The sequence below is a fragment of the Argentina anserina genome, chromosome 7 (assembly GCF_933775445.1).
Source record: "Argentina anserina chromosome 7, drPotAnse1.1, whole genome shotgun sequence".
Taxonomy (NCBI): domain Eukaryota; kingdom Viridiplantae; phylum Streptophyta; class Magnoliopsida; order Rosales; family Rosaceae; genus Argentina; species Argentina anserina.
The window spans coordinates 12,227,224-12,298,257 of NC_065878.1; the positions used below are offsets into that span (position 1 = coordinate 12,227,224).

The 71,034-nt window shown below is 37.0% G+C and overlaps 7 protein-coding genes across 9 annotated transcripts; 3 read left to right on the forward strand and 4 right to left on the reverse strand.

The window, feature by feature from the left end:
- Nucleotides 1–1,104: 1,104 nt before the first annotated feature.
- Nucleotides 1,105–5,137, forward strand: LOC126801872 (3-phosphoshikimate 1-carboxyvinyltransferase 2). Its single transcript, XM_050529346.1, has 8 exons — nt 1,105–1,602; nt 2,011–2,255; nt 2,406–2,559; nt 3,041–3,255; nt 3,364–3,481; nt 3,670–3,880; nt 4,621–4,682; nt 4,773–5,137. The coding sequence occupies exons 1-8, from the start codon at nt 1,264–1,266 to the stop codon at nt 4,989–4,991; spliced, it is 1,563 nt and encodes a 520-aa protein (XP_050385303.1). The 5' UTR covers nt 1,105–1,263; the 3' UTR covers nt 4,992–5,137.
- A 9,239-nt stretch (nt 5,138–14,376) lies between these two features.
- LOC126801939 (UDP-glucuronate 4-epimerase 3) lies at nt 14,377–16,207 on the forward strand. The gene has a single exon (XM_050529438.1). The coding sequence runs from the start codon at nt 14,560–14,562 to the stop codon at nt 15,862–15,864; it is 1,305 nt and encodes a 434-aa protein (XP_050385395.1). The 5' UTR covers nt 14,377–14,559; the 3' UTR covers nt 15,865–16,207.
- A 9,176-nt stretch (nt 16,208–25,383) lies between these two features.
- On the reverse strand, nt 25,384–27,048 carry LOC126802219 (H/ACA ribonucleoprotein complex subunit 2-like protein). The gene is made up of 3 exons (XM_050529811.1): nt 26,530–27,048; nt 26,054–26,339; nt 25,384–25,806 (listed from the first exon to the last, which is right to left on the reverse strand). Exons 2-3 carry the CDS (start codon nt 26,081–26,083, stop codon nt 25,384–25,386), a joined length of 453 nt encoding a protein of 150 aa, XP_050385768.1. The 5' UTR covers nt 26,084–26,339; nt 26,530–27,048.
- Nucleotides 27,049–36,050: 9,002 nt separating this feature from the next.
- On the reverse strand, nt 36,051–37,936 carry LOC126802218 (toll/interleukin-1 receptor-like protein). The gene is made up of 2 exons (XM_050529810.1): nt 37,389–37,936; nt 36,051–36,777 (listed from the first exon to the last, which is right to left on the reverse strand). Exons 1-2 carry the CDS (start codon nt 37,877–37,879, stop codon nt 36,309–36,311), a joined length of 960 nt encoding a protein of 319 aa, XP_050385767.1. The 5' UTR covers nt 37,880–37,936; the 3' UTR covers nt 36,051–36,308.
- A 6,832-nt stretch (nt 37,937–44,768) lies between these two features.
- On the reverse strand, nt 44,769–47,958 carry LOC126802419 (uncharacterized). 3 transcript variants are annotated; one of them, XM_050530044.1, is made up of 9 exons: nt 47,929–47,958; nt 47,284–47,446; nt 47,062–47,178; nt 46,713–46,860; nt 46,526–46,615; nt 45,898–45,952; nt 45,638–45,760; nt 45,088–45,144; nt 44,769–44,963 (listed from the first exon to the last, which is right to left on the reverse strand). In XM_050530044.1, the coding sequence occupies exons 2-9, from the start codon at nt 47,433–47,435 to the stop codon at nt 44,839–44,841; spliced, it is 867 nt and encodes a 288-aa protein (XP_050386001.1). In that variant the 5' UTR covers nt 47,436–47,446; nt 47,929–47,958; the 3' UTR covers nt 44,769–44,838. The 3 variants fall into 3 exon arrangements, with proteins under 3 accessions (XP_050386001.1, XP_050386000.1, XP_050386003.1); XM_050530043.1 differs by lacking the exon at nt 47,929–47,958 and having other exon boundaries at nt 47,284–47,626; XM_050530046.1 differs by lacking the exons at nt 45,088–45,144; nt 47,929–47,958 and having other exon boundaries at nt 47,284–47,635.
- Nucleotides 47,959–49,628: 1,670 nt separating this feature from the next.
- On the reverse strand, nt 49,629–51,670 carry LOC126802379 (40S ribosomal protein S13). Its single transcript, XM_050529998.1, has 5 exons — nt 51,548–51,670; nt 51,359–51,431; nt 50,714–50,852; nt 50,444–50,630; nt 49,629–49,854 (listed from the first exon to the last, which is right to left on the reverse strand). Exons 1-5 carry the CDS (start codon nt 51,568–51,570, stop codon nt 49,821–49,823), a joined length of 456 nt encoding a protein of 151 aa, XP_050385955.1. The 5' UTR covers nt 51,571–51,670; the 3' UTR covers nt 49,629–49,820.
- Nucleotides 51,671–57,258: 5,588 nt separating this feature from the next.
- Nucleotides 57,259–62,020, forward strand: LOC126802105 (probable LRR receptor-like serine/threonine-protein kinase At5g10290). Its single transcript, XM_050529654.1, has 4 exons — nt 57,259–58,063; nt 59,604–59,864; nt 59,959–60,843; nt 61,142–62,020. Exons 1-4 carry the CDS (start codon nt 57,646–57,648, stop codon nt 61,618–61,620), a joined length of 2,043 nt encoding a protein of 680 aa, XP_050385611.1. The 5' UTR covers nt 57,259–57,645; the 3' UTR covers nt 61,621–62,020.
- Nucleotides 62,021–71,034: the final 9,014 nt, after the last annotated feature.

Below are 71,034 nucleotides of genomic sequence, written 5' to 3' on the forward strand. Positions count from 1 at the left end.
AGACATCATTAAAGTATTGAAATTAGATTAAATAAATGAATGAATTAAAACTGTTCAACGTGAACCGTTCGTGTAAATCTCAATTTTGAAAGCTCAAACCATTGTCAAATTGGGTGAAATTTTGTAGAGATGATCTTGAATAGCATACATAAATATTGAATCGCTTATGGTGAAAACATTTGACCGAAAATTGTGCCAAAATTGGAATTTCACTCTGTAATTTCAGAGTGAAGCTTCACTCTGGATAGCGACTGATATACATATATATATATATATATATATATATATACCTAAGTTTTTTTTTCCAAAATTCTCGGATGGGCTTGAGCTCATCCACCTCTTGCCTTGGATCCGCGCTGCCAATATAGGCAATTCATTCATCCAAAAGAAAACTGTACAAGGAGAATGAGCAATTTAGTGAAACAGCCAACTTCTGACGTAATGCTAGACTTTCAGGCTTGCCGACCTGAACTTACATATCCCAAATTGGAGATCACAAAATAAGAGCTAGACACCTCCACGATACCACAAGGCTGGAAAAACAGGTCGCCATGGTTAGACTCCAAAACAGTTGAAATGCCAACTATTTTGGTAATCACGATCGGCATACAACCAAGTTATGGCTATAAACCGGTGAAGGATAAGAAGACTCGTAACCGATTTGGGGTGAATTCCAACACCACAAATTAGCAGTGTTGTTATAATCAAAGCATTACAAAACAAACACACACGACCGTAGTTGGTTTGTTCTCACAATCTCACCCCCACGCAACCAAGGCCAATGGGGGTTGGTGCAAGAAGTTGACACTACCATATATATACCCATTTCTCTATTTCTTAGCCACATTTTGCATTTTCTGTAGCAAAACGTGAGCTTATTCCTAGTTTCCTACCAACCCTCTTCATCTTATATTCTCCAAAAACCCCTCCACAAAATATTCTTCCCACAAAAGCCAAAACTACAAAACCCTTCACACTTCACACCCAACCAAGACAAGCACCTACCCCCATTTTCACAATTCAAACTTAACCCCCCAAATCTTTCCCATAATTATAAATACCTCCCCCCACTCCTTTTCTCTTCGCTGTTCAAAATTTCTGGTAGTCCCATTTGGGTTGGTGACCAAGTATCATCCCCCCACCTACGACCACCATTGCCACCAAAAACCTCAGCTTTCCATTCCCACAATTCCAACCACCGTTTTTATAAGGGACCCAAGTCACTAATTCTTCTCTGAATTCAGAGACACACAAACACCAACAATGTCCCAAGTGAGCAAAATCTGCAGCAATGGAGTTCAAAGCTTCAATCTTTTGCCCAGTGTCTCCAAACCCCAGATACCCAGATCGTTGAATTCAATCTCCTTGAAGTCCCAGTTGTTGGGTTCTTCGAGTTTTTTGAGTTTGAAGATAAAAAATGGGGTTTTGGGTGGAGTCAGGGGTGGTGGGTTTAGAGTTTCGGCTAAAGTTGTCATGGCGGAGAAGCCGTCGACGGTGCCGGAGATTGTGTTGCAACCCATCAAGGAGATTTCGGGTACTGTAACTCTGCCGGGGTCTAAGTCCTTGTCTAATCGGATTCTGCTTATTGCTGCTCTTTCTGAGGTAGTTAAAGATTGCGGCTTTGGTTTTTAATTTGAATGTGGAGTTTAGTGCTGTGTAAATGAGTGTTTGAGGATTTTGCATTGGTTGGCTTTGTGTGATTGTTAAAATGATGTGGGATAGAGGTTTAAGAAGATTTTCGTATTTTGGTTATTGAGGTTTTTCTGTGTGTTTCAATGAGGGTTTATGTCTGAATTGAATCAGAGCTTAGAATAGTCTGTGTTGGTGATTGGTTGATTGGATATTTTTTTATGCTTGATTGATCATAGATACTTGACAGCAAACTCAGTTGTTGGGAAACCAAGCAATGTGTGCTTTTAGAGATTAGGGTGATAAACATGTTTTTTAATAGGTCTGTGTAAGATAAAAGTATTGTGGTTTACATGACTGTACATTTATGATATTGTTCAGGGAACAACTGTAGTGGACAATTTACTAGATAGCGATGATATCAATTACATGCTTGGGGCGTTAAAAACGCTTGGACTAAATGTGGAAGATGACAAGGCAAACAAAAGAGCTGTTGTTGAGGGTTGTGGCAGTCAGTTTCCTTTGGGGGATGAGTCTGGAGAGGAAGTTCAGCTTTTCCTTGGAAATGCTGGAACAGCAATGAGGCCGTTGACTGCAGCAGTAACTGCTGCTGGTGGACATTCTAGGTATGTCTTACTGCTCTGAACTAAGAGCCTGTTTGCTGCCGTTAAACTGTATTATACATGTTATTATATGAAATAGTTATTATATTTTATTTATTCAAATACAAACCTATATAATATTTAATGACCTTCATGTGTTGTTTAATGTCTCAGGTATGTACTTGATGGTGTGCCCCGAATGAGGGAGAGACCAATTGGAGATTTGGTCACTGGTCTTAAGCAGCTCGGTGCAGATGTTGACTGTTTTCTTGGAACAGACTGTCCTCCTGTTCGTGTAATTGGAAAGGGAGGCCTTCCAGGGGGCAAGGTGCGGTTTACCTTATCTCATACATTTATGGGTGCATGGTTTGATTATATTCATCCATGACCTGTAAGAAGTCATGCTAGTCTAATACTCTATTTCTTTTTAGTGTTTGAACTTTCTGCTGCTATCTAAGAATATAATATCACTATTAACCATGAAAAAATATAGTATAATATAATATAATATCTCTCTTATATTTGTCAAGAAATGATTCTTCTTCCAGAATAAAAGCCATCCTATGGATAGGCACAGTTTTGCGATTATAGTACAAAAAATTCCATTGTCATTTGAGACAGGTCATCAATTGGGAGTGATAATTGTCATTATCTCTGTTTCATTACTAATTGTTCTAGATTTGTTCTTTCTGATTTTCTTTCCATCAGCATGTCTTACACCATTCTTGTAATATTTATAAACTGGAGGATTTAAGGGGAGTGGTTATGTCTGCAGTTATCACTAGTTTGATCATTTTCATTATTTGCAGGTAAAGCTGTCTGGATCAATCAGTAGCCAATATTTGACTTCGTTGCTTATGGCAGCTCCTTTGGCTCTGGGAGATGTTGAAGTTGAGATTATTGATAAGCTGATTTCCGTTCCTTATGTTGAAATGACTTTGAAATTGATGGAGCGCTTTGGGGTCACAGTGGAACATAGCGATAGCTGGGATCGGTTTTTCGTCCGAGGAGGTCAAAAGTACAAGTATGTTTTATTCTATTATTACTGTGCCACTTTTTATTGATGAAGAATTATAACGCTTGAATTTTGTGTGCAATGGCTTCTTCTGTATAACAATGTGCAAAATTTCAGGTCTCCTGGAAAAGCCTTTGTCGAAGGTGATGCTTCAAGTGCTAGTTACTTCCTAGCTGGTGCTGCTGTAACGGGTGGGACTGTAACTGTTGAAGGCTGTGGGACAAGCAGCTTGCAGGTATTTTGCACGGACCAAGATATGTTTAATTCTTCCAATTTCTCATCTATCCCTGTAAACTTTTCAGTTGAATGACAAGTCTTTTGTACTTGTGGAAAAACATGTGGATTAGCAATTGCAATACTTGTACAATATCTAAAATATGAATAGAGTTTACATAATCTGACATATATTGGTCTTTTCTGAAGGGAGATGTAAAATTCGCTGAAGTTCTTGAAAAGATGGGCGCTGAAGTTACCTGGACGGAGAATAGTGTCACCGTCACAGGACCTCAAAGACATTCTTTTGGAAGGAAACACTTGAAAGCTGTTGATGTCAACATGAACAAGATGCCAGATGTTGCCATGACTCTTGCTGTTGTTGCCCTATTTGCCGATGGTCCAACTGCCATTAGAGATGGTAAGTTGCAGTCTTTAAGTTGTTGAATGAATTGTATTTGATATTATTCTTTTTATGTGGACAAGAAAGTAAAGAGAAAAGACAAGTGCATAGTTCTGAATCTTTTGTGGCAAATAAAAAAAGAACGAACATAATGAAGAAAAAATGAATTCAATCTAGAAAGAAAGTATAAGAATTATGCAGTAGTGATGGAAGCTTACTTGGAATATATTGTTCCATTGGCGCTGTACTTCAGTTATCATTTGCCATGAAATAGGGTGAACCTCTGGAGATTCCCATTCGGTGTCCTATCAATTTTAAGGGTTAGAGTCTTACCTTTAAGAGTCGTATTACACTTTGTTGCTGACAGTACGGGACTATAAAACAAGACTTGTAGAACCATGCAATTCTTATTTTCTCAGTCCTCCCACCCAACAGCTGATACAAGCACTTAAACTGGAACTGAGTGATTACTGTATTAGTGAGCTCATCTTTCTCTATGTAAAGTTGACAGATCAACCTCTGAGGTTAATGGATTTCCCATCAGAGACAAGACTTGAGACAGCTATCTTATTTACATAGTTTCAAAAGATTAAGACTAGTCTTTCAGGTTGAAGCCCTTGAGTACAAGTAATTCAAGTACCAATCATTATGCTTATACAAAGAAAGTGTTTATAATTTTTTTTCTGCATAATTTGAAGCACATGTGAAAGTACATTTCCTAAACACCGGTCTTAACTGCTAGAGCTTTTGTTCTTCAGTGGCAAGCTGGAGAGTCAAGGAGACAGAAAGGATGATTGCCATTTGCACCGAACTGAGGAAGGTTAGTTTGTAGTGGCTTTTCTCCTACCTTGAATGTTCTTACACCTCACTACCTCTTCCTTTCCTTACGTGTCTGGAAATATTATTTCAGTTGGGAGCCACTGTTGAAGAAGGCCCAGATTACTGTATAATCACTCCACCGGAAAAGCTAAATGTAGCGGCCATAGACACATACGATGACCACAGAATGGCCATGGCTTTCTCCCTTGCAGCTTGCGGAGATGTTCCTGTTACCATCAAGGATCCTGGTTGCACCAGAAAAACATTCCCCAACTACTTCGAAGTCCTTGAGAAGTTTACAACACATTAAATAGCTGTTACAACACTTATCTGTAGAGTAAGAAAGGGAATAAAAGAGGGATCATTCTTCTGCCTCTACAATCAATGCAGTGCAGATCAAAGCGACCCTTTTCTATTCCCTTTACTGCATTGTTGTAATTCTAGATTGTCATACTTTTAGACCATCTCCCACTATAAGTTAAAACCATCAATATACCTTACCACCATCTCCTACCATAAGGTATCTCCCATTTTCCCAAAAATATTTTTGCCTTATGTGAACAGTGGAATGCTATGCATTCCATTCCGTAAGGTAAATGGGTTATATTTTTTTATTATTTTTTCATTTTCTTCCCAATCTATCCTCATACTTTTTCTAATATTCCAATTATATCAATTTTAATTTTAGTTACATATTAATTTTCTCCATAAATATCATGCTTATTTTTATTTTTTACAAATAACTGTTGTACCATCACGAACCTCGCAATGAGCTCTTTCATATGAGCCCAATATTGAATATGATCGAGTTAAATTATTTTAATGTATAATAATTACTTATGATTTATAAACGATAATTAACGGTCTCTTCAAAATCTTCTCGGGGATGACCTCCGAGCTCGGAAAAAGTACCATACACACTGATGTATAAAAGTAAAATAACTAAATAATACATAAATATTAAAAGAAGTCACTAATCACCGAATTTAGTATTCCTGAAGATCATCATCACCTCTTGATGTGGTGAATATGTGTTTATATAAAATTTTCAAAAATGTTCGTTAACTAGCCGTTATAGATGTTGACAAAAAATATAGTAGTCGTTTTTTCAATCAAGATTTAAATAATAGCCGTTGTCATCCAAAAACCCTATGTATACCTTACCATTTATACCTTATGGTGGGAGCTTAAAAACAAAAGGCAAAAAAAATGCTAAGGAATATGCTAAAGCTGTAAGCCATATATCACTTATACCTTACAAATTTTATCTTATAATGGGAGATGCTTAAGCTTTGCTCATTATTATTTCTAAGATTGTGATCTTATTCTACACAATAAATAGTGCTCATTGTTCTTGGATCTGCATAACCTTTTTCTTTCTACTTTTCCATGAGGCTAGTTCCTTCACATAATTCTATATCCATGAGTGATGCTAAATCACTGCACAGACTTGTAGCAGCACCGCCCTTGATGAAAGTTTACTTTATTAGGCAACTCCAAACTTCATGTAGAACTGTAGATATAATCACATGTCATTGTCCAGCGTAGACTAACTTGCAGGGCATGTTACATGATGCCAGGTTTTTTAAATAAAGGACTACCAAATGCGTGTTCCCCTGTATTTTCTATCAGATTCACATGGAGACTGTTGGCACCTCAATTTTAAGTTCAAATTTCCATTTTCCAGTATACTGTATACTGCAAATTGGGAGTCAATCAATTTTAAGGATCTAGTGTACTTAACTATGTAGTATTCTTGGTATCTGTTTTGATATAATTTATAATCACCTTGACTAATTATATTGAGTAGATTGAGGTGGGAATGAATTATATGCTTTGTATAGGTTTTACTTGACTTTCCCTCCTAGCCCTGTTTTCCAAATCCTAAGATTTTTCATTCTAGTATAAGATCGAATGATACATTTTAGAGGTGGACACGGGTCCATTCGGTTCGGTTTTGGACAAAATCCATAACCCAACCCAAATTTTAAATTCGGTTCGGTTCGGTTTTTCTATTTTAGAAATTGTGACCCACAACCCAACCCAACCCGTACGGTTCGGTTTTTTTTCGGTTTTACCCGTATGTAAAATACCTAATATTGTATATTAATTTTAAAAGTACAAAATTTAACATAAAGATGAAAAACTAATAGTCTAATGATTATTTCATACCTAATTCACTTATGCCTCATCATTTAGCCCGTGGATCTGAAAAGCTCGTCGAGGCCCGCAAGCCCGATGGGTTTTTACCCGAAAACAACACTATTATGTCATAAAGGAAGACCCATTACCAATATGCGAACACTAAAAGTCGTTTGCATATATGAAATCACCTAATTTTTGTCACCGATTATGTGCGGTCGCACCAAAAAATTCCATTTGGCAAAGCCCCAATCAATGAGGATTTTAATGTCAAAACGCCTTTTTCTTGACCATAAGTATGGACGATCAATCAATATCCAAATCGGACGAAATTTTTACGGGTTCCCTAAATATATATACTGATCACATCTGCTGGTGTCGATCGACCATATTTCGAACTGGAGTTATCGATTGCTGAAGTGTCCACTAATGTATCATACCTTTATATTAGATTTATAATAAAACTATCGCATTATGAAGCGACTATATGAAGTAAACTTTTAGGGATCGATTGACACCATCCGATGTGATCAGTATATATATTTAGTGACCATGTAAAAATTTCATCCAATTCGGACCTAGTTTGACCATCAGAATTTCCGGTAAACTGAAAACACCACTAATTTGTCCTAAAGGATAATCCATTACAAAGATGCGAGCGCCGAAAGCCGTTTGCATATATGAAGTCACCTAATTTTTGTTACTTATCATGCGGGGTCGCACTGAAGAAATCTATTTGGCAAAGCCCCGGTCAATGAGGTTTTATTATGTGAAAACGCCTTTTTTTTTGTTAACCGTAGGTACGAACGGTCAAACCATGTCCAAAATGGACGAAATTTTTACGGGGTCCCTAAATATATATACCAATCACATCTGCTGGTGTCGATCGACCATATTTCGAATTAGAGTTGACGATCACCTAAGTGTCAACTAATGTATCATAACCTTTATATTAGGTTTAAAATAAAACTATCGCATTATGAAGCGACTATATGAAGGAAACTTCTAGGGATCGATCGACACCAGCCGATGTGATCGTTATATATATTTAGTGACCCTATAAAAATTTCATCCAATTCGGACCTTATTTAACCGTCGGAAGTTTTGATAAATCGAAAACATCACTATTATGCCATAAGAGAAACCTATTACAAATATGCGAACGCCGAAAGCCGTTTACATATCTGAAATCACTAATTTTTGTTACTTATCATGCGGGGTCGCACTGAAGAAATCTATTTGGCAAAGCCCCGGTCAATAGGGTTTCAATATGTGAAAACGCCTCTTTTTTAGTTAACCGTAGGTACGAACGATCAAACCATGTCCAAAACGGACGAAATTTTTACGGGGTTCCTAAATATATATACCAATCACATCTGCTGGTGTCGATCGATCATATTTCGAATTAGAGTTGGCGATTTCCCAAGTGTCAACTAATGTATCATAACATTTATATTATGTTTAAAATAAAACTATCGCATTATGAAGCGACTATATGAAGGAAAGTTCTAGGGATCGATCAACACCAGCCGATGTAATCGGTATATATATTTAGTGACCCTTTAAAAATTTCATCCAATTCGGACCTCATTTAACCGTCAGAATTTTTGGTAAATCGAAAACACTACTATTATGCCATAAGGGAGGACCTATTATAAATATGCGAACGCCGAAAGCAGTTTGCATATCTGAAATCACCTAATTTTTGTTATCTATCATGCGCGGTCGTACTAAAGAAATATATTTGGCAAAGCCCCGGTCAATGGGGTTTCAATATGTGAAAACGCTTCTTTTTTAGTTAACCGTAGGTACGAACGGTCAAACCATGTCCAAAATGGACGAAATTTTTACGGGGTCCCTAAATATATATATCAATCACATCTGCTGGTGTCGATCGACCATATTTTGAATTAGAGTCGACGATCAACTAAGTGTCAACTAATGTATCATAACCTTTATTTTAGGTTTAAAATAAAACTATCGCATTATGAAGCGACTATATGAAGGAAACTTCTAGGGATCGATCGACACCAGCCGATGTAATCGGTATATACATTTAGTGACCCTATAAAAATTTCATCCAATTCGGACCTCATTTAACCGTCAGAATTTTTGGTAAATTGAAAACACCACTATTATGCCATAAGGGAGGACCTATTACAAATATGCGAACGCCGAAAGCCGTTTGCATATCTGAAATCACCTAATTTTTGTTATCTATCATGCGCGGTCGCACTAAAGAAATATATTTGGCAAAACCCCGGTCAATAGGGTTTCAATATGTGAAAACGCCTCTTTTTTAGTTAACCGTAGGTACGAACAATCAAACCATGTCCAAAACGGACTAAATTTTTACGGGGTTCCTAAATATATATACCAATCACATCTGCTGGTGTCGATCGATCATATTTCGAATTAGAGTTGGCGATTTCCTAAGTGTCAACTAATGTATCATAATATTTATATTAGGTTTAAAAATAAAACTATCGCATTATGAAGCGACTATATGAAGGAAAGTTCTAGGGATCGATCAACACCAGCCGATGTAATCGGTATATATATTTAGTGACCCTATAAAAATTTCATCTAATTCGGACCTCATTTAACCGTCAGAATTTTTGGTAAATCGAAAACACCACTATTATGCCTTAAGGGATGACCTATTACAAATATGCGAACGCCGAAAGCCGTTTGCATATCTGAAATCACCTAATTTTTGTTATCTATCATGCGCGGTCACACTAAAGAAATATATTTGGCAAAGCCCCGGTCAATAGGGTTTCAATATGTGAAAAAGCCTCTTTTTTAGTTAACCGTAGGTACGAACGGTTAAACCATGTCCAAAACGGACGAAATTTTTACGGAGTCCCTAAATATATATACCAATCACATCTGTTGGTGTCGATCGATCATATTTCGAATTAGAGTTGGCGATTTCCTAAGTGTCAACTAATGTATCATAACATTTATATTATGTTTAAAATAAAACTATCGCATTATGAAGGAAGCAAGACGGCTAAATAATGCGCCTCTTATACATTAGGTCAATTAGGTTAGAAATTATGTGTGGCTGTGAGGCAGACCACACTATTTTTTTATTAAAAAAATAATAATAATATAAAATTATAAATATGACAAAATGATGTCGTTTTGTAACGTTGACCATTGACTTCGGGTTGTTCGGGTCGGTTCGGTTTCTAAGGGACTGAACCCAAAACCCAACCCAAATAGAATCGGTTCGGTTCGGTTTTTTTATTTTCGGTTCGGTTTGATTCGAGTTTCGATTTGTTCGGATTCGGTTTGGGTTCGGGTCCGGTTTTTTTCGATTTTCGGGTCAGTTTGTCCACCCCTAATACATTTAACAACAATAGATTTTCCTTAAATTTGGGCCATCATGAATTGAAATTTGTGATACGTTGGACCTTCTTTTACATATGCTGCCATATAAGATGTGATGCAGGTTGTACCTAAAATGTGGGTCATCTAGCATTATAATGCTCAAATGAATTTTCATGTGGTGCTTAGATTTTTTTCAACCAATAGATGAACTCTAATTACCGGAGCACGAGGGGTATTCAATTACTTATTACTAAGTTGTTGATATCTTCTGGTATTACTTTTTTTTTTGAAAGAAATCACTTGGTTTATAAAAAGGAGGATCAATGCCCGAATAACCATTACATATCCCTCCGCTATCATCTCCAGATAGACAAGAGGTTGTAAGCATACTCACATGATACATAGCATAGATCTACCCATTCTACATTAAGCATGACTTATTCATCATATAACTACGAGAAATCATAATTGTAGAATATTATTCAAAATAAACAAAAACCTTAAATTTTGTCTTTGCCCTTAACATTAGGGCTAATAGACTGATAAAAAAATCAAACTTGGACTCAATTCTAGTTCTTTCTTGCTCTTAGGTGGGTTGTTGTTCTTCTTCCCCAAAGAACGTTCCCTCCTCTTCTTATTCTTTGATAACACCTGGAATCCTACGGAATTGGGATTGCAAGTCACCAATAGTATAGGATTTGGTGATGAGAGGCTTGGCAAGGAGGGAAAGCTTGAAGTTGGTCCACACCTTGGTTTCTTTGTTCATGTGAGAGATATCAATCACGTCGTCCTCATCACCCCTTACGAAAGCAAGGGAGGCCGCAAATTTTGCCGTCACAGTGTCGAGGGTGAAAGACTGATTGTTTGATGGAGGAGGAAGGAGAATCACGACGAGCCCCGTGGAATTTTAGATTTTTGGAGACTATCAGAGCATGGGGCTCTATGTGCGGCTAGGGTTTTGACTCCTATAAATACTCAACTGAAAAGATTGACTGGTATTACTAGAATGCCCTGGAAAATTATATCAATCCTTAATTATTATTATTTATTGAACAAATTTTCCAATATAATAACTGAAAATAACCCGAATAACTGTTTTTAACATTTCACGTAACATTCCTAGTAAACATTTATATGGTTCAATTAATTTGACAAAGCCCTAAATGGTTGATCATGTTTATGTTGTACTCTTAATTTTTTATCAATGACAAATCATCACTTATTTAAACAAAAAAAAAAGATTCCCAGGAAACAAATTGAAGGAATGTATTGTTCAATTAGATCATTAAATCGCATTAAAGTTAACTTGAGAGATCATATCTCATTTTCATGAGAATGGAATGTCCTCTCCGAAAGGATTCTTAACCAAGTCAAATGAAAACAAGAAAAACAGAACCAAATATAGTATAAAGGAGGATAATCTAACCTCCTAAGCTTACTTGTGAGAAGGGTAAAAGAGGGGGTTAGAAAGCCAAAAAAGAACGTGGTTTTATCTTTTTGGTCAATTTGTCTAATGTATGGGCACTATGTATAAATGGGATGCAGTAGTTGATGCAAAATCATAAATGATGAACATGTTGTAGGGAACGTGGGGCACATATTTAGTTGTTATATCTTCACCATCACTCTTCTTCTTCTTCTTGTGATATATATATTGAGTTGGAATGGCATTGAGCTTTTGTATCAAGTATTGCATGTTTGGCCTTGTGACACTGCAATAATCTCTACATACACAACCAACCCACATGATATGCTATCCTACCATAAATTGCACTATAAGTTATTAACCACTAAAGACTTTCTTGTAAAGATGCCTATTTTGCCTTCGTTTTAAGCTATACATTTTGCACTACAAGTACTAGTAATCAACTCTCTATCTCTCTCTCTCTCTCTCTCTCTCTCTCAAGATCACCAACGGAAAAAGAGGAAATTTTGATCAAACAAATATAGGCCAATTTCCCAATTCCATGTCCATTAAAGTGCAATGCCAACTTAACAGATCAAGATGGCACACAAATGTGAAAGATCAGAGCCTAGACAAGTAGAAAGGGATTCTTGCCAGACCAATGCCATTTAATTTTTTGACAAAAAGTGGGACAATCACACATGACCAACACAAATATGCTTGTGATTGAAATGTAAGTTTACCTACCACATAATAGAATTTTTTTTCTTCTGCTTCTTTGAAAAAAAAATGTATACAAGTACTTTGACATACAAATGACAATCATCATGTATTATATTGCCCAACATAATTATGATAAACTAATTCAGCTAAAGGAAAAGAGCTTGGCCATGATCTTGGACAATTTTGTAGACAAAATGGTATAAAGAGTTGTCACTTTAATGATGACTTCCATTAATCTAGTAATAAGGACCATACATACTTGGTAGCACACTAGCTTATAAGCAACAGAGGACTAATTGTCATTAGTAAAATACAAAGCTTGGGTTCTACATTGGTAATTGTCATTACATTGAACGCAGCTGTCATCGAATTAAACCCATGTGTTAAGACTTGGAGAGTTATCTTATGATAACTTGTGAGACATGTACTGTATTATTCAATGATTGATTGATATACAATCTGAAGTATTGGTGTCAATAAGAATTAGAAGCTCTAAATATTTACTTAACTTCTAGTATTCGCTTTTCAAAAATTTTAGAATAGTTAATTGTTAGGAAGTTTCTTGAGGTAAACAGAATCTAGAAGCTCAAACAGTTTAAATCCAAGTAAGTTATCTTTTTTTTGGGTGAAGTAAGTATTATTATCAAGACTCACGTATTTTCATCACATGAGTTTACATAATTTTATCCAAGTATTTACGTAATTCTAGTTGCCCCAATAAATATTTTTGATAAAACACATTGGTTAAACATTTGTGGTTTTACGTAATTATCATGTTGTATTATGTGCGAGTGTAAGACTACAAAGAGGTATATTTGGAAATTCATATTTTTATGCTCGTTGTTTTTTCTAATTTTAAGACATTTCTTATGTGGAGCCCGAAAATAAACCCAACTGAGGAAAACTTTTCAATGCTCTACGGTGATATACCGTTGCATATCGAAGCGGAGGGGTCAGTCTAGAAACTGGGCATCAGGATATTCCCACATCTGAAGGTAATACCTCATGTATGAGACTAATTTCTGACGGGCCCATGTGAAATGGTTCCAACCCGGTAGTCCAGAAATCTGTTTTTTGTAGAGATATGAATTTTCGAGCGCATAAAATGAAAAAAAATATATATGATTTTTAAGGCCGAAAAAAATATGAAATGATAAAAATCAATGATCTATAATTATAAATGACCAGTGATCAAGGGGCATGATCTGCAGTTATTAATTGAAGTGATGTAGGTTATGAAATTAATAGATATTTTAGTGTAATAATTTATACCCTAATCATCACCATCAATACATCATGGATCTCAATTAATGAGAGAACTGGAGTTCAGCAGTTCCCAATCCCTACCTCTCACATCCTTCAAAAAACTAAAATCCAGTTACAACAAAGTGAGCAATCCAGCCGTTTCCCCAATAGAAAAAAGAAAGTTGTCACAAAGCAAAACTAAATAGCTGTTAAATGATTTATGTTTTAACAAAAATTTCAGTTAGTTTACCTCTAATTAGTCAAAATACAATGAAAAACAGTCATCATCCCAGGTATATGACCCCATATAAACAACATAAAAAACAAAAATATCATCCACACCATCCTCCAACAAACCACCTCCCCCAAACTCTTGAAAACACTGTAAAACTAACCTAAATTTAGAGCACACAAAATAGATATCCCAAAAATAAATGGTGGCAAAAATTTAGAGGTGTTTGCCCACCAATCAAGTTTTAGTCCTTGCCTTTAATTGGCTACTCAAATTTTACTACTCCATTCCTCCAACCTCCACTCTTTTCAATTTTTTTTCCTTTTCCCATTTTTACTCTTTTGATTTTCTGCTCCCTGGAAATTTTTGCTCATGTTGAATCCCCCAAAATGTGACCAAAAATTTACAGAAAATCTCCCCCAATTTTTTCTTCCTCACCCAAACCCCTTTTGTCTCCTTCTTCATCCTCCATTAGTCACTCACCTCTCCTCCAATTATTACTTCAAGCCTTAGTCTTCTTGATCCCTCCATTATTACCTAACCCCATAAAAATCAAAGCTTTGAACTTTCTTGCTTACTCTCTTCTTTTTCTTCTTCTTCCTTCTTCTTCTTCTTCTTCTTCTTCTTCTTCTTCTCTATAAACCCAAAAAGATAAAACAAAGAAAAGAAAGAAAGAACACAATATCTCCAAGAAGACCCAAAGAACACAACCGCTAAAGGCCTCACCTTTTCTCATCTGAGACCAAATTCAGACCCGACCCAGTTGCCGAAACCCTAATCCGACCCGAATAGATGACCCAGCTCAAGCAAATGTCTCATCTTGACAACGGCCCTCCGACGCCGGGAAAGTTCAAGCCCTACATCCACCGCGTGCGGTGGCACAGCTCCCTCGCCAAGCTCACATTTTGGTCCCTCGTCTTCCTCGCCCTAATCCTCCTCTTCTTCTTCCGCTCCCCGCCCTCCTCCGCCGCCGCCGGCGACCACTCCCGCCGCTCCCTCCGCACCTACAACTGGGGCGGCGCCGCCTGGGAGAAGCGCGTCCGGTCCTCCGCCCGCGTCCGCTCCCGCAGCGGCATCTCCGTCCTCGTCACCGGCGCCTCCGGCTTTGTCGGCACCCACGTCTCCGCCGCCCTCAAGCGCCGGGGCGACGGCGTCCTCGGCCTCGACTCCTTCAACGACTACTACGACCCCTCCCTCAAGCGCGCCCGCCAGGCCCTCCTCGAGCGCTCCGGCGTCTTCATCGTCGAGGGCGACATTAACGACGTGTCGTTGCTCTCCAAGCTCTTCGAGGTCGTGGCCTTCACCCACGTCATGCATTTGGCTGCCCAAGCCGGCGTAAGGTACGCCATGGAGAATCCCGGGTCTTATGTTCATAGTAATATTGCCGGCCTTGTTAATCTTCTAGAAGTATGTAAGAACGCAAATCCTCAACCTGCTATAGTTTGGGCCAGCTCTAGCTCTGTCTATGGTCTCAACACTAAGGTCCCATTTTCGGAGAGAGATAGGACTGATCAGCCTGCTAGTTTGTATGCTGCTACTAAGAAAGCCGGCGAGGAGATTGCTCATACTTACAATCACATTTACGGCCTTTCGCTTACCGGATTAAGGTTCTTTACAGTTTATGGTCCTTGGGGCAGGCCGGACATGGCCTACTTCTTTTTCACTAGGGACATATTGAAGGGGAAGACGATTCCGATTTTTGAGGCTGCTAATCATGGGACCGTCGCCAGGGATTTTACCTACATTGATGACATTGTGAAGGGCTGCCTGGCGTCGCTGGACACTGCGGAGAAGAGTACTGGGAGTGGGGGGAAGAAGAAGGGACCGGCGCAGTTGAGGGTGTTCAATTTGGGGAATACGTCTCCTGTGCCGGTGTCGGATCTTGTTACTATTTTGGAGAGGCTGTTGAAGGTGAAGGCGAAGAGGAGTATTTTGAAGTTGCCGCGTAATGGGGATGTTCAGTTTACTCATGCCAATATTAGCTCTGCGCAGAGGGAGCTCGGGTATAAGCCCACGACTGATCTGCAGACGGGGTTGAAGAAGTTTGTTAGGTGGTACCTGACTTACTATAATGGCGGGAAGAAGGCTGCTGGCTGAAAGATTCTTTTGATTGTGTGGTTAGATCCGTTGAATTCTTGTTCATTATAATTCTTACGATTGTTTTTTAACATTTCTGTCATTTCCCCGAGTATCGGTTTTTCCATATATCTTAATGATTAATGCCATATTGGGAGGAAACGTTGTGAACTACATTGAAGAAGTTTTGTGGTTGGGGGACATTGTTTTCTGAGCACTCCCGTTCTGTATTAAGAGAAAATGAGGATCATCTCTTTCTTTTTCTTGGAATGTAATTATTGTATCTTCGGCATTGTATACTTCATGACTGATAGAGCATATGCTAATTGGTGGACATGTATCATTGCTATGCAATTCAATAACAGAGCACACAATATTATGGTTATTCGTATCAGCTTATAAGCTTAAAGTATCCTTTATATATAGTTTGTGTTCATGAATCCGTAACTGTTGTCTTTTAAGGAGACTTGCAGCTGACTTTGTTACCCTGCACGCTAAACCTCTCTGTATCAGCCTGCGGTTGTCAAGTTACAGTCCTGCATGCCTTTTGCTTTTGCTATGGCTTACAGTTGAGGACAGATATTATCCATGTCAGTTACACTCTGATTCATTAAACTTTCTGGTTTATATTGACATTATTGTGTATATATTCTGTCAGGGTTTATTATCTATATTTGAATCTCGAGGAATAGCTGAGAATTAATCACAATAACATGGTAAGTTTATTTGTTAAACCCCTCATTATTCTGGTTCTTCTAGTTACGAGACAGTCATATTTAAGTGTATTAGTTTCTGCCTGTAGCATCTTGTTTTCTCCCCATTTTGCCGTTATTAAATTTATGCAAGGCAATGACACTTGATGTTGAAAAGAAGAAACTTCCCAATTACATTCACCACTATTGTAGCAACATCCAGTTCCAAAAGTAGTCTGGAATATGCACTTACATAACCAAATCTCAAGGTTAAAAATCCAAAGATTTTTTTGTACAAATTACTTTCTACCTCCAATTTCTTTGAAGTCCAGACTTTACATTTCTCATTTTGCTCCTTTGTGCCTTGGAAAAACCGTTACTCTATTTTGCATTTTCACCGTTGCCTCTAGTAAATTTCTCATTCTTTTTTGAGCCACATTACCATTTTTGTGTATGGGTCAGTGAAGAGTCATAGGCTACATAAGTAGTATGTTCAATAGTTGCCCCTGCACAAATCATTTTCCTTTTTCTTTCATATATTCAAATTCGTGCTCTGCAAGTTTATTGATTCCAGAAGAGAAGAATGGTTTGTATATTAATGGAGGGTAAGTTGCAGGGAAATTGAATCATCGTGATTATTATAAAGAGAATATGATGCCTCAGGAACTATAGGCAGAAATTGATGCCAGGGTATACACCATGGAAAGCCTGCTGATTTGTAAAGGTCGTCTTCCCCTTTGTCTCTGGTCTTTTGACAGTGATATGGACCTGAGAAACTTTCAAGTGGGAGTAGTTTTCTGCTTGTTCTGTTAGTCTTTACATGAGTTATATACTTATATATGTGGAGTTTCATCAATTTTTTCTATTAATCTTCTATGGCCTGTCACAATGTGGAGATACTCGCCTGTTTAACCCTTATGAGATGAGTTTGGTATATATGCCTGCTTTAACTTGTCAGCAAGATTGGTTTTCTTAAGAATCAAGTAATTTGGTTCCATATGGATTGCTTGAATTGACCTCTTGGGTCCATATGTCATGCTGCTTTAATCTTTTTAGCTTGATTAGGAGCACTTCAGGTTTCCATTTTTTTTAGTTTATCGGTATGAATTCATCCTTTTACAAACCAGTTTCTATCAATTTGGCTCGAAGAAATGACATTGTAAATCATGTTATGATTAACTGAACGTGGTGTAAGATACAGAGTCTATAAGATCAAAATCAATCAAGAAGTTCGAGTAAATGAGTGACGCCAACGTGTGAGGTGCTGTGTTCTTAAGCTCATGAGGAACATTTTCAAGTTGCCATTTAGGCCAGTTGTATCAGTTTGCTATTCTTTTGCACACTACCAAGTTGGATGATTCCCAACTCGCAATCGATGGGTCATTTTTCTTGGCACATACATTCATTGTTTCGCAAACCGGTTCATACAGTCACAATTAGATCGACGAGTTTATCCTTCAGTTGGATTTGCAACATTGTTGAACCTTCAGGAAGAAAAGTGAAGGAGGTACACAGCTTCCCCAAAACCGGTGATATTATGAAGTTTTTTTTTTTATTGAAGTGATGGTATGAAGTTGAACTCTAATACAAACGACATGCATATATTTCCACTATGGGTCACGCTGACCAGGTCATTAGTCTTTAGCAACTAATATGGCTGCTTCCAGAATCAAGTAGCTCTCATCTTGCCAAAACAAAAAAAAAAACAAAAGAATCAAGTTCTCATGGAATCTCTGTATGGTTTGGTTTGTCTATCTTCATCATCTGAGTATCTTAAGATGGTCACGATCAACTTTTGTCTGTTAGACCTCAATCAATATAACGGATACTCAATCATGGATGGGTCTGACCGTGTGACAAACTCCAAGGACCTCTCTAGACAATATGAGAGAGAGAGAGAGCAAAAATTGAGAAGTGGAGCAGAAAAATGTTATTCATTTTAGCGATACCAATATGCACATCGAAAAAATGTATAAAGTCTGTGTAGGAATTTCTATACATAAACAAGCTTATGGTCATACAAATAGTCACGATTACAAATGTTGTCGTGCCTATAGTGTTTGGCACATGCTATTCTTTGCTTTTTTTTTTTATGGCTGGAATTCAGTGAAAATTTAATCATTTAGATTTCTTTATTTCCTGGTTCCAACCATTAAAGAAAAAAAAATCAAAGAATTTAGAATTTGGCTAGAAAAGAGGGATAATTCACTCCCTCAAGGCCTCAATTTATTTTTAAAATGTGTTAAACTATAGAGCTATTAACCAACAGTGATACAAAAACTGTCCAATTATTTAATAGTATTCAAGAAAAAGAAATAAAGACACCATGTAATAGAACTGGCCTTGCTAGATGGATCATTAGACAGTTAGGTTTATATATATATATGTAATGAGGTTACATAGTAGATATTAATTCCATGGCTTGTTAATGGCTAAGCACTCGGTTTGGTTCCACTCCAGAAACAGAAATGTTATATGAGCTCCTTTTTTAGAAAAGTAAATGTATATTAATAGGATCCAAGAGTTATGACATGAGGGAGATCATATTGATGAACATATGTAAAGTGTCACACACTCCCCTTTACCGAAAAAACTAGCAATTACAGTGGACAAGAACCTAAAAGATTCAACTATAACCTAAAGTAATCCAAAACATTAAATATCTCCTCACGGCCAATCTCAAGAAAAAATGCGTTTTACTAAGTACTATATACCAAAACTGCTAGCATATACCAGAGACAACCCTCCATACATTGATAATAAAAATAAACCGATGATTAAATCATCTGTAGAGATGACATGCACTATAAACATGTCACACCTAACGACTTAAAACCCAACCATACCTGACACCCTACACGACAAAACCAAACCTAAAACAAAAACAAAAAACAGGCCTCGGCCAAACAGATCAAAGCCTACCATGAGATAAACCTAATCACCCCAACCTAGGCCCAAAGAGCCCAAGTCCCAACCTTTGCAGTGGGCCTCAAACTGAAGTCAAACTGGAGAGGTCCACGAGCTCTTCTGGAATTGAAGGCCCGGACTACTTTGACTAAATCTTATCACCCGGTTTGACTTATCATTCGTTTGGCAATTGTTGTAGCTAATTAGCATATTTAATAGACTAATTAAATTATTTATATCCTTTCAGAATAATCTGAAGGCGTAGGATGCCATATAAGTTAGTCCCTTAATGATGATGAAGATCAGTGATACACCAAGATGCTGATAATAATAATGAAGATGCTGATTCAAGTGACTATTCTACTATATTTATGTTATTGATATGAGCTCTCTCTAGCTAGTGAAAATGTTTGATTCAAAAGTGAAAACAGTACAGTCACCGGAGGTATTGCTTTGCAGTGAAAAAGGCTGATGAACTCCAGGTGACAGTTATTGAAAGTGTGATTGTGAGAGAGTGGCTTTATACATGTTCATTTATAAGCTCGAATTGTTGCTGTTGTCTTAGTCCTCTCAGAGCATCTCCAACGGCTCATATATGTAATAGTATTATTATCTCTATTTTAGAGAAAAAAACACCCTCTTTTAGAGATTCTCTAAGTCGATATTTAAGTTGATCGCATCTCATCAATTTCATCTCGAGTGGAAAGGGGCAGAGGGGATAAATGCAATTAATTTAAGCGATACCAGTAACCACACTTTCTGTTGATATTTGCTGAAACAAACTAACTACGAAGGCCATCGCACTCGGAGGCACTAAGAAAGGAAAAACCTCATACAAGATAGTCAATAGCACAAGGGGAAATTAAATTCCCCAGCATTCAGAAAAGTGTGGAGGAATAAAGTGCAGAAACTTCTCCCGCAACACGATCATAGTCCGCGTTTAGTTTCTCTTGTTCTTCTTGTGCTAACTCACCCTTGGTGGGCTTGGTCATCACCAGAACGCAGCATCTTGGCCTCTTGGTTGCCCCTGCAGTAGCAAGTTCTTCTTTTATTGAGATAGTGTTGTTGTTCTGTCATGCAGCTTGGAGCAGCTAGGTTTTGTTACGTGCTCTACATATTCATCCATCTGTCATCTCCTCCTTGTTTTATGGTGATAGAGTTGATTAGTTTTTTCTGTTTGTCAATTAGGGAACACTGGTCCATGTTGTGAGGAATGTTTAGGGACTTTGTTTTTCTCTTGTATAAATGCAGTAAACTATGTTGTTCTTGCATCATTATTCGAATGAATCAATACACTTGAGTTTGAAACCTCAGTATGAATTTCTACATGGTATCAGAGCAGTGATCCTCATAGGACCTGTTTCTGCTCTTCCAACCATTATCTCATCCTCTTAGCTAATCATGGCACATCAAAATTAAGGTCCTGTTAGTAGCTCTGAAATCTTTTCCTTTGATCCTTCACCAATAAGAACTGAGTATGTTGATGCAGGTTCGAATCAGAGCATTGTGGCCACCAGACTCAATCAGTTTAACTACTTGAATTGGTCGAGAAACATGGAGCTTGCCATTGGAGGAAGATCTAGAATGAGCTACATTAAAGAAAACAAGTTTTCAGCAGCTGATGCTGAAAGTTATGATAAAGAATTGAGCAAGGATCAGCAGGTTCGAGCATGGATTCTCAACTCTATGGAACCAAGTATTGCAGAAGTGTTCAACTATCATGAGTCTGCATTCGACTTGTGGGAAGCATTAAAGGAACTTTATGGAAGTGTCAATAATGCTGCAAGAGTTTTTCAGCTGCAGAGAGAGTTATTTGACCTTCAACAAGGTACCAATTCTTTTGTTCAACATCTTGGTATCTTAAAATCTAAATGGAATGAGATTGATATTCTCAGACCTTTTACAACTGATGGAGCTATATTGAAGAAAAGAGCTGATGAAGACAAAGTCTTTCCACTTTTAGCCAGTCTTGGACCAGAATATGAGGATTTAAGGAGCCATCTCTTGATGAGTGCAAAATTTCCAAAGCTCTCCATTGTTACTAATGTCATACACAGTGAAGAAACTCGAAGAAAAGTCATGAATGTAGAAGTAGGATCAAGAAGTGCTGATGCTAGAGCCTTTACTGCAAGCCAGCCTGCTGCAAATACTCGAGTGTACAAAGGGAAAAGACCTGAATTGTCTTGCACTCACTGTAAATCCATTGGGAGAGCTGGAATTGGTCATCTGAGGGAATCATGTTGGATTCTTCATCCTGAATTGAAGCCTAAGTGGAATGAAAACCATAAAGGCCATAAGTCTACTCCCAAGGCAAATATGTGCAGTGCCACAGAGCCAATTGTGAACTTCACCTCTAATCCAATAACTCTTATCAACGAGTTTGCCAACTTCATTAATAGCAAGCAAGGAGGAATAAGTAGCAGTGAAAATACAACCGCATTACTTGGCAAATTTGCAGGTTTTTTAGAAAATTCTGATTTTGCTCCAAAAAACGATATTCCAGGTATTATTGCTGCTTTATCAACTGCCTTAGATATAAGCAAGATTGGTGATGTTTGGATAGTGGACTCAGGAGCCTCAGAACATATTACAAATGATTCTTCAAATCTGATGGATTTTGAAAAATTAAAAAAACCTTCTCATATCTCCATTGCAAATGGAAATTCAGTTCCTGTCTGTGGTAAAGGAAAACTACAGCTGTTTTCAAAAAATGTTAAGTCAGATGTTTTGTTTGTGCCATCTTTCCCTTTTAAACTTCTCTCAGTTGGAAAATCAACTCGGTTACTAAATTGTCTTGCCATTTTTTCATCCAATAATCTCATTTTTTAGGACCAAGTAACCAAGATGAAGATTGATGAGGGATTCTTTTTGAATGGTCTATATTATATCTTCACAAATCCAAGACCATCCAGTTTTTCAGAATGCTTTCTTTCCTCTTTCGAGTCAGCTTCTCAGGAACTTTTGTGGCACAACCGACTTGGTCATCCATCATATCATGTTTTGTCTAAGATATTCCAAAACAATTTCTGTAAGGTTGCTCATGAGTGTGAAATTTGTCATTTGTCAAAACAGACTAGATCTCCCTTTCCTATTTCACACTCTCGAGCAACCAAGCCTTTTGAGCTTGTTCACTATGATGTATGGGGTCCTGCCTCAGTGAATTCATATGATGGATATCGTTTCTATGTGACTTTCATTGATGATTACACTCGTTCTACTTTTATTTATTTGTTGAAATACAAAAGTGAAGTTTTTAAGAGTTTTCAGGATTTTCATAATCTTGTTAAAAATCATTTTAACTCTTCAATATCTATTCTGAGATCTGATAATGGAACTGAGTACACTTCTAATACCATGGCTAATTATCTAAGTGAACATGGCATTATACATCAAACCAGTTGTGTTGACTCACCACAACAAAATGGAATTGCAGAAAGAAAATATCGAGATTTACTGAAAAAAGCTAGGGCTTTACTGCTTCAAAATCAAGTTCCAAAAAGATTTTGGTCTCATGCAGTTCAAACTGCTGCATACGTGATAAACAGACTACCTAGCAGTGTTCTTGATTTTAAATCTCCATTTGAGGTACTTAAGGGAAGGAAAATTGACATTAGCCATCTCAGAACTTTTGGCTGCATTTGTTTTGTGCATGTTCAAGCTAATAAAAGAGATAAATTTGATCCGAGAGCAGTAAAATGTATGTTCCTTGGATATTCATCTACACAGAAAGGATACAAGTGTTACAATCCTGTAACCAGAAAAATAGTTGTATCCAGAGATGTGCAATTTCATGAAAATCTTCCTTTCTATTGTGCTACTAATGTTCAGTCTCAGGGGGAGTATCTCAGGGATTTATTTCCTTCTTCAATGCATTCAGAATTTAATGAGACTGTGGAAGATGATACAACAACTCAAGAACTTCATTCTCCTGTCACTGATGATGATCATAGAGAACCCGGCTGCAGTCATTGATGTAGAAGACTATACTCAGCTCTCTCCTACTTCAACTAGAAGTGACTTACTTGGTTCATCATATCCTATTGTTCCTAGGAGAAATCCTCCTAGAACCAGAAATCCTCCTACAAGGTTGAAAGATTTTGTTACATATACCACAAAACATCCAGTGAATCTTGGCCTTGATAGGCTTGATACAGCTCAGTGTGCTTTCCTTAGTAAAATTCTTACAAATCATGAGCCAAGAAGTTTTTCTGATGCAATACAGTACCCTGAATGGCAGAAAGTTATGCAAGATGAACTTCAGGCCCTCGATGACAACAAGACATGGAGTATTGTCCCTCTTCCCAAAGGTCAGAAGCTTGTTGGTGCTAGATGGATTTATAAGCTCAAATACAACTCGGATGGTTCTCTTGAAAGGCATAAAGCTCGATTAGTAGCTAGGGGTTTCACACAGACCATTGGAGTTGACTATAAAGAAACCTTTGCTCCAGTAGCCAAGATGAACACAGTAAGAGTTCTTTTATCTATTGCTATAAATTCTGGTTGGTCTCTATCTCAGATGGATATCAAGAATGCCTTTCTGCATGGAGACCTTGAAGAAGATGTATATATGAAAATTTCTCCAGGTCATCCAAGAGAGAATGAAGTTGGTATGGTCTGTAAGCTCCACAAAGCCTTGTATGGATTAAAATAATCACCTTGAGCTTGGTATTCCAAACTTAGTTCTGTTCTCATCTCATCAGGGTTCCAAATAAGTCATTCTGATTCATCTTTATTTGTGAAAAACTGTACTTCTGGGAAACTTGTGGTTCTTGTCTATGTTGATGATCTTATTGTTGCAGGAAATAATGAAAGTCAAATCCATAGCTTAAAGTCTGTTCTTCATAATGCATTTGCAATCAAGGATCTTGGTTCTCTAAGTTATTTTTTGGGAATTGAGATGCATCATACCTCTACTGGCCTGTTCTTAAATCAACGAAAGTATGTTGTTGATCTTCTACATGAAGCTGAAATGTCTGATTGCAAGCCTGCACGAACCCCTTTATGCAGCAAAATTGGTTTGGACACCCCAGGCACAGTCCTTGATGATATCAGCTTATATCAACGCCTTGTAGGCAAGCTGATATACCTTATTATCACAAGGCCTGATATCACTTATGCAGTGAGCCTGCTTAGCCAATTTATGCATTCTCCTAACTCTTTTCATTTCAATATGGTTAAGAGAATTTTGCGCTATTTGAAGGGTACTGTGAGTAGAGGCATAGCAATGAACAAGAATGATCATTATCAGATTATTGGATATTCAGATTCAGATTGGGCAGGAAATGCACTGGATTGAAAATCAACCACAGGTTATTGCACATTTGTTGGAGGCAATCTTGTTACATGGAAGAGCAAGAAGCAATCAGTTGTGGCAAGGAGCAGTACTGAAGCAGAATATCGAGCTATGGCATCTGTAGCTTGTGAACTCATTTGGCTGAAAGTTTTATTGCTTGAACTCGGTATCTCACATCCTTCTCCTATCGTGTTGTACTGTGATAATCAAGCAGCCATGCATATTGCTGCCAATCCAGTGTTTCATGAACGCACCAAACACATTGAAGTGGATTGTCACTTCATTAGAAATCAAGTTCAAGCCAAGGTTATCGAGACTGTGTATACCCAGTCTTGTGATCAAATTGCCGATCTCTTTACCAAGATCCTTTCCTCTGCACAGTTTGAACTTCTTCTTTCCAAGCTTGGATTAAGTTTTTCTCTTAATCCAGCTTGAGGGGGAGTATTGAGATAGTGTTGTTGTTCTATCATGCCGCTTGGAGCAGCTAGGTTTTGTTACGTGCTCTGCACGTTCATCTATCTGTCATCTCCTCCTTGTTTTATGGTGATAGAGTTGATTATTTTTTTCTGTTTGTCAATTAGGGAACACTGGTCCATGTTGTGAGGAATGTTTAGGGACTTTGTTTTTCTCTTGTATAAATGCAGTAAACTATGTTGTTCTTGCATCATTATTCGAATGAATCAATACACTTGAGTTTGAAACCTCAGCATGAATTTCTACATCTTTGGAGGACACATAAACATATGGAATCCCAGCCTCTTCACATAAGACTGGAACATGAGTGATCACATCGATAGGAGAAATTTTCCCAGCTATAACACATAACCCCTTTTGACCTCGCCTTATGCTTTTAACCACCTCCTTCACTCCACTCTTCAAGCATTTTTGTTCGGCAGCTTTGCGGACAAGCTTGAGAGTTCGCTTCCTGAGCTTCTTGCCGGCTAGGGGTTTTGCTATCAGAGCAACAGCATGTGTCGTCGTCTTCTTTTTCTTCTTCTTTTCTCCCTCTCCCTCTCTTCTTTTCCTCTTTCTGGAGATTATGGGTTCATCTTTGGTATTGTGAATATGTTCCTGACAACATATAACATATGTCTAGTCACTCTAGTGTTTAGCTTAGAACTCAAATTAGCTAGCTAATTCCTTTGCATGCATTTGATTGTAAAGTTCAAGTGATATTCAGTCATTAACATTACAATACCTCAAAAGAGATACAGAATGAAAAGGGGGTGAATTCAACTTTTCAGTATTAGTTGGGAACTTGGGATATTATGTAATAGAGAAGTTGTGTGAACTTAAATAGGGTGAATGAGAAACGTACCATATCCGGTGAGTTTCCATCTTGTAACATATTCACATTGTCGTCATGATTACATTTTCTCGACGAACATTGGCTCCTGGTGAGCTTGGTGATTCGACAACTTGGCCATGAACACTCGATGCCACAGAGGTACTACTATCGGCCCTCCGTCCACTGCTGGTAGAGGGTAGTGTACATGTGTGCCTTAATCTGTAAGTAATTTTAAGGAATTTCTGATCATTGGAGCGTTGTACTTCCTTTACGGCCATGCAGCCTTCAACATGAAGAGGATTGCATACGTAATAGACTGTCAAATATAAACAATCTAATGTTACCAAATGAAATGGATCAAGGTTGTAAAATTAAATTAGCAGTTTGTGGGACATTAGTTTCATATGAGACCTTAATCAACATCGAAAAAGGTTTAAAGGGATACTACTACAGTACTAAATTTATACCACTTACGTACATTATAAAGAAACGTCTGAAATATGTACCTAGGGTAATCAGCTCCTGGTATGTCCTTTTGGTCATACTTTTTCCACCGAAAGCCATCGGAAGGACCTTCAATCCCCATAACCGGTGTAACTCTTATACTTGGTGTGTCAACATTGGTTGAAATTTCCAACAAGTGTGCCTCCCAACGTAAGTAATTTCCAGGATTGTTGGGTCATTGGGAGTTGGCACTATGGCTTCGGCCCAACAGCCAGGTCGATGATCACATAAATACTCCTTCCTGCCAAATAATTTGATTTTATAGGAGAAAAGAAACAGATGTTTGTGCATTATTTGTTCAGCTTGGACTTTAAGCTGCATGAAGAACTGTAAAGCGTTATGAGCTGAGTGTTGAAAAGAGACAGTTCATCGAAATAATAAAAAGAGTAAGTTACGAGTTCAAGTCGATCATGTTATGATGTTTGATAGAAGAAACAATTATATATCAGACATCCAAGTTCTGAAATACAACTGCTTGAAGTATGCTACTAAATAGACTAAGAAATCTAGCTCATTTAATTGACAATGTAAATAAGGCTAAATACCTGTCTACCCTCCCCATATAGCGGAACCAGTTAAAGCCATCATCCAGATACCCTTGCTTCAGACCCGACGTAGCTCTAACTACTTGCGACCAACTTTCCAGGGGTTTCCTGCAATTAGCGTCAAATTTTTTAATACAAGTGTTTAAATCCAAATTTAGTCAATTTTATAATCAAGTTACAGACGAAGAATTGAACCTCTCCCCGGATGAATCCTCATTGTCCTCAATTCTGTTTGCGCCTTTAAAAACTTGGGCCAGTACTGTAAGGTATTCCTCATCTTCATCAGAGGCATCACTTCTGATGTCACTACCACTGCCGGGTTCAACCGAGCACCTGTCAAGACTCGTTTCAGAATTATCAACTTGTACCCTTGGTTCCCCAAAATCTTTCTCATTCACGTCAAAAAAGAATTGAACTCCGCACCTTTCGATGCACAGCTCACATCTTCCGCCCGAAGGCGAACCTTAGAGCCGGTCGGATTGGATATACTCCATCGGCGCATTTAATATTTCGAGCAGAGTCGCATATTTTACATCTACATGATTTTACTTGATTTTTCCTAAAACTTTACGAGACTTGTTATAGTCTCGGTTCGACTTTCGTTAAGTGTTTTTACGTTAACGGTCTATTTATATATATTGTTATATTTATATATATATATATATATATATATAGTTTTCAAACCTAACTACGGTTGGGTCGTCTCTCTCGCATTGGGTTAGCGAGGACGAGTGCTCACCCCTATTTTTCAGGTACCTGGCAGCCAGTTCGCGAGGACTTGGACTAGGTGCTAGTGGCGTTGCATCATTTGTGGTTCATTTTCGATACCGAGGAGCCAGCTTCCGGTGTATCTTTTTAATTACCCGATCTCCGTTTCTACATTAACAATTGCACTATGCATACTCGATTACTTTTCATTTCGGTTGTGCAGTTGTTTACCTTTAGCCTGTATTTATTATGATGACGCACTTTTCACATGTCATATTTGAACTTTCATTTTATTTTCTACCTTACGCTTATTCGTATTTATTCAATAAATTTAGCTTCCTTTGTTTTTAACCCAAATTTACTATTATTTACTTATCCCCAAAGCCTTATAGTTGTGAGTTGGCGTTGTCGATGTGTAGAATCTTGTATCGATTGGTACTACCTTAGGACTACGGCGATTACTACTGCATTTCGGGACCGGAAATTGTCCCGGGGTGTGACACAACAGTATAACACACATAGTATACAAAAGAAGATACATATGATATGTAAATATAAATGCACTCATAAGACACATGACGGCCCATCTGGATGTCCAAAAATATCTGAAAATATATGTACTAATGAGACATTGGGCAACTCATCTGTTTACCCAAATTACATTTATAATACGGGTACTCATGAGACCCAGGTACTCATCTGTTACCCCTTATGCAGTACGCCGTCAGATATTGAGCAACCCATCTGTTACGAATACCACAAAAATATGGGTACTCATGAGTATGCCTCATCATTTCGCCCGTAGACCTAAAAAGCCTGCAGAGGCCCGCAAGCCCAACGGGCTTAAACCTAATCCAGCCCGCGAGAAAGCCCGCCAAAACCCGTTTCCGTGGGTAGATGGCCGGGCTTAAATTAGAGGTGTGAAACCCGGCCCGGCCCATGGGCCCGGCACTCGTTTAACCGTCGGAATTTACGGTAAACTGAAAACAACACTAATATGTCATAAGGGAAGACCCATTACCAAAATGTGAACACTGAAAGTCGTTTGCATATCTGAAATCACCTAATTTTTGTCACCGATTGTGTACTTTCGCACCATGGAAACCCATTTGGTAAAGTCCCTATCAATGAGGATTTGAATATCTCAAACAATATCCAAAACTAACGAAATTTTTACGGGTTCCCTAAATATATATACTGATCACATCTGTTGGTTTTGATTGACCATATTTCAAACTAGAGTTATTGATCGTTGAAGCGTCCACTAATGTATCATAACCTTTATATTAGGTTTATATTAAAATTATTGCATTATGAAGCGATTATATGAAAGAAACTTCTCTGGATTGATCGTCACCAGCCGATGTGATTGATATATATATTTAGTTACCCTATAAAAATTTCATCCAATTCGGACTTTGTTTAACAGTCGGAATTTTCGGTAAATCGAAAACACCACTAATATGCCCTAAAGGAGGACCTATTACAAATATGTGAATGCCGAAAGCCGTTTGCATATCTGAAATCACCTAATTTTTTTGACCTATCGTGTGCAGTCGAACTGAAGAAATCTATTTGGCAAAGCCCCGGGTAATGAGGTTTCAATACGTTAAAACGCCTTTTTTTAGTTGACTGTTGGTATGAACGGTCAAACCATGTCCAAAACGGACGAAATATTTACGGGTTCCCTAAATATATATACGGATCACATCTACCGGTGTCGATCGACCATATTTCGAACTGGAGTTGTCGATCGCGGAAGTGTCTATTAATGTATTATAACATTTATATTAGGTTTATAATAAAACTATCACATTATGAAGCAACTTTATGAAGTAAATTTCTCGGAATCAATCAACACCATCCGATGTGATCAGTATATATATTTAGTGATTATTTTAAAATTTCATCCAATTTGAACCTCGTTTGACCGTCAGAATTTTCGGTAAATTGAAAACACCATTAATATGCTCTAAGGGACGACCTATTACAAATATGCGAACGCCAAAAGCTGAAAGTCGTTTGCATATCTGAAATCACCTAATTTTTATTACCTATCGTGCGCGGTCGCACTAAACAAATCTATTTGACAAATCCCCGGTTAATAAGGTTTTAATATGTCAAAACGCCTCTTTTTTAGTTGACAATTGGTACGAACGGTCAAATCATGTCCAAAACGGACGAAATTTTTATGAGTTCTCTAAATATATATACCAATCACATCTACTAGTGTCGATCGACTATATTTTGAATTGGAGTTGTCGATCGCTGAAGTATCAACTAATGTATTATAACCTTTATATTAGGTTTATAATAAAACTATCACATTATGAAGCGATTATATGATGGGAATTTCATGGAATCGATCGACACCATCGGATGTGATCAATATATATATTTAATGATCATTTTAAAATTTCATCTAATTCGGACCACGTTTGACCGTCAGAATTTCCGATAAACCAAAAACAACACTAATATGCCTTAAAGGGGTACTCATTACCAAGATGCGAATGCGCAAAAATGTTTACATATTTGAAATTACCTAATTTTTGTCCCCAATCGTGCGTGGTCGTAAGAAGAAAACCAATTTGGCAAAGCTCCGGTAAATGAGGTTTTATTATGTGAAAACGACTTTTTTTTGTTAACCGAAAATTCCGACAGTTAAACGAGGTCCGAATTGGATGAAATTTTTATAGAGTCCCTAAATATATATATCGATCGATCACATCTATTGGTGTCGATCGACAATATTTCGAAACTAGAATTTATTTGTGACTTTTTTTAGAATGTTTTCTAATAATTCTTTCCTTATTTCAAACCCTTAAATTAGAGTATTATATTTTGTTCTAATACAAGCCCACAAGGCCCGCTTTAGTTGGGCGGGCTTGGATTTTCATATTTGTGAAAATACCCGGCCCGACCCGTCAGTCGCTCGTTGATGAGCCCTACTCATGAGATCCAGTAACCCATCTGTTACCTCTCATGCAGTACACTGGCAGACAGACTAGAGCTCTAACTGAATCGTAACTATCACCCGGCCAAGACTTGGTTCCGATACTGCCAACACGTCGGAAGACAGAAAAATGTTTTAACAAGACTCAAAGTTAAAACCACGTACAATACAATCCTCACATGTTATTGTATAACAACCAAGCGACTTTTACTCAAGTAAAATAAATATTGGTACTATAATAAAACTCATTCGAAAAAAAGAACGTGACATTATATAATATAGAGACTCATATATATATGTATCGTATTTATCATTTATACACATACATAACTCACTATATCGTATACATGTCATAGTTCGATCTTTTAAATAAAACGTAAATATGAATCACCGCCAAGGGTAGACTCGTCATAGTGAGATTTACTCACCTTATTTTCCTGAGCGTAATTTCCACAATATTGAAAGCAAATCATTCACTTGTTTTATCGGTCACTAGTTATATAATAAAATGGTTAGAAACATCACGTAAAACCTCAGATGCCGAATCAGTACTATTGTTTACTGTTCAGCATATTACAGTTTTTACGTAATTACTGTTCATGTAAATATTGTTCACGTAAATACTAATCACCAATTTACTATTCAGAAATTACTTTTACAATTACTGCTCGAAAATTACTTTTACAATTACTGCTCAGAAATTACTTCCACAATTTTACCGTGCAAAAATTATTTTTACAATTTGCTGTATAGGAATTACTTTTTACAAAACTATTGTTCACGCGCCGCCACATGTAGCGGCGCGTGAGCTCTGACAGCCGCGCGTGGCACTCAGGCGCCGCCCACAGTGGGTGCGCGTGGTGCTCACGAGCCACCTCAAAACTCGCGCATGGCTTGCCCACCACCGGCCAAACTCTTTCACGTCCTCTCCTCCTCCCTTCCACGGCCTAAAGCCGTTTCCCTGCCACTTCAAAACCTCCCACGCGCCGCCACAGATGGCGACACACGCGCCACCACCTCCTTCTCCGAAACCACATCCAATGACAACAATTTCAACATAAAAAATGTAGATCGTACGGAGGGAGACGTTTTTTTACCTAAATCGGGTCCTAGGACGCCGGGAAGTCGCCGCAGGAGCTCGAGACGCCGACGGTGATTGATTTCGTGGTGGATTGAAGTGCGACGTGATTCGGTTACAAATCGTTTGCAGATGGCACCGGGGGGTGAGGATCAGCGGAGAGAAGCTATCCCTGAGCACTTGCGTCGCCAGAGATAGAGCTTGCACGACAGCGAGTTGTAGGAGGTTTGAATCGTCAAAGGCGCTTCGGCGCGGCGAGTGGCGGCGTGTAGCATTCAAGGGTGGGAGCTGGAGGTTGTGCGGTGCCTTTGGGATCTGCGGATAGGGCCACGGTGGCCGGTGAGGTGAGATTGCCGAAGGAATTTTTGAGAGGGGGCGTCGGGGTCGAGAGGGAGAGAGAGGTTGTAAGGGAGAGAGAAAAAGAGTTTCTGTTTTTGGAAACTAGGATTTCCTAAAAATCTCCTTTTATAAAATTTCCAAAATCGGAAACCAATTTCTGTCGATAATAACTTTCACGTACGACGTCTGATTAAGGTGCGTGATATGTCCACGAACTCGTATCGACGTGCTCTACAACTTTCGTGAAGTTGTTGGAGAAGAGTGACGGAGTAAAAGTCGACTCCCGAGTCACGGAAACGTAACGTTTTTAAATTTTAAATTTCCGAAGTCGGTTTTTGTTTCGTTTGACATCGACGAGAAAACGAAAAAAAAAATGCGATTTATTCAATTCTCAAGTTAAATGACTTACAAGAATTTTTACAACGCAAACCCGAAAAATCAGGGTATTACATCTACTCTTATCATCTACCACCAAGATTGCACCTCTCAATCAACCTCAAATCCCCCTTCGGTTAAACATAATCCCAACATGCACACAGATCTCATCTTCTTTAGCCAACCTCAAATCCCACCTTCAATTGAACGTTAACCTCACAATGATCGATCCACAACAAACCTTCAAACCTCATGACCTTCTTGTTCTGGGATTTACCAAATCACATAAGTTTTGGGCAGACCCATCACCTTCTTGTTCGTGTGTCTGATTGCGTGTCTGTTGAGGATACAGACGTGTTGACATCGTGTCCAAACATGAGTATGCGTGTCGGGGCATATCAGACTCGTGTTGGGGCATATCAGAGTGTGTCCTAACGTGTCTGTGTTCATTTTCGACACGCAATACGCGGACAACCAAGGATGTTCGTGCTACATAGGTAGATATATAAGGTATATATGTGTTGAAGAGATGGTGGCTACGTTCTTAATCATTATGGACCACAATGATCAATATGGTAATGTTTGAGAAAAGTTTGATTGCTACCATTTTACTACTAGTCAAAACCTTCAACAAAATTTTGAAGGCCTTGAACACTATAGCACCACATATGATGATTAAACCCAAAATCCACGGTGCCGTATAAAATAAAGGGAAGCACAAAGTTTTGGCTTTACTTTAAGGTTACTTAATTATGTCTTTAAAAATTATATTTTTAAGTATGTGAAAAAAAACATGGCCTGTTTGGTAACTTGTTTTTTATATTTAGTACTTTTTATAGAAGGTCCGCTAACCTTTTTTTTTCTTGTTTAAGACTTGTATTAGTGCGATTGATGACACCTATACTTCAATCATGGTAAAAGATTATGAAGTTAGCAGATACCGTAACCATCATGAAATTCAATCACAAAATGTATGGGTAGCTTGCAACTTTGATTCGAAGTTCGTATACTGTATGTGCTAAACAGATCCAAATGGTCGGCTCATAATTCAAAGTTGTTAATGATGGTCTATTAAGGAGAAATGGACTTAGAGATTCCTCAAGGTAATTTTTGTTAGATAGACAATAATGTTTGATATGATTTTAATAAATTTTTCTTTTGTCATTTTTCCAAGGGGGTGTATTCAATCCAGATTTCATATGATTTTGTTTGAATTTTTATAATTTGTGGAGTTTTATGGAATTGCATAATCCATGGATTATTTAAATTATGTATGGATTTGAGTAGATTATATTGTATTGTATTTGGAAGATTTTAACAGATTTTACTATAGTATGTTAGCAAGATTTAAAATTTCCTAGTATGCATCTTTATTAATTTTATACATGTTAATTAATACCAAACATCCCTATTATCATTAGGAGCTGATATATCTCATAAAAATGAAATCCTGAAGTCACATGAGTTGTTCCAATTCTAAAAACTTCCATAAGCATCAATAAAACAAAGGTGCAAGATCAATATCACAAAGTTGCAACTATATTGAATGAGTAATAGAGATAAATAGTAATTTTATAAGCTTTTACCCACTAACATTCAATAGTTTTAAAAATGTCATAAAGTTGCAACTGTCTTGATGAGTAACAGAGATATAATAGCAATTTTATAAACTTTTACCCCACTAACATTCAATAGTTTTTAAAATCTCAAATTGGACTATTATACAAGTGATTTATAGCAAATAACTATTAGTACAATTAAGCAATTGAAATGAAACACATGATAGAACATGAAAATTTTCAATCTTATTTGGAATTCCAATTTCTACCATCATTGGAGTTGGTGGTGTACCTTAGCAATATACACACACATATATATATATACACACACACATATAGTTACATCAAAATCTCATGTCTAGATACTTGATTTTTAATAGGCTTGATATGGTATAAAAATCCTACAAAATCAACCAATTAATGAAATCATTCAGTACCACTATAATTCATAGGAGTTTTTAAATCAAAATTGAATACCTTAAGATTTGAATGGATTGTTTAAAATTTTAATTGAATACCATGAGACTTGAAATACAAAACAATCTTATAGATTCCAAGTTGAATACACCCCCTAAAGTATTTTATCAACATGCTAATTAATACAGTATATTCTATATTACCAGGAAAATATTTTCTTGTCCATAGTGGGTTTGCTAATCAACGTCAATTTTTAGCTCTATTACGAGGTGTACGATATCATTTCAGAGATTTTGGGGGTCAAGGTCGTCATCCCTGAAATGCAAATAAGTTGTTTAATCTTCATAATGCATCATTGAGAAATGTGATTGAGAGAATTTTTGTATATTTAAATCACGGTTCACAATTTTCAAAACTGCATCTCTATTCCCATTTCAAACACAATCTTAGTTTTTGTTAGATTAATTTGTTGGCCTACACAAGTTTCTTCGTAAAAGAATATCATTATGATGAATTTCTTCATGAACCTGAAGATTATTTCATCTGAATATGGAAGATGAGAATCTTGAACTACTTTCTCAAAGTCAATTACGACAAAGAGCGGAGACTAATGCTTGGAGGCTTACTATTGCTGAAGCTATGTGGGGAGATACTTGCCTTTGCAAATTTCATTATGCAATATTCGGTTGTCTTTATATTTTTGTTATTTTGTAATGACATATATGATTATTCTGATATGTTCATTCAAAAAGAGACCAAATTCTTCATGTTTTTTATTTTTTAAGGAACATGTTCTTTATTTTATTATTTTATAATATTATAAACACCATCTAATGCTCTTTTGTTTACTTTGTGTACCAAAATAGATATAATTTCTCATCATTCATTTGATATTTTACAATTCTCTTCAAATTTCTGATATATCTCGATGTTTTCATCGAAATTTCTAATTTTTAAACAAATGATATTTCTATGATTACTGATATTTTAGTCATCGCCGAGTGTCGATCAAGTACACTTACTTAATGTTATTATAGGATTAGTACATGTTTCAAAATTATGGGATTTTGTTCCAAAGTTAAAATAGTCGGTAGAGTGATTATGTATCTATGACATAAAAAAAATAATGATTCAATCTTTTAATCTAAAAAAAATAAGAATCATGCATAAATACATACCGTATACTCATATAGCACGCGCTCAGCATCTTTACCCCAAAATCTCCTCCGCTGCCCATCCTCTTCAGCATCACATTCAATCTGCCTACCCATTTCCTGTAGTAAATCATGCATCTCAATCGCACCGGACTTTGAGATTGTTACAAGAGATCTATTAAATAGATTTATTATCCCGGGATAGGCATGAAAGTCACATTCGTCAAGAAATTTTGTGGCGTAGTCTAAATCTCTTCCTCGAAAAAAGCATGCCACATCTAAAAATATCTTCTTCTCCAAAGAATCTAGTTCATCAAAACTTCTTCTAAGCACATTTTGAATTTCCACATTGGGAATTTCTTCTAATTTGTTCAACTCCTTTTCCCACTCAATTGCACTCTTGTCAACAAGAAGACGTCCCATGACTTCAAGTGCTAGAGGCAAACCTTTAGCATAATTTACAACACGCTTTGATAGATGATTATGCTCTTCTGAGGGTTCGGTTGTTTCAAAGGCATACTGGCTCAAGAGTCCAGAGCTTCGGTTTCACTTAATAACTCAACAGAATACGAAGATGACGATCCCTAGTTGTTACAATTATTATGCTTCCTTCACCAAATGAAGATCCATCTAACCAAATGAAGATCCATCTAACCAAATGAAGATCCATCTAATAAGGGATCAATCTGCTCTCGTTTGTCTACGTCATCGAGAACTCTACGGTCTTTTAGCCCTTCCATTCTGTTATACCCCTCTTCCAAAGTGCCTATTTGATGCACTTGGTCAGAGTCCAACAAACGAGATAGAATGTATCGCAGCAGTCTTATTCCACCCTCCTGGAGGTGTATCTTGATTTTTTCTACAAAGCAACTACAATGAAACTGGGAACGAAGTCGGTTATAAACTGCCGTAGCAATGGTAGTTTTACCGATGCCGCCCATTCCCCAGATTCCTACTTTGCGAACTTTATATATCTGATCATGAAAAGGCGGTACTAGTTTCATTATTTGTATGCGTGACTCAATTCCAACCAAACCACTCTCTTTACTACTTGACGATATGCGAAGCAACTTGTTAAAGACACTTTTTACAACATCATCAATTAGCCTGACATCGTCTCTGCAAAATTTGACAGACAAAAAAAAAAGTTAAATGCAATATTGCAAAAGTCCAAGCAAGACAGAAAATAAGTATAAAATTTTAAATTGAAATATGCGCGTATAATGATGTACTCTTTTTTGAAATGGAAATGATGTACTCTAAGAAGTGATAAAACGGTTGACCCCGTTGACGTTTGCCACATTTAACTTGGATAGATACCCAGACCCAAAAAAAAAAGATACCCAGTTCTTCTATAGTGCATTCTCCATTCTTGGGCACACTCCCCCATTCCTAATTTCTATAGCAAAGAAATTGGCAAAGGCAACATCCATTCCGTACCCAGAGCCCAGATTGAAGAACAAACCTTCTTTTTTCTTCTTCAATCTGAATTGAATCTCAGATTTGATAATCAGAGATTCAGAGATAGAGGGTTTAAAATTCAGGTGATGAAAGGAATTAACAACCCAGATGGTGTATCAGAGAAGAGCAGATTTCCAGAACCTATATGCGTACAAATTATTTAAGTTATGAATGATTAACGACCGACCAACTAATTAACTTGGGTTCTAATAAATAGCTACAAAACTTGCAAACTTGAATTAACGAGCTGAGGAGGAAGAGTCATTTACTGATAATCGTTGGAATAAGATCCAGATATGTTGGAGGCTTCCCTTAAAGCGGTTCTCCAGCTCTGCAGTTCCTCGTTGTCCTTTCCATGGCGTTGTTCGTGCTTGTCAAAAGCTTCGGCAAAACTTCCCTTCTGGTAACGAACGTCGGATGGTTCTACATCGTAGAAAATGGGAAGCACAACCTGCTGCTTCTGCGGCGCCTTATTGCATTCCATGATCTTGACCAGTTCCTTCAAGCACCATATGGAAGACGCGTAGTTTTTAGAGAAAACTACAATCGAAATCTTTGATTCGGCAATGGCTTTCAGTAGATCCGATATGTCATCGCCTTTTCTGAGATTTTCAGTGTCAAGGTAGGCACTGACTGCTTTCCGTTCCAGAGCTCCGTGGAGATGACAGACAAAGCTCTTTCGAGTGTCGGGGCCTCTAAAACTGAGGAAGACATTTGTGGAAGAGGAGGAGGAAGGTCTGGAACTGGAAGGATCATCCATTAGAGATCATCAACTGATGGAATTATCATGTATGAGTCTGTTTGATTATATGAACCATTGTAAGTAGGCCTCCAACTTGCATTTATAAGAACTCGGACACATCTACATGCATCTATATCTTCATCCATGTTCCATGAAAATGCCTTGCACAACAAATAGCTTCAAGGAAGAGGGGCCGAAGGCGCGGCGAAGCTGTGAAGTGTGGCTGTCTGATGAAAGTTCCGAAGACGAGACCTACAACCTTACCTTGTGCCCTTTCCCATGTGACATGCCGTGTCCTACTCCAATTTGAGGGGCCAACAAATTATCAAATACTCCTCCTTCGACCCAACTATCGTGGGAAAAATGTATGGTATACGCTGTATCATCCAACTGCACAAACACGCCACCACCACTGCGTGTAGAAAATGACAGTTCTTGCCAGCCATTGAGCACCTGTTGTATGGTGTACAACGATGTACACCTGACGAACCCACTAACGTGTTCATATTCATGTAATTGACTAGACATGGACACCCAAACTGATTTAGCACTGCCAAATGATGCATTTAGGAATAATATGTCACTAAAACTAGTGTACATCCAAGGTTTCAATACACTGAACAGTCTGAATGATTTCTTAGGGATGCAAACATCATTCAATTTTAATAAACTCCATCTCATAAGTTTGATATTTGTATGATAAAATAATGTATCACTGTCGTAAACACAATTTCAATTTATTAAATACTCTTTCATCGAAAAACAAATACTTATCATATACTATAATTAGGTTTTGTTCCTATATACAGCGTGTTACTGAATAAAGTATGTTCCAACTTCCAACCGAAGAGAATGTCATGGAAACTTAGGCCTTGGGTAGTGTTGAGCTCAATTAACACATTTTCCACAATACACCGAAAGCTTCAAAGATTTTCGATGATGGATGAAGACCTACAAAAAAAGGATGAAGACCTAGACTCTCTTGTCAAAAAGAAAGAAGAGAAAATGTGAAAACATGGAAATGATGGAATGATTGCTCCATGAAGTTTAAGACATTACTGTTTCCATGTGATATGAGATTATGAGGTGCTTCGCTTTACCGACACTTTTTTTGTTACACGCTTTACAACTAGAGAGTTTTTTTATCAATATCTACTAAATTGATATCTAGACCTCATTCTTTTTTCATATCAATGACGCATGTGAAATGCTAAAAAGACAACATAAATTTAAATATAAATTAAAAGAAATAAAATAAAAATTTATTTTCAACTCTCAATCAACTTCATCAATATAAATTTTAAGGAGGAGAAAAGTTCGTAATTATTACTTTATTTAGATTTTGAATTTTGAATATTCTATATACGTATATTAGTTTATTCAACTCAAGAGTTAACCAATAAATCTGTTGATTCCTCTGCTTTGATCCACCACCGTGATACATACTAGAAGCTTTTTTTGTTTTCAAGGAATGGGTTACACATAGCTAGGCATCATTCAATTATCCCTTCAATTATTATTACTTTTTCAGGGAAAACAAAATGAAGGCAATGCATCTAGTCAAATGGAGATGGATTGGAGTCTACAAAAGACTACACCAATGAATTCACTACTACTCAGGTGAGTGTTGAATATTACTAATAATTATATATGGAAAAGTTTGGAATATATATATATATAATTACTTGGATTGAGAATTGTATGGAAAAATCCAAAGATAATAATATACATGTGGTTTTTGCAGTTTTTCGAGAGTACAATTAATTTAATAGGTTCAATATGTTGGTATGAAGAATAATATGGTGAATTAATTCAACGGGTTCGATATGTTGGATGCGACAATTGAGATTATCTTTGGTGGAACTAAAGAGATTGAAATTGGTCAAAAGACGCTTCAACATTCAAACTCTGGATTTGCATCAAAAAAATATTGGATGTATTTTCCAGAAATGGGGCATTTGATTGCAACATGTTATGGTATCCTGATATATATATATATATATATAAGACGCGCAATGCCTAATATTCTTCCTCTTCGTTGACCATGAAATTGGATCGTTCAGTAATAATGAGCTTAAAGAAATTGGAATTGGCTTCGTGAATGGGAATCACTTTGTGCATGTAAGTCATATTTCTCTACTGTATAATTTTTGCTTATTCTACATTTCTACTATATATTGTAATTTACGTACTCATTATCTTGTCAATTGTTTACAGTTAAAATTGTCTGTTGGACACCCATTGCCGACTGTTGTACCGGATTGGGAAAGAAATGCTGATATCAGAGTTCGACATTTGCCCTCTACATATCGAAACCGACTTGATCGTTTCAATGAAATTTGTCCAAGAACTATATATCCAGAATTATTCACAATCGATGATTAAGTAAAATTTGTCATTTTGAAATGTTATATAATTTGTAGGCAGTGACTAATGTATTTTCTAAAATATGATGCTCGTGCACTCAGTTGTTTTCTTTTATGGTTTTTAACTTCTAATTACATTAAGTTAATTTTCGATTCCACCACATTTTTCATCATTGATGAGATTAAAGAACTTGAAGATAAATATATTTAATGATGTACTGTAATCAAACAAACAGAATCCCGACAAAAGTTAAGGATTTATTGAACAAATATCATTGTCAAATGTTCAAAATTAAAGGAGGTCCAATCAACAATTTTAGAGGTCTAAATAACATTTTATTCATTTAATTAGACTATGGGCATTTTGAGAAAAAATTGGAGGTCTAAATGGAATTTTACTATATTGAAAAAGCAAATTGGAAGTCCACTCATCAAGGAGGTCTTGGTGTCAATATAACAGATATGAATAGAAGCTCTCTTGCAACTATCCTACTAGATACGAACCTGCGCGTTGCCGCGGGCCAATTCCCCAAAATTTTGGTTCAATAAGAGACATGAACATTGCTGAACATATAGCTTAGAACAAGCAGTTAATAACAACTGTCAAGGAGTTACAAAAAAAAAATTTGCTCCGGCTTTTCAAAATCCAAAACCTAGGGATTTGTGTGTAGGGCGGCGGCGACCTCCGGTCTTCTGCCTACTTTGGCTCTAATCTTGTCGCTCCTCCTGGGGTAGGCGTGCGTAGGAGTCCTCGGCCTCAGATTGGTGGTGAATTTGGTGTGACGCGATGTGGATCTGGTGACGCTTGCAGGTGCATCTAAGTGCCCAAGCGACCATCTGGATCTGGCGACGGGGGTGAGGAGGAGTTCTAGATCTGGGTGGTTCCTCTTCGTCGATCTCATCTTCTAATTGCTCTGAGTTCCAGGACAGATCTCGACTTAGCTTTGGCCGAGGAGGCTTCAAGGTAACCACATCTTGGCTTGACGGAGTGAGGAGGTGATCTGAAGCAGAGAATGTCGACTGCTTTGTTATTCGAGGCGGCAACTGGTGGTTTTGTTTCTCAAAGGTTGTGCAAGACTTTCAATTGTATTCGGGCTATCTTTAGTGCGGCGTTCCATCTTCCCAAGCGGTATTCGTAACAGCGGCAACACCTTGAGTCATCCCTAAGGTCTAGTCATGGCCCTCACATTGGCCAAGGAGCCGGATTGAGTTAGTAGCGCCGACCATGGTGGGCAGGATCCGGTAAGATCTGTGTGTGATTAGGGTTTTTGGGTTTTTTGGCCTTGGCTTATTGGGCTACTTGTTTGATAGGCTAGGCCTATTTTCCCATTAGCGTCTTCTCTCAAGCTGGTGTAGCTGGATTTCGGAGGCCATGGACAAATCCTTCTCTAACCCTGGGCTGCATGCGATTATTTCAGGGCCGAGTATGTTTTGCTCGGTTTTGTTTTGATGTTGTTACTCTTGGGTTAGATGAGTTATTGTTGTTCTTTCTTTTTGATTGAACTTTGTTATATCCATTTGTTCCAAACTTTTGGAGTCGTTGTTTTACATTTATTGCCTAGTTGGCTAGTGCCTACTAGGTGCCGGCTTAGGGGTATTTTGTCACCTGAATGCATGATCCTTGTGATCCTTATGAGCCTTGTGCTTAGATTGGCTTATGCCAAGTGAATTCATTTCACTGTTCTAAAATATAAAAAAACGTTGTTGAACATACATGTATAACGGTTTCAAGATAGTGAGGCTAATCTTCCTACAGTATGGTATCCACCATCTGCAAGATACCATGCAATTGTGGCTCCTGGCTAATCTACCCAAGCAGGTCGGCTCAAATATATGTAGGATGAAACAATGATGAGAAAATTATGTGCAGCTTCATACGACTGAGTTGAACATCCTTTTTCTTGCTTTAAACATGTATTTTCCTAATATTCCAATTTCGTTCTCAATTGGATTGATCTAAAGGAAACTTAGTTTCTTACCATTTTTTTCAACCAACTACAGTTCCACAATGAACATTCACTTACCATACTAACCATATTTCATGAGTTTTTTTTTACCAATTGTTCAATTTCAGGCTTTACAGATGTCCAGCCAGCCTCAACACAATCCATAGAAATATTGCAATAATTTTGTATCCAACATTAGATGATGAGATGATAGTTTGGCTCAGTTAAAAGACCAAATGAACTCAGGTAGTCATAATGTAATGCACCATTGCAATATTCCAGGTTCTTTCAACTTAATTGAAGCTAAAGAGAACAAAAATTTCATAATCTAACTAAAAATCTTGCTGACAAAACTACAACATCAATTTTGTTCACCAAACTTGCACCTCATAAGCTTAGAATTGACCAAATGGCACAAAATAGTGAGAAAACCATACAAACAACCAACAAATTAGTTTAATCTGCTGTAAATGAAACCAATAGAACAAAGAAAGGCAACTTGAGGTGTAATTGGACTCCAGTGAATTCCTTATTGGTCTAACTTTGACTTTTAATCAACTTTGGAGGTAAAGTTGCGATCTATGAGAAGAAACATATACATATAGTTGTATAATTCTCTAATCAAATATTGGAATCATTTTCCATTGTTGTTTCTCTGAAGCTGAAATTCTAATTTTCCAAAAGTTGTCAAAGAGAGCCATTTAGTTTTCATTTGGAAAAGAAAAGAATGAATCTAGTAAGCAAGTTTTAGACAAATGGCATGGTATGAATATCAATCCAATGTAGACCATATAGCATGACTTATGAATCAAAACTTCAAGTGAAGAACAATGAGAAAGACAACCAATTATATAAATTGGAAAACGTGTACCTCCACAGTTCGATTCAACGGAAGAAACTGCCTAGGTGTCAATGCTTATTGAGCACGACTAGTTTGATCTATTTCTTCTTCCCCCCCCCCCCCCCCACTATTTCTATTAATAAGTGTCAAAAGTAAGGAGTATAATCTAATATTGTTAAAAAAATAAAACTAACAATAGACAACAAAACTCAAATTAACATTCTGCCTAGATTTGTTAACAATTTACATTTCCACAATGAACTTCTAATCAAGTTGCCACATAAATGGTCTCTTTATATGTCAACAATTTGTTCCCAATTGATGTCCAATACTGGAAAAAATCAACCAACCTTAACCAGACTTGAGCATCGAGTTGGATCAAATTACGACAACATCCTTGCAACATTGTTCTATCAAGATTCTGAGACCAACTTTATTTCCAAACCTGTACCAAAAGATATTGTGATTAACCATACGATCATTTTAACTGAGATTGCGTACTGCTAAAGAGAGATGAACTCATAAACAGACGCATTAAATTACAAAAAACAAGTGGACATTTGTTCCCTTAAGATACGTGTTCTGTATATAATTTATTGGTTATCCAATTGGAAAAAGAAGGTATGCAGCATTCTATCATCTAAGAGTTGTCTTTCCTAGCTGTTTTAGAATTATAACTAGTTCTTATAAATTTGAGCTTTGTATCAAGTTAAGGTGAGATTTAAATATTGAGATTATTGTTTTCTTAAATCTCCGGTTCTCTATACTTTAATTTCAGTAGTGTTTCTTAATCTTTCGTTAGTTCAAAAACATGAGCAAATTCATCAGCAAATTAATGTAGTGCTCTACTAAATTTTTTTTAAACCCACAAGAATGGAGTTTAGACTGTCAAAATGGGAGAGAAATTAGCTAAATAGGACAGAGGAGCTGGAAAATGCTATATCCAATTAAGTGATAGTGGACAACCACATTGGAAAAACACACAATGTTCTCACAATAATTTTATATATATAAGAAATGGTGAGAGCTAGAAGAAAAAAAATTACTGTGCCTGGTGCTTGTGGAAAAAATACCTTGCTTTCTTTTTTTTGATGGCTGGAATCCAGTAAGATTCTGATCATTTTGATTCATCATTTTTCACTGGTTCCACCCATCAAAGAAATAAAGCAAAGAATTGATGTTGGAATTTGGCCAACAGATGATGGGGTTAGTTCTCTTGAGGCCGCAAATCAGTAAAATATTTTTGCTGCAATAGCTGATGGGCGATTGTTGATTCCAGATGCATGCTACTTCCGGTGAAGCACAAGCACACAGTCGCAACTGTCTTTGTGCCTAGTGCTTGGCACAAGCTTTTCTTTGCTTGCTATTTTGGATGGACTATTTTTGTGTATCCCTTCACTGATTCCACCCATCAAATAAAACAAGCAAAGAATTTTCGAATTTGGCCTAAAATCCAAGGTTCTAAAAAACGCTAGGCGTTAGTCGGGCGGACAGCTAAAAACTAGCGCCCAGAGGATTAATCGGGGATTAATCGGCCCAAAATTGAGGCGGCCAAGGGTCTCCGAGCGCCTAGGCGGTCCTAGGCGGGAATTTTTAGAACATTGCTAAAATCAGAGAACTCCCTTGAGGAATATATGAAACACTCTTGAAGTAGCGATTCAAATGTTGAGCATCAAACGCAGCAATTTCATTTCCATTGATACGGAGGGAAGGGCATTGGTAAACTTGTGAAGAGAACTGCTACATCGCACCTATGAAGGAAAACAACCCTTTCTATTCAACATCGTTCAGAATATAAATACATGACCACACAACAGTCCAACTTCAAAAAGCTATAGGCTTTCTGCCAGGCCACGATTCTATTTTCTCGAAGTATTTGACTGGAACAACACCATCAAAGCCTTCAGTTAAGATCACCTTGTTGTCAGAAATGTAGAACTTCATTCCCTCTGAAATACAAAGTGAATGAACATAGTCAAGAGAAACCTCGGTATTTATCCTGAATGCATAGACATCATTAGAAAAAAAAAAGTAATGAAGAATTAATTATTGTGAGATTTGATCAAAGTTTACCAGCTAAAGCTTTTCTCATATCAAGAAAGATTAAAATGTTAATATCCCGTCTCATGCCTGAAGACCAGATTAATTTAACTATCAGCATTCACACAATGTGTAAAAATAATAAAAATGTTAAATAGATAAAGAAGAATTGCCATAAATATTTAAATTGTTTAGGACTAAAATGAACAACCCATCAGATAAACCTTAAAATGCACAGTTTGTTCCCAAGCATACTACTCATCATGAATAACAATGTCAATAACAGCCTCTCATACATTCCAATCTGGAGAAGTTATTATTTCCCTTGCTAATTATTCTAATAATTCCTAAAGAATTTACACCCTTGAATTTAGGTTCACAGCACCCTAGTACATTCCAATTGCAATTTATATTTAAAATCTAGATTTCAAATTCCTTTCCTTGGTTATCAGTATTTACCTCTTTTTAAGGAAGCAGGTGCTGATAGAAAAGTTATGATTAGACCCCAAAAGATGTGACTGGCCAAAAGCAATCAAATGAATACCAAAACAGACAATTAGATAACAGTTTTAGCAAACATTACCGCTGATCACTTCCCCATCTGTTGGCAATCCACTTGCGAAGTGTACATGCAATCTTGTCATGCACTTTAGACCAGACTCTAATATTGAATCCAAATTCTTCCTATAAGTTCCATGGACGCACACTGCAGATTAGGAAAAAGAAAAGGCAATAAAGCAAACCATTCCATATGAAACACTACCGATTCCTTTCATTGAGACAGAGAAGATATTGACCAAGAATGCAAGAAAAATGGGGACTAAAACACTCGCAAGAAATAACCTGGAACTTCTTCAAAGGATAGGATTGGCTTTAATAATCTTTCAGTTTCAACTATCTGCCAATTTGCAAAGAGGAAAAAAATGAACATATACAATGTCAAAGCGAACCTGTATGGGGTTGAGGCTAAATAAAAAAAATACACATATAATAAATGGTTTTCTTGTAAAATAAGGACATAATGAGTTAAATCATAACGCTAGTACAAACAAGTATGGATCCAGGGAAGAGAAAATAAAAGACCATAAAACAAAAGCAACATTCTTTATTTCAGGAAAAAAAGAAGAAGCAAAATTCATATATGGGTTCAGAATAAGCATCAGTGTCCACGTTGAACAGAAGGTGTGAAACAAATGCTATACCAATATTTGGAGTAGGAAATTAAAGCTCTGAGATGAAGAATCCTTTCGACTTGAATGAATCACAATTAAACCGCCATATTACTAAATTATACTGCATAATGCGTCCCTATTCAAAAGATTACATGGAAATACTACTTCATATGCAGTGAATAACAAAAGGCAAGAAAGTAGTTCAAATTGTAGCGTGTATCCAAATGGTAGGCATCTCTATTAAAGGGGCTAAATATATCAAACATCAAAAACTATGCAAGACAAACGAGAACAATTACCGTTGTCGAGTGGCCTTGATTCGCACGTATCAAAAGTTCTGCATTTTCTTCCAAGAGGCTGAAACGCTGCTTATTATCCCTTCTGACAGCCTGCAAAGAAGATTCCAATTACAAAATCTTCCAACCAAAGAAATCACCTACACGACAAATGACTCTTTATTAAGGATTAGAGAAAGCTGAGACCAACCTCCTTAATCTCATCAACAGTATGTGAGCTCAGCGGAATATTAGCAAAGGTCTTCAAGTTCAGCCTCAAAAGATCATGAACCTTCACAAATCCATCACTCCGCATATCCAAATTCAACTCCGAAGCCATATGGCGCAATATACGTGTCCTACAAAACCCAAAGAACAGTCTAAATCATATAAACATCTAACATCCCCACACCAATGAGCTGCATCACCCCTCCAATACACATTCTAATCATGTAAAAGTTTATCCCAAGAGCACATGAAAATGGAATCAACCTAATCATCTTATCCCAATATACAGAACAAAGGAACGTAAGAAATGAATTTCATTTCGTAACGCTTACAGTAATCGACCCAGTGCATCTACTCTATCTTTGCCTGAGCCGCCGCTGCCGCGGCCGCTGCCCCTTCCTCCTCCGCCGCCGCGGCCACTCGATCTCTCCCTACCACCACCACCATCACTGCCAAATAAAGCCAATTGATCAGTGACAAAGAAACACCAAAATTGCAATGCAAAATTTGATCAGAAATCACCAATGTGTACATGAACAGGGAAAGAAGCCTACCTTGTATTATTACGAGCAAAAGCGGCGAAGGAATTGGTGCTGGTGGGTCTGTTGTCCATGAAGAGAAGGGCGAGAGATTTAGGGCTACGTGGAAGGAAAGCACGACAGTAGCGCAGAATTTGAAGGTGACCCTGGCTCACCGTCGCCCACATCAATCAGGATTCTGAACAAAGCAGAATTTGAAGGAGAGAATTTTTGTTTTAACTGGGTAGCCCTAGAACAGTAATGAGAAAATAAAGGGTCCAAACTTGCGAACCCTAAGTTGAACACCACAGTTAACTATGTCACCGAGATAAAAATAACTCTGAAATAAGCCTTTTGGGTTAATTCTTTTCACCAATTTCACTGGAAGCTAAACAGAGGGTTAACCCCTAAAACCCTACTTTTTTAGAAACAGCAAAACTGGGTAGTCACAATTCCAGAACAGAGAATTTAAGAGAATCCGAATAACATCACAGAATTAAATTAACAAGCAATTACAAACTAACCAAGATACCCTAAACCCAGAATAACTTCAAACAAACAAAAAAAATCAAAATAACAAACAATAATACAAAGCAAACATCACAAAATCGTGTATGAAGGCCACGACGCGTGTCAGTCACTGAATTTGTTGAGTAATTTGAAGGGGGAGTGAGGACTTACAGAGAAGCAAAGAGGTGGAAGCGTACGGAGAGATCCAGAAATAAATGTCGGCTTTTTATATCATCCAGAAATAAATGTCTTTTGTTTGCAACGACGCCGTTTGGAAAACGGAAAAGATACGCCCATCCTTGTAAAAGTAGATTCAAAGGATGGATTGTTCAGACGGCGTTAAAGTTGGTAGTTCACGACCCGCCTCGACGAGGCTTATATAAGTCGGGTGCAAATTTATCTGGTCGGGTGGAGAAACCGACCCATTTCGAATTGAGACAGAAAAGCTAAATTTGTTTTATGTAAACGGATATCAGCCATCGGATTAAAATTCGGTGGATCTAACGGTAGCTGTGCAATTGTAGCTGAACAGGACTGTACTAATAATTATCAGCCTTCTTCTCTCTTAGATCCTAATCTTTAATCGTAAACCCTCAATTTCTTTCCTAATGGCGATCCGCGTCACCCTAAGCTTCTCCGGCTACGTGGCCCAAAACCTAGCCTCCTCCGCCTCGCCCAAAGGTCCTCCACCACCCGCCCGATCATGTCCGCCTTGTTTTCCGTTCTCTCCTCTGGCGGCTCCGTCTCTCTGTAACAGAATTCCGGAAGGCTATGTGTTTGTGATGGGGGATAATCGGAACAGCAGTTTTGATTCTCACAATTGGGGTCCCCTTCCTGTCAAGAACATTCCTGGAAGATCAGTGTTTCGCTACTGGCCTCCCTCCAAGGTTTCCGACATTATGCAGGAATCACATGTAGAAAAATCTGTTGCGATTTCTTGAGGCATTGGCATTGGCCCCTGCTGCAGGTCTTGTGTTTAGAAATGTGAGAACATAAAAAAGATGAAGCTGATTGTTTCGTCTGTTATCTTTTCAATCAATTGTTGTTCTTCTGTCTTTTGGGAGGTTCAGATGCCGCAGTGCATTACAGTACCAGCAGGTTTGAGGGACCGAATGACTGAACTTCAGGCGAACGTCGCAGCTGGTGGGAGAGGGATTGATGTGGAGAAGAGAGTATCAGGAGATGGATGAATGGATGTTCTACCTTCTCAAACGAACATAGTGGATAAAAAAGTGGTACATTTTAGCTCGGTAGCAACATTGATTTTTTTTTTTTTTGCCAAATAAATTATCTCCCTCTCTCTCAAAAGAAACCCTCTTGCTCCAATTTCATGTTCTTTTAGTTAAGAAAGCCTTCAACTTTAATCTCAAACAAAACTTTGACGCAAAACTAAGAATCGCAAGGGATCAACCCCAGCACGATTTGAATTTTGGTGAAACCAGATGTTTTCGGTTATAGTAGAGAACTAGAAATTCTTTAACGGTTGTAGACTTGAAGAAGGAAAAATTATTTGCATGGATGGTTGAAGACTTTGAAGACAACTCAAAAACTACACTGGTTATTATCTCAAAGTGAAAACTGCTTAACATGCCTGCTGCCAAGGTCGATGACTTGATGTTTAAGAATCTGCTTGATCAGCTTTGTTGATTTGGCAAAGTCGAGCCAGAATTAGTCCCAGCGAGCGCTGTAAAGAGCGCCTTATAGTGAATTCTAGCAAGAGAAAATAGAGGTCCAGTAATTCTAGGACCTTCTCATGACAAAAATGAAATATTAAACATCTAAATCGGTACGACTCCGAGGAAGCATGGTGAATAAATCAGAAGGGCAACAATTATTTAAAGGTGCATTAAACTAATGTGAATCTTTGAATCCATCCATGCAAAACATCCTCATTTAAATGATGGTAACACAGTACACTTGATGTAAATATTCAACCGTACACACACTACCAAGGACTGTTCTGCCTTAATGATTCTGATGTAGTTCAGGAAACCAAAAGAAAATAAACAAAAATTCCTGCTCATTTAGAAGTACACCCAAAACTGTTCCCAATCATATCAAACCTAAGCCACAAGAGTGCTGGCGGTGGTAGACTCACTGCAAGAACAAGAATATATAAGAACTTTAGTTACTACAACCATGAACAAGAACAATGATAAATTTCATTCAACCAAGCAGCAAATCAATGCCTTACTTGTCATGCAAATTATTGGTCAATGGAAAATAACAAGAAATTTGAATACAGGACCACATTGAAGTATTAAAAGTTATACCAGACACTAAACTAAGGAATTCATCGTGAATGCTTTGCCCTCAATGAAACAAAAAACTACAAAATTTTATGGCAAAAACCAAACACAATTACTTGAAGCAGTTGAATAGATTTCAAATTGGCTATATTCAGCAAAAATGTAAATATGTTCTTCAGAAAGGAAAGGCGACATCAATCACACAACATGCTATACAGACTACCAACCATAAAATTTTCATAAAAAATAGATTTTACACCCGAGGTGAAAGTAATTGATCAACCCTTCAGGCATCACCATATTAGCACAATCTAATCTAGCCACTTAAGCCCACAAATCAGACAATGCCAAGATATTCAGCAATAAAATTCATTTAAATGTCTTTATGTGAGCAAATAAAAGCAATGAGAAGTATCCTCAACGAAAGGAAAACTTACTATTTCCAAACTGGTGGAAGCTTCTTTGTCTTCTTGTAATAGCGGGCAAGGCGATGGATTCTGCTCTCAACCAGGATCAACCTGAACTTGGAATCCTTATCCTTCCTGTTCCTCTCCAAATGCTTCCTGATGGAGACTGCCTTCTTGATGAGGTGGTACAAATCCTCTGGAATTTCAGGGGCAAGACCTAACACAGCACAATGAAAAGATATTATTACTCACATCACCCAAAGAAAACACAACGAAATGACAACCTAAAAATATACACACCATGGGCCTTGAGAATACGCAATATCTTGCTGCCAGTAACACTCTTCACCTGAGCAATCCCATGAGAATCACGAAGGATGACACCAATTTGAGAAGGTGTCAGACCCTTCTTGGCAAACTTGCAAATGTTCTCCTCAACCTGAAACCCAAGTGAAATTGGTGAACTTGTTACCTATAGCAATTAAATCAACCCATGAAGATATGGCAATGATAAACACAAAGCAATAAAACTTTCTACAGTTGATAGTCTAATCATTAACAAGAGTGTAAGCATCATAGCGAGCCAAGAGCAGATTGAGACAATGGACTGGCTTTCTGAGATGCTATAATTTACTATCAGGTCCTATCTTGAACAATAAAATCCGAGACACCCTTCCGAAGTCTGCACTAGATCACACAGCCCTCGTCGTCTCATGAGGACCTTTACATATGCATTACAACCACAGTAAAATCCACATTTCCATTATATCTATCTATTAAGAATCTAAATACAGAGACTTTACGCTATTAAACTAATTGATTGATCATCAAGGTATCTAATCTAGTAATTACAATAATTACAAAACTGAGCTAAAGATTCAAACTTTGAATAACTAAACAAATCATAACACAATCAAATTAAGATTAAGAGATGAAATTGCTTACGTCCTGAGTAGAGATCTTCAACCAGCTAGGAGGGGTCCTCCTGTAGGGCAGAGCCGAAGCCGAAATACCCTTACTGAAACCAAAACATCCACCAAAAAACGATCAGGCCGGAGAAATCAACGGCCCCGGAGAAGGCTTCGCCGGAGCTGAATACAGTGATCAAAACAGGAGAATAAGAGAAGAACGAACCCTCTGCTGTGCATTCGCCCCATGGTGAAAGCCTTGTTGTGGTCGCCGCGCCGCCGCTACCGGTTAGGTCTGAGCTGCTCCACTCTCTCTCTCGTAGAGGAAACCCTAGTTGCCTTCAGGGAGAGTAAATATAAATATGGAGGGTGGTGGTGGCTAGGGTTCTTATGGGTTTGGTTTATTGCAGTTGAGTCCTTTGGTTTCTTTGATTTTACGGTTGGGGGTTTTAGGGGTTTATGGATTGGATCAAACTTGTTGGCTTTGTAATCTATCGGTTGGTTCTGCCCTTTGATGAATGGGCTATTCCAATGCAGCCCAAATTCAGAACAAAAATAAGATCACATAAATCACTGAATTAACATTTTTCTTTCTTGGATAAATCACAGAATTAATTTGACAGAAAATTAGGTGCATCTACGAAATGAAAAATATAAAGGTTTCGTTGGAGTACCATCATGTTGAGGACTAGTTGAAAAAAATCTAAATAATTTTTAATTAAACCTATTTTTCGGTCACATTTTTTCATCTCAACAATTTAAATTTTAAGAATATAATAGTAGATTAGATATACAAATTTTTAGCCAATTTAAAGATCGTGAATAGATTAAATGAATTAATGAACCCAAACTGTCAAATATGAACCATTCAAGTTCATAATAAGTAAACCACATGTAGGAATATCTTAACGATTGTCAATTTTGATGAAATTTTACATAAGTGATCTACTTATATATAACTAAAAATTAAACGGTCGATGTATGAATATAAAATTAAAAAGTGAGTGAATTAAAGAGTTCTTCAACAAGTCTTAAATAAGATGATATTCATTATAAAGGGCCCCATAAAAATAATTATATGTACATGTAATATAGTTTATGACGTAGTAGATGAGCTTTATATATTTGTACTTTAGTTAGAATGCGAAGTAAATTTGCCGACCACTATTCGTGTGCCCACTATTTTTAACTCATGACATGTGTCTTTTCCTAACTCATATTTAATAGTTGAGCAATTTGACACATGTCGTGAGTTTAAAAAAGTTGGCATAATATGAGTACAAAGTGAGCACAAAAATAGTGGTCAGAAAATTTATTTCCAGTTAGAATGTATCCTAAACTAATCTATTTTTAGGGGTCTTAAACTAATCTATTGATGTGGAAGTTGGTTTACCGTTGTAAAAAGTTGCTATGTACATTGATACATTCATGTATTGTACGCTAAATAGATTTGAGTATAGATTTGTCAGAAATTTCACCATTTTTGTTGATTGGGTCATTCCTTGTTATAGATATTTTTCGAGTCTCGTTTGTATTCGAGAGTTTAAGGTCTCTTATTGTATGTCAATTCATATGTGGTAAGTTTTTACTAGTTCCATTCTTCCACACACAAAAAAATCTGGGTCCCTCAAAAAATAAATTCAAAGCCTCTGTTTTATGAACTTCTCAATTGTTTTTGTCTGATACAGTAACATGTTATCTAGCTCATGTTATGTGTTTCTATCATATTGCCGACTGATTTTCGGAAACACTACTTTCTATCAAAGCTATGAAAATGTTCAACGTGTTTGGTCCAATTAAAAGTCAGGTTGTTCACATCATTCTCAATATGATTTATTCAATGTCGACTAGTATCTCAAACTCGTCCATCATAAACTTTAGGCTTGAAGATTCAAATTTTATGTACTCTTTTAGTTGCAAGAATTCCAATATTCTACTTCTTCAAACAATGACAAGTCACATTCAACGGAGGAAGACAGTAATTGATCAAGAACTACTGGTTAAGCAAGAACAACCTCATCCAAAAATCCAGAAATTAAAAGTACTTGTTTCATTCTATTGACTCATGCTCATACAGTATAAAAAGGAGAATGACATAAGCATCTGTAAAAGACATATAAAGATAAGTATTTACCAACTAAAAGTGAAGTTGAATCATATCAACCTAAGCAGTTGAAGTGAACTTTTGTCGAGCTCATGTAGTCATTTCACCAATTTCTGCACGGAAGAAATTGAATCACAGTAATCGCAATTCCTTTCTATATGATCATTAGGGATGGATTGATAGGTATACTAATCTCATTTTTCCAATATCATGTATCAATCATCATATATTTAGTATGAAAAATTCACCATTTAAATCAACTAATAACGTTAGTATACAAACTAATTGGTACGATTAGTACTCGGTTGGTACGGTTGGTAATGAGCTTCTACCAATATGTTTATGGCCCAAAAATTTAAAAGTCTAATCCAAATAAGTAATAGCAAACAACAACATAAATACAAAGTTTTGTACAACTTCAACCAAATTACCAAGCAACTTCAACCAAATTACCAAGTACAAAGTCATAAATTAAACATGTCAAAGTCCAAAAATTATAAATTTAAAAAAAATCTACAATTGAGATTTATTTTTCACTAAATCAACGGCTGTAATATTTATGGATATATATAGTTTTTAAAAATATATATATTGTTTAACATGAGTTGTTGTAATTGCAATGATAGCCTATGGTAGTTGGTTCCAACTTGTATGAAAAAAAGGTCAAGTTCGACTTACCATTGATGCATATATTAATGTTGTTTTCATAAAATTTCTATTTCGGTTGGTACGGCATACTATGGTACACGAAAAATTTGTCCCACATACCAACTATCTTTTGAGGTATGGTACGGTATACTGTGTCGTGTACCATGTGCTAATTTGGTGGTATACCAATATATTTGGTATGATTGGTATATAATTTGGAATGAAATTGTGTACTATTGCCACTCTATGATACATCTTTCCCAAATTTAACAGCCATACAGTAACTTATTCAAAAGTGACATCTAGATCGACTATTTATCATCAGATAAAGCCACAAAACCTAACCTAACGTATATCGATCGACCAATAACTATCAAAATGAAATTACGACAAAATTTGATTCACGGTGACAAGCCTAACATAAGTTTTATAATTTAATGATGTTTCAGTGTACCAATTATCATACAATTGTTTCATAATATTGGGAATTTATAGTGGACTATATGATCCCCACATTTCACCTTATTGTTCATACTAGTTAATCTATTTGTGGTGCAATGCTAGCTATACCTTGTTTGCAAATGAGAGTAGTGCCAAAAAATATGAGTGACTACTCTAAAACATATTGAGTAGCTTTGTGAGTCTGTGACACACCCCACAAACACTGTCCTCTTCTATTCTTCTTGACTTTCAGAATTACAGGCTCACTGCACATATAGCCTTACCTTTGTGACTCTATATGATTTATGGAGGCAGAAGACAACGATTCATAATGTTCATTGTTTCTAAGTTCACATGTAGAGAAGTTTTTTTATTTGATAAAAACACATGTAGAGAAGTTGTGTCCCTAATTTTATTCCAGTTCACATGCATGGTGAAGCTGGAGAAGAATGGGTCCATGTGCATACACAATGGTGTTCATGATTACATCATCAAGACGATGATCTATCTTTCTCTTCGTTTCTGCGTTTTGGGTGGTTTCTTAATTACTTAAGAAGAAGCATTTTCTCATCAATTTTGATACCATACGATCGACGCAACTATAAGTACACATATGTCTTCTTCTCTTTTTTAGTTGATCTCTTGTTTGTATATATTGTGCTCTCGTATTTAGTTGCGAATTCATGATCCGTGAAATTGAATTCAAATTTACCTCCAGGTTTTACTGAAACGATTGGTACCGAATGCAAAAAAGTGAGGAAACTAAATATGAGCGATATTCTACTGAACATCATATAAGTTTAAAATGATAGCTCGATCTATACTAGTTATTTGAGTCGATGTGCATCAAACGTCAAACGAAGGCTCCATAAGTATGATTGGCTTTCTCCACACGCACTCTTTTAAATCCGCCCATGACTGCACTTTGTTTGGTAAGTAGTGCTAAATCATCGAAGGCATACGATTATTGCAAATCTTTGATGAGACATTTTTACAAAGGACTCGTTAAAGTTCTAATGAAGAACATATTACCTATAGATCGTACACTTTAAAGTGAAGACTGAAGAGTACTATGAGACTGAAGCATATATGATATAAACTTTCTCACATGCCTCTGGATTTATTACCAGAGACAGTAGAGCATGGTGCATCATCAGCAAGAGAGAAGCAGCACGTCATTTTCTTCTTCACCTCATATTCTCATTCACAGACTCACCAACTCCCTCTGTTCTGTTCTTCCTCCATTTGAGAGAGACACCTTGAAATCCAAGTTCTGTCATCCTTGTTTGTGCCATTTCTCTTTTACCTTTCTGGCTTTTCATTCTACCCCATCCCCTGCAAAAGTGGTCTCGCTAAAGCTCCTTTACGTGACTCTATGGTCCATTCCAAAAGGATGCCATCATGTTTCTGGAAAATGAAATTTCATTCATGTTTTATTTCTCTGCAGAATGATTTTTCTTGTTCCCAATTATTATTTTCCACTGAATTAATACAGTTGTATCCATAATGTAAATTTGTGGATTAAGCTTCCATAATACCATGCATCCATATGCGGTACGATTAGTTTGTGGATTCGTGATCCTCAAGACCTGATGGATTATTTTGTTGGTTATGTATTTCATTGTCAAGTTAAGACAAATCATGCGTGATATATTAAAAGAGTGATAATTCTATGCATCTTGTTGAGTGTGGCAAAAGTCTAGTTTACATTCTTTCTGCATTTTAGTGAAAAAGTAATGCATCCCCAATTGTGTTTTGTTATAAGAGTAATTATTATGTGTACTCGCCACAACACGTGACACTGTCATGTAGTGTACCCAGTCAATTATATTACATAATGTTATAATTAACATGCACGCTGTGAAAATGATAAAAGTTTATTTACATATAAGAACCGATCAGAAACAATCATAATAAACAATAGACAAATAACATTAAGCGGATATGCCACGTGAGATATATGGCGGGTATATATAATTTTATCTATATTCTAATAGAGGATTTACATAATAAGAAACTTGAAAACGATAAAACACTCATCAATACTCCGACTATAAAAAAAATCAAAAGATAAGTCTGAAACAATTATTGAAAACTGTTAAAGATTATGCAAATATACAACGTCCTGTTTTCAAGTAGAATTTACAAGTTATCGAGTCATGCTCTAACTTATAATTATGAAAATATCCATCCCACAGTCATTGCATGAGGAAAACTTGCATCTAAATTCCAAAGTGTTAGCAATTAATCTATTTCTTAGGTAGGAGTCAGAGTCATTTTAGATTTTTTTAAAAAAAGTTACATAGTGTTAGGTAAGATTTTGCCTTCAAATGCCAAAAAATACCGATCATGTGTTCAATGAATGAAAATATAGTTTGAACGGAAAATATTAGCTAAATCGGTAGAAATTGTACAAACTTGATGATTCTGACTACCATTAAACATAATCACGATAAAATTAGCATATAATTCCCCTAATAAAAATGGCAAAATAAACTTGTAAATAAAGAATTTGGGTCTAGATTGAAAAACAATTTTGGTATGGATTTAACTTCAATGATCTCTAATATCTCTAATTTTCTCAAGAACTTTTTTAACCACTCAAAAGTCAGAAACCTATGCATGCGGCAAGAAAATCATTCATCCAAAATACTCAAAAGAGTGTGAGACAGTAGGACTCTGTTTTCCACCTGCAGACTCCACTCAGAATCGAATCCTCCTTTCTCTTTCAAACAAAACCCTCACTCTGTCTTCATCTGATTATAAGAACAAAACCTAAACTCTCATCTCACTCTCAAATTCATTTATCCCATATTTTCCCACACACTTCAGAACAAAAACCCCAAAAATATATCAACTCGATCACCCATTCTTTTCCAGTTTCACTCAAACCAAAACACATCATGTTTATCTTCACATACATAATGCAGAGCCTAGCTAGACCACCCATTTTAGTTCAAACTCTCAGAAACCCAGAAAGAGAAACGTGACTGGCACAGTAACAACCCCTAAAGTTACAAACTTTCCTGCCTATTTGGCCATTTTACTTCAAAAACTCAAAACCCAATACAACCCAGAAGCCAGAAAGTTAAAGAGATCCAAACCTTCTCACATTTCTCTTAAACCAAACCATGCATTCCCTTCTCACTATTCTCCTTCTTCTTCTCTTAATCCCTCTTTGTCTATCCTCAGTGTCTGAGCTTCATGCTCTGATGGCCATGAAGGCCTCACTGGACCCACAAAACCAGTTCCTGACTTCATGGACTCCTCATTCTGATCCATGTGGTGGTGATTTTGAAGGTGTGGCTTGCAATGAGCAAGGCCTTGTGACCAACATCTCTCTACAAGGGAAGGGTCTCTGGGGACAGATACCCTCATCTGTTGGTGAACTGAAGAGCCTCACAGGCTTGTACCTCCACTTCAACGCCTTGAGTGGAAAAATTCCAAAGGAGATTGCTAGTTTGGACCAGCTTAGTGACTTGTATCTAAATGTGAATAATCTCACTGGAGCAATTCCCAGTCAGATTGGTAAATTGCCTAATCTTCAAGGTAAGTGTTTCATTTTTTGTTTTTTGTTTTTTTGTTTTTTTGCAAATTTTCCAGTGTTATGATTGTATGAGTTGTATCACTTTAACATGGTCTGTGAATATCTTTCTCCAACTTTTATAAAGAAAAGTTCAACTTTTTGGTAAATGAATTTAGACTTTAGAACCAGTGTAAAGCTTTGTTCTTTGAATACATGGATTAAGTGGCTCATTTAGAGCTTCTTGATGCTTGAATTAGTACATTTGGATTTCTGGCTACTCTTCAAATCCTAAAAATGTAGAGGTTGAATGGGATGCATGAAAGTTCAAAGCTTGTCTTGTTGTATTGGATAATTCTCATTCAGTTTTTTCCAGGCATATTTGTCGCTTTCTGTTCTGGTTTATGTTAATATTTTTTTACATTTCTTGTACGTTTTCTCTAAGCTCAGCTTTCTAAACACTGAATTAAACTAAGAACTGTTTTGGATGCAGTGAAAACGTTAGTTTAGTCTCTGAATAAGTGATCTCATGTGGAGATTAGCATTTGAAAGTTAGATAGATAGACAGCACAAGTTCTTTAACTTTATATACTCGATCTTGTTGGTTTCTATAAGTCCTTGATAATCGCAACCCTTTTGTTTAATATCTAGATAGTGTAAACTTGTAAGTGACCAGAGAAATTGTTGGAATCTATGTCTCAATTGTCTTGGAGACTTGGAGCCAAGTATATTTAATTATCTTTATTTTGGAAACATTAACTGTAGTTTAACGCAGACAAGCAGTATAAACACACTAATTTTTTTAGACCTCTCTGGAATACATGTGTGTAAATATATACATGAATATTTTTTTGATAACGGTATACATGAATATATAATTTGTCGGATGATTAAGCAAGCATACTGTCAGAGCTTACTCTTTTGCTATGCAACTCGTGCGGCCTTAGCAACCCCCTTATGCTAAGTCAGTCTTACTTCTCACAAACGCCCTACTAGAACAATTGAAAGACAAAGAAGAATATCTCAAAAGAGAACTTATATTGAACAATAAGACTTACAAGTATGCTTGATAGCTATATTGCTTGCTTGTTTGCTTGATGGATGAAATGAGAGGGGTGCTTTGCTATTTATAGGCATCCTCATCTTACCTCACTAGTTTTAGAGAATTCTAGGACTATGTACAATGTAGATGACTCTAGAGAGTTCTATACAATTCTACACAAGTCTAAGATGAACCTTGAGTGTTCTAGAGAATTCTTGAGTGGTCTAGTTCTCCTAGCCTCTCCAAGGTTCTAGAGATGTCTGGAAATATCTCAAGGCTTCTTGAGACTTCCAACGTCTTCTAGGATCTTCTATGACCTTCTAAGGAGTTCCGCCATATTCCGGATCTGTCTAGAATGCTCAAGGTAAAATTTGGATAAGTTTGGCGGGATGTGACAATACGTATACTAAGTATTCAAAAAATGATTTCTGTAATGTAGGCTGTAGTGTGAATAACATCGATTTGCATGATTAAATTTATGATTAAACTTCAATACAAGTTTTCTTTGTTCTTTCACTTTGCAGTTCTGCAGCTGTGTTACAACAAGCTGACTGGTGGTATACCTACAGAACTTGGACATATTAAGAGCCTAACTGTCCTTGCATTGCAGTCCAATCAGTTGACGGGGGCGATTCCTGCAAGTTTGGGAGAGCTGAAGACATTAACAAGGTTGGATTTGAGCTTTAATAGCTTTTTTGGTCCTATTCCTGCAAGGTTAGCTGATGCCCCCATGCTACAAGTCCTCGACGTCCGAAGCAATATTCTCTCTGGCAATGTACCTCAAGGTAGCCACAATTGGGATTTACTCAATCATTGTCTTTCTCTGTCTTACTATTTTAGAACTTTGATATGACTGTTGTGGTTGTGATGAATATACAGCTCTAAGGAGACTTGATGGAGGATTCCAATATAAAAACAACCTGAGGTTATGTGGTGTTGGGTTCTCGGACTTAAAAGTTTGCAATGCTATTGCTCAGAACCCAAACATGCCACGACCATTTGAACCTAATAACCTTTCTGCAAAAGACCTTCCAAACTCACCTCCTGCAAAAGATATCCCCGAGTCTGCTAATGTGCATTCCAATTGCAGTCAATCCCGCTGTTCACGATCATCCAAATCTCCCCAAGTTGGTCTGGTACTCGGGGTGATCGCAGTTGTTATTGCTTTAATTGTAGCTGGACTCTTCATGTTCTCATGGTATCGACGTAGTAAACAGAAGATTGGGAACTCTTTTGACACGTTTGATGGTAGGCTTAGCACTGATCAGGCAAAGGAGTTTTACAAGAAAACCGTGTCTCCTCTTATCAGTCTGGAGTATTCGAGTGGATGGGACCCGTTGGCTAAAGGTAATGGCGGGTACTCTCAAGAAGTTCTTGAGAGCTTTATGTTCAATTTGGAAGAAGTGCAGCGTGCGACTCAGAGCTTTTCGGAACTGAATCTGTTGTGCAAGAGCAATTTTTGTTCCATGTACAAAGGGATCCTACGAGATGGATCAGTTGTTGCTGTAAGCTGCATTGGCAAGACGAGTTGCAAGTCTGATGAAACTGAATTTTTGAAGGGACTGAAGATATTGACCTCCTTAAAACACGAAAATCTTGTTAGGTTGAGAGGATTCTGCTGTTCAAAAGGAAGGGGAGAGTGGTTTCTTATCTATGACTTCGTACCAAATGAAAGTCTATTGCAGTATCTTGACATCAAAGTTGGTAGTGGGGAGGTTCTTGAATGGTCAACCAGAGTATCTATAATCAATGGCATTGCTAAAGGTTAGTTCATTTCCTCTAGTTCATAAAAGCTATGTCACTTTGATGTTTTCTTTTCCTTGCTTGCTAAGGAAAACTCTTAGACAGTTAATGAGTTGGTACATGGTGTTCTATCATATATGTCAGAGTAATCACCGGAAAGTTTATACATAGTTTTTAGCATTCTGTAGTACCATTCAATTTGAGACATTGCTTTTGATTGATATTATTCACTTTTGAACTGGCTACCTGTCCCTGAAGTATCATTTCTTTCTATTATTTGGTGTGTACTGAAAATAATTTGTGGTACCTTGTGGTGCAGGTATTGGGTATTTGCATGGAAATGTAGGCAACAAACCAGCTCTAGTTCACCAAAGTATATCAGCTGAGAAGGTGCTTATTGACTCCCACTATAATCCTTTACTTTCAGATTCGGGTTTGCACAAACTCCTGGCAGATGATATCATCTACTCGATGCTCAAGCCCAGTGCTGCCATGGGATACTTAGCTCCTGAGTATATGACCACTGGTCGCTTTACTGGAAAGAGCGATGTATATGCCTTTGGTATGATTGTATTTCAAATCCTCTCGGGGAAACGCAAAGTCACTCACGTTACTCGTCAAGGGGCTGAGGTAAGCAAGTTTGAAGATTTCATAGATGCGAACCTTGAGGGGAAGTTTTCAGAATCTGAGGCAACCAAACTCGGAAGATTTGCTCTTCATTGCACCCAGGAGTCTCCAAATCACAGGCCATCTATAGAATATGTGGTCCAAGAACTAAATGAATTTATCTGGACTTGATGAAGCTTTTCAGCTTTAGATGAAGCAATTAACTGCTGACTGATGCTGAAGTTTTGTTCTTCCAACTGTGTGTCCTTTTCATGAAGACCCAAGTTGTCATAAAAATGGTATGTATGTACGAACTAGCTATTGTAATTTATGGAAGGATTCATATATTTTTTGATTGTTAGTTCTTGTTGAACTTAAGCCATTAGAGACTTGAATTAGCAAAACTAATTGTTTGTAGCCTTAAGAATAACTGGTATGCCATTCAGTAGCTTGGTATTGCTTGTAAACTAACAAATGAATGTAAAATTGTAAGTGAAAGCTAGGAAGTTAACTTCTTGGGTTTGCAAGTTACCTTAGATCTTGATCGATAAACTGCCATATTTCTGGAATCTGTGTCAATCAAGGGAAAGCAGTCATCCCTCTGCAGAAAAATTAATCAAGCCATGTTGCAATCCAATATGTGAAAGGTCAATGTTCTAAGATAGCTGTACAGAAACGGACAAGCTCATTCTAGGACAGAAATAATTCTCAGCTTTTAAATGCGTGCATGTAAATTTTAGGTTCAAACAAAACAGAATTCTGGCTTCACTGGTTATGCCAAGCATGCCTGTGAATGCATCTTGTCGTTTTTTACTTGCATGTATGTGCTATGTTATTTTTATGATATTTTTATCTGCACAGAGAGAAAGAAAGGGTTGGTAAAGATTAAAGACCAAGAAAACGAAGCAGACGTACAGAAGATTACAGAAAATAGCACAGCCTGCAGTGTAGAATTGAACAGTAAAATTTTCAGGCTTCTCCTGCCCTATAAACCTTATCATATTCTCTGTTTATCCAAAGCATTATGCATGGAGCGTTTTAGGGATTCAAAGATTATAAGGTTAAAGGAATTGCTAGGGTAGGGTGAGAGCCCTGAATTTTTTTTTTAATCTTTCTGGCTGTTGTCACACTAACCGATATTTTTCAGAAATGCCAAATTTTTAGTCTATCATTTTTGTGTTAGACTACGCGTTGTCACAAGCGTGGAAGTGTTTGCGGAATATTTTTCCGGCGTTCGGTTGATTTTCTACGCATTTACAAAGTTAACGGTTTTAAAATGTATTTTCAGAAATACCTATTTTCTATTTTAAATCTTGACCGTCTATTTAAGCGAATTAATCTAGACCGTCAGATCACCTTATAAATACCCAACTACAATACACACCGACACAGTCTCTCTCTCTCTCTCTCTCTCTCTCTCTCTCTCTCTCTCTCTCTCTCTCTCTCTCTCTCTCTCTCTCTCTCTCTCTCTCTCTCTCTCTCTCCATTCGTCTTCCTCCTTCTCTCTCCCCGACACAGTCTCCCTCTCTCTATCTACCCAGATCCCAATAGCTTCGCTTCCGCTTAGTGCCACTGTCCGGCCAACCCAGACGACAAGACCACCACCTTGTCCTTGCATGTAAGGTTTGAGAGAGTTCCCGACGAGTAGTCGACGCCGGCGGATTTCCTCCGGCTGCCCAAATGCCCTCTTCCTAGTAACTTCCTCCATTTCCTTCGATTCCGAATCGTTTTGCATTCCAAAATTTGACAAAACCAATCGTAAATTCTTTTCTCTATCTCTGTTTTGCTCCGCCGTGAGCCTCCATCTGCGGTGCACTGGTTCTTGGCTTTGGACGCCTCTAGTTAGCTTTTCTTGGGCTTAGCAGCATCAGAGCAACCTCTGAAACTTGGAGGAGACCTCGACTGGGCTGCAACAGCGCGGGTTTGCAGCACCGGAGCACCCCGACAACTGCCTCCGCCGTCACCCTTCGTTGAGGTATAAAACATCCTCATTTCCCTCAGTTTTTGGTATGGTTGTGATCAAATTGTTGTTGTCTCGATGCTTTCTATATACTTAAAAAATCAGCCTGTTAAAAATCGGCCCGGCCTGAGTTCTTTTTTAGCCCGACACAGCCCGAGCACAATAAATTCATAGGCCAGCGCATTAAACACATAATTTTATATTATTTATATAAATATTTAAATAATTTTCGTTGTTAGACTTGATTATTAGACATTTTAAATTAAAATATATTTATTATTTCATTATTTAACTACAATATTTCACAACTATTATTAAAGTAGTGAAGAAAACGTCATTATTTTAACATACGTAATGTTTTATAAATAAAATTATGATATATATAGTAATACATTATTTATTTTACTATTTAAAATAGTTATTGTGAGTCCCAAGAATTTTACCGTACTAATTTTGGAGATTACAACAAAGTTAGTAATTGTTGGTAAAATTCTAAAGAAATATGTCATTTCTTATTACGACGATTTCTTACTTTCGTCAATTCTTCAATTTCTAGCGACTTCTCCACCTCCAATGTTCATCATCTCCCAAATTCGATGGACTGTGATTCTTCATAGTTTCTGGTAAGAAATCACACTTCCCTTATCAGAAATCTATATTCTTGCTAGCTCAGTTCTTATTCTTACTGACCTTAGTTATCCATGTTCTTGTTTCCCCTGCATGTGTTCATCGGCGTCATTGTGATCGATTTTCTGTCCAGTAGCTTGCAAAGCTTATTCAAGGTCATAGTCTTATCACAAGGGAAATTGGAAAGGAGCTCAGTTGAAGAACACAAACTAAAGTATCTAGTGGAAATCTCGACATGCAACTGTACAACATTTTTCTCACAAAGTCAGGAATATGCAGGTAAGCTTTACTGCTACGAATTCGATGGCTTATGTTTCTGGAATTTGAAACTCGACTGAGATGACTATGTTTTGATTCAGAGGAAAGGAGAAAGAAACCACGTGTGTTTCTGAGGCAAAAATTGGGAGCAGAATCGAAGCTACTGTGTTTTCTCATCTTTTGGGTGTAGTGATCAATTTTCGAATTGATACAGAAGCTTTTTAAATCGGTAAGCTTCTAAGCTTTTCATTGCTTTATCGTGGAACTGGACTCAAGTTCGAATTGTTAGATCAATTTTGGACATATCACATATTATATGATTATCATGTTTAATGTCATAATCTATTTCTACATGGAAACAAATGTAGTATCAAATCTAGTTCCTAATGATTTCGTGTATTATATCATTATGGTAAGGAATCCTAATTTAAGTCTAGAAGCAAGACTACAAATCAGTATTGAATCAGGAATCTAAATAAGATGACTTAACTTACAAAATGTCTTTAATGGAAGGACTCTTAAAGGTTAAAGATTCTCTATATATAGATGGTAAACGTCCCTGTTATCACTACGATTTATTTGCGTAAGTTTCTGTCCATTGAGAAAGCAGAGAGTAGTGACTAACATAAGACTTTGCCTAACACCTTGTGACTTCGGATTAAGGCACAATGGATCACGGTATTGTTGTTCATGATGATGGTAAGTTAATCTCATTCACTAAAGTAACGATTAGTTGTTATGCATATGATCTTTGGTTTTGTACTCATATCATGTAATTTAATTTACATTTGGTATCAGAGCGATTATGAGCACAAAAATTTTCAGTTTTGCATAGCTAAAATCGTTTTTAGATTTTAACAAAACAAAAAAAATTTGCTTTACGGGTCGAACCGGTTGCAAACATGCGGATCCGGTCTCAACCCAATCCGAACTTAAGAACAACAACCCAGAAAATTTTTAGCCGTTGTGTTTTTCACAACGTTGAGCTTCTGGATATGGGAAGACGACTAAATCGGAAGCGATTGAGACCTTTACGTCTCTTACTGGATTCATAACCCAAAGGGAATTGCTGCTGATTCAAAAATTTGTTCTATGCTTCCGCTCAAAAACTGCAGCAAATTTGGGGAAAAAGCAAAACAAGTTTTTTCTTAAAGGTTTTCCGATTTCAATTTAAGCAGATTATATGAAGTATATATATATATATATATGTGTGTGTGTGTGTGTGTGTGTGTGTGTGTGTGTGTGTGTGTGTGTATATGAATATACATAAGAACCCTAGAGCACACCCAACGTGCATATAAGAGTAGCTTAGAGACTTGGATTGTTTTCAAGAAGATAGACCTGAAACCCCAGCAGAAGATGATAAAACCACAGTCAAAACTAACTATAAGAAGTGGATGCATTCAAACATGATAGCTAAGAATGTTATTAGGCAGTCTATGTCTAAAAGCATTAGAGGATGTGTGGCGGAGCCAGAATTTGCTACTGATTTTCTGGAGGCCGTGTCAGCTAAGTTCAAGGAGAATGAGAAAGCTGAGTTAGCTAGGCTAAACAAGGAATATCATAGCCTGTAATACTCAGGAACTAGAGGAGTCAGGGAGCATTTATTAAAGTTGATTAATATCAACAATAGGCTTAAAGAGATGATGGTGGGAGTACAAGACACCTTGCTGGTGCATCATGCACTACTTCCAAGCAGTTTTGACAATCTCAGGACTAGCTATAATGCTCAAAAGAAAAACTGGACTCTAGATGAACTAATAGCCATATGTTCTGATGAGGAGGAGAGGATTAAGAAGCAAACCCCAACTATTTACCTGCTTGAAAAGCCTAAGAAAATGAAGTCACATCCATAGAACAAGCTTAAACCTAACAAGATCATCTCTAAGACATCAGCAACCATATGGCCAAAGGATAACAAACCATTCAGATTCAAGTGCTACTTTTGTAAGAAAGTATGTCACATGAAAAAGGATTGTACTGGCTATAAGGCTTGGCTAGCTAAAAAGGGTAAGATTATTTCTAATAAAGTTTTTTCTTTAGAAGTTAATCTTGTTAATATCAATCCACAATCTTGCTGGATTGATTCCGGGTCACCTATTCACATAACTAATTCCTTACAGGGGTTCATAAAGACAAGGACTCCAAGAAGTGAGGATGTTAGCTTGCATGTTGGAAATGGGATGAAGGTGGCAGTAAAAGCTGCATGATGTCTTAGGCTTGATTTATGAACTGGAAAATTTCTAGTTTTGAATAACGTTTATTATGTACCTTCCATGAGAAGGAATTTAGTTTCAGTTTCTCAATTGGTTAAAGCTGGATGTAGTTTTTTGATTGAAAATAAAGGAATTCTTATTTTTCAAAATAAAGAGCAAATTGGTTATGGTGTGATATTGGATGATCATATAAAGTTAAATTGTTCAATATCTTAACAAGATATTTCTTTTGTTGAAACAGATAACACTAAAAGTACTAGCACCTTAACTGGTGTTAAGAGAACCAGGAACAATGAAAAATCTGCATATTTATGGCATAGAAGATTAGGCCATGTATCCAAAGAGAGACTGAAACTATTAGTAAGGAACACCATTTTAAACGAGCACATGCACTTAAAGGTGGGAGATTGTTAGATCAATTTTGAACATATCACATATTATATGATTATCATGTTTAATGTCATAATGTATTTCTACATGGAAACAAAGATAGTATCAAATCTAGTTCCTAATGATTTAGTGTATTATATCATTATGGTAAGGAATCCTAATTTAAGTCTAGAAGTAAGACTACAAATCAATATTGAATCAGGAATCTAAATAAGATGACTTAACTTACAAGATGTCTTTAATGGAATGACTCTTAAGGGTTAAAAGATTCTGTATATATAGATGGTAAACGTCCCTGTTATCACTACGATTTATTTGCGTAAGTTTCTGTCCATTGAGAAAGCAGAGAGTAGTGACTAACAGAAGACTTTGCCTAACACCTTGTGACTTTGGATTAAGGCACAATGGATCACGGTGTTGTTGTTCATGATGATGGTAAGTTAATCTAATTCACTAAAGTAACGATTAGTTGTTATGCATATGATCGTTGGTTTTGTACTCATATCATGTAATTTAATTTACACTAATTTGCTAGCATTGGTCTCGATTTAGGAGAAGACTGAAGAAGAATTAGAAGGCTTGAACATCGATTACAGAGAACCTACTGCAATCATCCATTTTACCTTCACAAATGTGTAGAAGGTAATTGATTTGATATCACGGCTTCAATATCCTCATTTCGACCTTTGGAGTACAAAGTTGAGTTTGTGTGTTTTCTCAATTTAATATAAGGAGTCAAGGAAGGCAGCAGGGTACCTTAGGCAGTGAGATTGAAGAACAGAGGAGATATTGGAAGCTACCAACGTCAACTTCAATTTTCTGGAAATTTTAGAAAGGTAATTCCCCAATCCCTTTTGATTTCCAGTTTAAAGTTGAATCATATAGGTAGCAATACCTAAGTATGAGGTTAGAACGTAATGCATGGATTTTCTTTTATAGCTTGGAGATGAGCAATGGAAGGAAGGAAAATTCTAACATCGATATTCAACTTTCCGGCAAAGATTTTTCAGCTACAGCTAAGGATCATTGAGGTAGACTTCCCGTCCTTCTCCACTTGCGTAACAGTTGAGTTTCTAAATTGGAAAATATATATTGGGTGTCCTTAGTAACGTTTAGAGTATCATTTTATAATCGATGTTTGACCATTACTTTGGTCAAACCGGGAATAAGGAGTCAAACCTCCTATTTCGTCTGTGTATTGACACTTAATTATTTCATATTTACAGTCGTTCGATGATTAATTATTCGAGAGTTGAAACTTGGAGAAGACACGAATAAAGCAGAAGCAAGAAGGTGGATTGGACGTTGGCTGCGCATTATTTCCAGGTAGGGTGAGCTAACCCCATTTGTGTATTTCATGCCTATTAAATTCATTGTCTATTCCTCGGTGATGTTTATGGTTGAAAATTGCATATATGAGTTAGAAATGCTAAAACCCGAGGATAGGCAGATACTTCGTGAGTGAGTAGACCTGAGAGTGGATGGGGCCCGATATTCCGGTAACCCCTCGGTGTCGATAACTGTAAACCTCCAGAGGGGCAATACCCTGTTTATTATTGGATCCATACCTTACAGTATTATTGAGGGCATTCCATTAAATGGACACTCTAACTCATTTGTTGTTTCAATAAAGTCAGTCGGCCTCGACTTAAGAGGTGACTATTTCGCCTCCTAGTTGTTAGGATCGGTCACCACTGACTTGATATTATTGATGGTCATCATGCATGTTTTGCATTGTTTTTCCTTGATTAATAAACTTAGTTTGTTTCTCATTAAATGATTTAAAGAACATGTTCATATCTAAATGTTTTAAGTTTTTATAAAACTTAGCCAACCTTACTTTTAAACCACATTGGTGGGCTGACCCCTACTGGGTGAGCGAGGATGAAGCTCACCCCTATATATTCATTATAGGTTTCTAGACTTATTTCGGGGCTTAAGATATGAGAAGTTAAGAGTACATTTCATTTGAATCTATTATGTTTAGACCAGTTCTTTGTATATTATTTCTTATCGATGTTTGTACATTGAACCTCTTATTCCGAGGTTGTGATTTCATTTCTGTCACCATTCTTGTTTATCTTGGGTTGCATGTATTACTTTTAGTTATGGGCTGGTGACACCCATTTCTACTTATGTTTTTGAAACCTTGTTACAGCTCGCGTACATCTTAGTAAATATTTTTTTGTGTTAGAAATGTAAAGGTTCATTTCATTGTAAACTTGTTAGCTTGTTTCCTTTCGCGAAAAATTTAAGCAGATTTTCAGTTATCGAGTGTTAAAGTCGAACTACGTTCGTTTTGTTCGCTTGTTAACTTTCTATTTTAAAATTTTCAATATGTCCATTTTCCCTTCCGAGATGTGACAGTTATATAAAACAAACATTCTAATTACATAATATTTTTTTATTTTAATTATGTCTTATAATGCTAATGGGTCTGGCCGACCCGCTTCTTGGACCGGCACGGGCCCGAGCCCAGCCAAACATAGCTTGGGCCGTGGTTCGGGTCGGGCTTAATGCTTAAGTAAATGGGTCGACCCAAGCCCGAGCCCGGCATGATAAATAAATGAGACAGCCCGAGCACGACACGAGCACGGTTTTAGCCCGCTTAAAATAGGCTTAGGCGGGGCAGTACGGCTCATTTGCCACCTCTACCCTAAACCTTACGAGACTTGTTATATTCTCGGATTGACTTTCGTTACATGTTTTTACACTAACAATATATATATATCTACTGTTCTATATATATATGGTTTTCAAACCTAACTACGGTTAGGTTGTCTCACCCGCATCGGATTAGCGAGGATGAGTGCTCACCCCTACTTTTCATGTACCTGGCAACCGGTTCGCGATGACTTGGATAGGTGCTAGTGGCATTGCATCGCTCGTGGTTCACTTTCTATACTGAGGAGCCAGTTTTCGGTGTGACTTCGTATTTACCCGATCTTCGTTCATACTTCAACAATCGCACGACGCGTACTCTATTACATTGCATTTCAGTCGTGCAGTTGTTCCCTTTTGGCCCATATTTATTGAGATGATGTGTGATTTTTTTGTCATACTTGAACTTTCATTTTAATTGATACATTTCGATTATTCGTATTTATTCAGTAAATTGAGCTTCATTTACTTTTATCATGAATTTACTATTATTTACCTATCCTCATAGTTTTATAGTCGTAAGTTGGAGTTGTCAATGCGTATGATCCCGTATCGATTGATACTAACTTAGGACTACGGCGATTACTGCTGCATTTCGGGACTGGAAATAGTCTCGGGGTGTGACATAGGGTGCATAAAGATTTGAGTTGGAAAAACTATAGAAAAATAAACAAATTTGTGTAGTACTGATAATCAGTTCATAATATCTTCAAACGTAATTTGGAATTAGGTTCAAGGATGGATAATAAGGCAACTAAGTTTAGGTTTATTTGCGAGATTTGCCTCATTGTTCTTCATCCTTGACTTAAGATTCAAGAGCAGTATAGTACAATTGATCTAGTACAAATTGAATTGACTACTCGACAAATTTTCTATTCAAATGTGTTGCGTAGTCGTATCAACTTACGGTTTAAAGTCAAGAAACGTCTAATTGGATACGAGAAAATGTTTCTTTCTTATTACACTTGAAGTATATATTGAAGGATCAAATGTTTGACATTACCTAATTCTAATAATTTCCATGTGTTTTTTTTATTGAGTTAGGGTACTCAAAAAGGCTTCTTAGACCTAATATAACTTCTCGGCGCGTGTGAAATGCTCTTATTATATATGCATTACATGATATATAGTTTCCGACTCTTTGACAACTTCGTGAATTAAACTTGGGTTACTAGCTCTTAGTTAGACGAGCTACTTCTTTTGGACTTCAAGCTAGAGATGATTAAAGAAACATTACATGCAACTATGACTTCATAAATTCATATCAAACCAAAAAAAATGTGTATGCTTTCCTATGGCCGACGCAGAATATTTAATTTTGTGTGCATGCATGGCCGGGAGCAAGAGAAATTGAACAACCACAAGATAAAATTTTGATAAATGAGAACAAATTTGGTCTAGAATTTCAGTATACATTTCAGACTCAGCCTTAGTGCGCTAGAGCCAAACTCAAGCAGATATGTAGAGTTCGGGCGGAACTGCCTTCATAGATGA

What these genes read in the sequence shown, in the direction of transcription:
- LOC126801872 (XM_050529346.1), top strand. Translation starts at nt 1,264, where the DNA reads ATGTCCCAAGTGAGCAAAATCTGCAGCAATGGAGTTCAAAGCTTCAAT. An exon ending in GAGGCCTTCCAGGGGGCAAG is followed by an intron (nt 2,560 to 3,040) that starts GTGCGGTTTACC and finishes CATTATTTGCAG; the next exon opens with GTAAAGCTGTCTGGATCAAT. An exon ending in TTTGCACCGAACTGAGGAAG is followed by an intron (nt 4,683 to 4,772) that starts GTTAGTTTGTAG and finishes ATATTATTTCAG; the next exon opens with TTGGGAGCCACTGTTGAAGA.
- LOC126801939 (XM_050529438.1), top strand. Translation starts at nt 14,560, where the DNA reads ATGACCCAGCTCAAGCAAATGTCTCATCTTGACAACGGCCCTCCGACG.
- LOC126802219 (XM_050529811.1), bottom strand. Translation starts at nt 26,083, where the DNA reads ATGTTACAAGATGGAAACTCACCGGATATG. An exon ending in ATGGAAACTCACCGGATATG is followed by an intron (nt 25,807 to 26,053) that starts GTACGTTTCTCA and finishes ATATGTTGTCAG; the next exon opens with GAACATATTCACAATACCAA.
- LOC126802218 (XM_050529810.1), bottom strand. Translation starts at nt 37,879, where the DNA reads ATGGATGATCCTTCCAGTTCCAGACCTTCCTCCTCCTCTTCCACAAAT. An exon ending in TCTTATTCCAACGATTATCA is followed by an intron (nt 36,778 to 37,388) that starts GTAAATGACTCT and finishes CAAATTTTGCAG; the next exon opens with AGACGATGTCAGGCTAATTG.
- LOC126802419 (XM_050530044.1), bottom strand. Translation starts at nt 47,435, where the DNA reads ATGTGGGCGACGGTGAGCCAGGGTCACCTTCAAATTCTGCGCTACTGT. An exon ending in GATGCACTGGGTCGATTACT is followed by an intron (nt 46,861 to 47,061) that starts GTAAGCGTTACG and finishes TGGGTTTTGTAG; the next exon opens with GACACGTATATTGCGCCATA. An exon ending in ATCAAGGCCACTCGACAACG is followed by an intron (nt 45,953 to 46,525) that starts GTAATTGTTCTC and finishes GCAAATTGGCAG; the next exon opens with ATAGTTGAAACTGAAAGATT.
- LOC126802379 (XM_050529998.1), bottom strand. Translation starts at nt 51,570, where the DNA reads ATGGGGCGAATGCACAGCAGAGG. An exon ending in TGAAGATCTCTACTCAGGAC is followed by an intron (nt 50,853 to 51,358) that starts GTAAGCAATTTC and finishes CTTGGGTTTCAG; the next exon opens with GTTGAGGAGAACATTTGCAA. An exon ending in GCGTATTCTCAAGGCCCATG is followed by an intron (nt 50,631 to 50,713) that starts GTGTGTATATTT and finishes GTGCTGTGTTAG; the next exon opens with GTCTTGCCCCTGAAATTCCA.
- LOC126802105 (XM_050529654.1), top strand. Translation starts at nt 57,646, where the DNA reads ATGCATTCCCTTCTCACTATTCTCCTTCTTCTTCTCTTAATCCCTCTT. An exon ending in CTCTGGCAATGTACCTCAAG is followed by an intron (nt 59,865 to 59,958) that starts GTAGCCACAATT and finishes ATGAATATACAG; the next exon opens with CTCTAAGGAGACTTGATGGA. An exon ending in AATCAATGGCATTGCTAAAG is followed by an intron (nt 60,844 to 61,141) that starts GTTAGTTCATTT and finishes CTTGTGGTGCAG; the next exon opens with GTATTGGGTATTTGCATGGA.